The sequence below is a fragment of the Xenopus tropicalis genome, chromosome 8 (genome assembly GCF_000004195.4).
Source record: "Xenopus tropicalis strain Nigerian chromosome 8, UCB_Xtro_10.0, whole genome shotgun sequence".
NCBI classification, from domain to species: domain Eukaryota; kingdom Metazoa; phylum Chordata; class Amphibia; order Anura; family Pipidae; genus Xenopus; species Xenopus tropicalis.
Genome location: NC_030684.2, coordinates 114216227 through 114277174, shown reverse-complemented (window position 1 = coordinate 114277174; position 60948 = coordinate 114216227). Strand labels below are relative to the sequence as shown.

The window sequence follows — 60948 nt, the reverse complement described above, 5'->3', positions numbered from 1 at the left end:
TGACGAACAGATGGCCGGACATTCTCCTTCAGGATTTTTTGGTAGACAGTAGAATTCATGGTTCCATCTATCACAGCAAGCCTTCCAGGTCCTGAAGCAGCAAAACAACCCCAGACCATCACACTACCACCACCATATTTTACTGTTGGTATGATGTTCTTTTTCTGAAATGCTGTGTTACTTTTACACCAGATGTAACGGGACACGCACCTTCCAAAAAGTTTAACTTTTGTCTCGTCGGTCCACAAGGTATTTTCCCAAAAGTCTTGGCAATCATTGAGATGTTTTTTAGCAAAATTGAGACGAGCCATAATGTTCTTTTTGCTTAAAAGTGGTTTGCGCCTTGGAAATCTGCCATGCAGGCCGTTTTTGCCCAGTCTCTTTCTTATGGTGGAGTCATGAACACTGACCTTAATTGAGGCAAGTGAGGCCTGCAGTTCTTTAGATGTTGTCCTGGGGTCTTTTGTGGGCTCTCGGATGAGTTGTCTCTGCGCTCTTGGGGTAATTTTGGTCGGCCGGCCACTCCTGGGAAGGTTCACCACTGTTCCATGTTTTTGTCATTTGTGGATAATGGCTCTCACTGTGTTCGCTGGAGTCCCAAAGCTTTAGAAATGACTTTATAACCTTTACCAGACTGATAGATCTCAATTACTTTTGTTCTCATTTGTTCCTGAATTTCTTTGGATCTTGGCATGATGTCTAGCTTTTGAGGTACTTTTGGTCTACTTCTCTGTGTCAGGTAGCTCCTATTTAAGTGATTTCTTGATTGAAACAGGTGTGGCAGTAATCAGGCCTGGGGGTGACTACAGAAATTGAACTCAGGTGTGATAAACCACAGTTAAGTTATTTTTTAACAAGGGGGGCAATCACTTTTTCACACAGGGCCATGTAGATTTGGAGTTTTTTTTCTCCCTTAATAACGTAAACCTTCATTTAAAAACTGCATTTTGTGTTCAATTATGTTATCTTTGACTAATAGTTAAATGTGTTTGATGATCAGAAACATTTAAGTGTGACAAACATGCAAAAGAATAAGAAATCAGGAAGGGGGCAAATAGTTTTTCACACCACTGTAGCTGCAGACCAGCAGGTCTATACCATATGCTTGTTATGATATAAATGAAATAAGCTCAGAAGTATTTTCTTGTATTAAATTATACATAAATATGATTGGAACCAGTGAAATTCAGAAAAGCTGCATTTTACTTAATTTGGGTCGTAGACAGCAGTTAGGTCTTTCTTAAATACAGTATCCTCAGTCACACTTACTGTATATTCATTGTCTTGGCATAGACTCCTTTGGGGCAAAAGGGAATTTGGGGTGCTTTGAGCACACAATTTCCCCTGGTACTGACCCTGCTTGTATCACAAATTCCAGCTGAGCTAGGGCTATATACTACTTTCTTGCATAATGGAGGAAATAATAAACACATAAGAAATGCAGTTCATAAAAAGTGACAATTGTTCAAAATTATAAAAAACTGTCCCTCCTCCAAAAATAACTTTTATTACAGAAAGTGATATATAGTTTTGGGCAGGAATAAAACCTTTGGATATGGATATGGATACATGGCCCTATCCACACAGTGTTTGAGAGACTGGCAAAAGGGTGAAATGAAAGGACATGTACAATGGGCCATATATGTGCTTACAATCTTTTTTTATTGTTCGTTGGAACTGACCCAATGATCAGAACAGCAGAAAGTTAGTTGAAGTACACTTGGGGTGTGCCACAACTGGCCATACATGCGAGATGGTCAGGCAGTATGGTCGTAATCAGCCAAACTGCCTGAACAAACCTGAGCATGTATAGCAACCTTAAGCACCCCTTTCCCTAGGCCCCAGTCATGGAGAAATGTTTAAAGCCGTAAACTGGTCACCACTGAAAAGATAACCCACATCAGTCTCCTTTGCTAAAGCAATTCTTGTTTTGTGAATCAAGCACTATTTCTGGCAGATTTACTGCTGAAAGATGTGTTACAAGGTCCTAGGAATGGCATACCAGGAGATAAATACAAAAATTAGAGGCATCATCAGATAGCCAAACAGCTTATTTAAAATAAGTTGGCACATTGTACAAAAATGGGTGCAGAATTTATTTATTTATTTATTGCCATACACATTGCTCTTGTGCTTCATATAGGAGCACCCTGTGCTCAGGTACACAGGAGTCCTCTGTACTTAAGGGACAGTATACACCACTTTTCAACATGAGTTGAATGAATAAGCTTCAGAGGTCTGCTTCCTCAATGTTACATGTAAATCCCTGCTTCACACTGGCCCTGAAGTAGGAGAGCAGGTGGGAGAAGGGATTTATTCGCAAGTGGGCACAGGGGCGGGTAAGTTTGCTACTCACAAGAGTTTTTTGCAGGGGTGGCCCGGTGCAGAGTAGTTACACCACAGTGCATACTTTTGTGCTCTTGCACAATGGCATATTTTGTGCTAATTCAGTATGCCGAATATGTAAAAATGCAAATGATTATTTATGTGATTATATTATTATATATTATTATATGTGATTTTATAAATGCAACTAAGTGTGTTTTTTGAGAGTGTCAACTGCAACACTATTCTGCATTCCTTTGAATGCATGTCGAGCGCAAAACCAGTGCAACATGTTGTGTTTAGAATAAATGCAGTGAAATGAAATGCAATAAAAAGCAACTCTGAATGCTCATGAGTATTACACAAGCAGAACTGAGTTAATAGAGTTAATAAAAACAATTAGCTGATGCATTTAGGTGCAATCAAACTTGTGTTTCAAACATGCATCAAATGCACAAAAAATGTCTGTGTGTGCGAGCCCTTACACATGAACATCACCTTTAAATTATGTGCATTCTGAATCAAAGATGGTACATGTGAAAGATAGTAGAGTATATTTTAGCTGGTCTAAGCCAAAGCCATTTTCAGTGTATAAATACCTAAATAAGGGCTTTTACGCACATATTTGAAACTGCGTTTCCATGTGGTGGCTTAGTTAGTGATGGAACTATTTGGGGGTCATGGGGTGCACCACGGCCTTTCCCCACCATACAGTCAGCTGGGACACTGCCAGTGCAGCAATGTGCAAGAAATGTGCATCAGTTGGTAAATGTGGGCTCCAGTGCAAATAATGCATCAGCCTGTGAGGTACTAGTTATGGTACTGAATTTCTACTCCATACTAAAATACATTGCAGGGCTTAAAATGGGACATACTTCTGTCTAAACGGCCCCTATAGAGAAGTCTGGGGTCAGTTTTAGACAATCTAAAGCTGAAGGTATGATAATAAAAATTTGTTGTTGTAAAAGCTATTTACTGTTCTCCACAATCTCGGTTTTAAAGGGCCACTATACAGAATTGTGTTTTTTTAACAGTAACATTTATTTAAGAAACAAGGTTATGCAACACCTATATTGCCTAGGTTTCCACTCTTTAAAATGAAACTTAGCATCTGGGGGGTGACATGAGTGGGACGGGTGATGGTGTCAGTAGGCGAAGATATGATGCATTTGGGTGGAATAGCAACATAAGCAGACAATGGGTAAGTATTGGGGCGGATCAGGGATTAAAGGAATACTAATACATTTCTAGGATATTGTCAGCATTACTTAATGGTTGTGCGATAAAAATCTGTTTTCTGTACCTATGGAGTATTACAGAAACATGTCATTGTTCCTTTAAATGGGTGGGTCAGGGGCAGAAAAGGGGGGTATTACAAATTTATCAGCAACTGCATTGCCAGAAATGTGGTAATACTGGCCCCAGCTGTGATAGGGTGTTTGCTGGCTCGCCCAATAAAATTCTGTCCGGGTGGCAAACCTACATCACCCATGTGAAAAAGTAATTACCCCCTTATACATAATAACTGGCCGCTCCACCGTAAGCTGCAATAATTGCAAAATGATTCATTTGATGTCAGTCTGTCACATTGTTGCTGAGTCATTTAGCCCACTCTTCTTTGTAGAACTGCTTTAATTCACACATTGGAGGCCATTTATAATGTTTGTAATTTTTTTCTACAATTCATTTTTTGGAACTAAAATTAAACAAAAGTGATTTTTCACCATGTATTATGCATCAAAACCATGAAAAGCGTGAATGCAAAAATACTCCATCTAAAGGCTGTCGCAGTCATGTAGAAGTCAGTTTGGTGCTGTCCAAGGCAATATTTATGCGGCCCTTTTACTTCGAGGTATTTGAGTTTTACATATTTTTTGGGGGGAGCTACTTGTGCTATTTAAGTTATGTAAAATTCACAATTAGGGGTTTTTGCTTTTATTTTTAAATTCATTTATGCTTTTCTCATTTATGAGTTTAGTGGTGGTAGAAAAAATCTCTAAGGGAGAGGTGTATGAGATATGTGCTTTTCTCAGCCCTGCGGATCCGCTTCATTAAAGACTTCAGTCTTAAAAACTATGGCAACTGCCCAAGTGTGGGCACACAGAGCGGAGTAGATCGAAGGTTGGCCTAAAAAATGCGAAATCGGGCATTTTCCAGGCCAACCTCCACTCCGCTGAGGTCCACAGGGGAGTGTACGGAAGAGGATCCACTTCTCTCAGCCTGGCTGAAAAACATAGGGCTAAAGGTCCCCGATACACAGGCCGATTAGCTGCCGAATCGTTCTAAAGGACATCTGTATGGTGTATTGGGGACCTTAAGAAAAGCGTATATGTTTTATGTGACCTCGCCCTTAAACTACACAAACTCTGATTTTGATAAATCTGCCTCATTAAGTCCATAAAGATGGACTTTTTCTAATAGGTTGGGAATTTTGTCATGGAAAAGGGAGGCCGCTATCAGTGAGAACTGACTAATACAACATACCTAGCCAGGCCAGGAATAGGATCCAAAATAGGTCCTGGCATTTCAAGTACACAGAGGCCCAACATCTCCCCACCAGGCCAATAACTAGTGACTGACTGTGGCATCTTACAGCAGCCCCTCTGGCATTTGCCGCCCAAAACCCACAGAGTGACGGGGGGGGGGCATCACTGGCATGCATAGTACAAATACCCAAATGCTACACAGCTACAAAGGGACTGATAAAGAGCTGAGGGGCCCCCACAAAGCTCCTATGGTGAGTAGATTATAGGCAAGCTGGAATCAGTCAGAGCTCACAGTGTTTATATTAGGAAGGGCGTGTGTACATTACAGCACATCCCCGGGCTCAGTATGGGGATACATGGTTATGGTGCAGGTAATACTGTTTGGCTTATGGCAAGTAGTTGGTAGTGAGTACAGTAAAACAAAGTTGGTAACAGAAGCCATATCACGGCCCAAAGAATGGACGCCAGGTTAACTCTTCCTGGCTTAGTGTGTTGAAGTGATTGTATTCCGAGCAGTGAATTGTATTCCGAGTGTGAATCGACCGAGAAAAGGGCAGCGGGGATACGGGACACAGGGGATGTGAAGCAATCATTGCTCCGCCTGCCAATCACAGCCGGTCCCTCCCCAGCCGCTCTCAAACACACTCACAGAGAGACTTCACGCAATGAGCTTGCCGCTACCCTGCAGGTGAGAGGACACACGGCACCCTGCCTGCCTGCCCGGATCCCCCGCCAAAAGTAAGTGATCAGCGGGGCTGTACACCTGTCTGGGGACTGCAGTGGTCTCTTCCACTGAGGCGTGCAGATGTTATGTATGGGTCTGTAGGAACGCAGCCGGGTCAAACCATTCTGCCAGCCGGGGTGCCCTGTGTGAGCGCTGGGTGCAGTGATGCAGTAAGGGGATGATGCGCTGCTGCTTATAGAGCACTTGGGTGACATTACTTTCCTGCTTACATTTTGGTTTGATTGTTATCTGTAAGGGCAGAAACTTTAGTGTAAAAAAGAATTTGCACTAGTGCTATTGAACAAGTTCATTGCTACGAACGGGCGATATCAGATTGTAGCTTAGTATTTATAGAGTTAAACCCGCCCGTGTTCCTGATGAGCTCAGCTTCCTGGCGTGTGTGAGTTGCAGTTTAACAACTGCAGAAATGGACTTACTATGCAGTTTAAAACTTATCCTAAAGTCACAAGTGACTTTTGATGGTATTTTATGGCTCATAAAGGGAGAGTAGGTACTAGCAGATTGGTGAGCTATCAGTCCTGTGGATGTTGCTGAACTACATCTTACACTTTTTTACCAGCTGGCAAAGGCTACTGCTGGATGCTAAGAGCTGTATCTCAATTAAACATCTGTAGGAGCTTTTCCTGCCTGTTGGAGAGAATACTGTGCAGGGTGTTTAGTATTTATCCTGCTGCCCAGGTTATGACTGCCCCCTGCTTTATAGAGGGGTTCACTTCAGTCCTCAGTCCTCTTCCATACTTGTCTGTTAGAGTGGGAACAAAACATATGAGTAATAAGACAACTGCCTGGAGATCTGAGAGGCTGCTGTTATGTTTGGTGCCAGGAGAGAATGACCCTGTTCCAGAAGGTTGAGTCAGGATAAGCTGGCAGCGGAGGTCAGGCGTTGGGTAGCTGCTGCCAGATGTACACGGCACATCTGTTTTTGTGTGGCGCTGATGGACACTTGAGCTCAGCAGGATCCAGCTGGGATTAAATGACTTGGAGTTTGCAGAGAGAATCCAGAGTGACAATGAAAGGAAAAGCCTTGAGGCTCTTTAGCCATTTTATAGCAGCACCTCTGCAATTAGAGACAACTGCAAGAGCCAAGCAGAGAGAAACAGTCGCACTCATCACTTTGTTTTATATCAGATATGAAAATGCTAAGATCCAGCTGAAAGCCTAGCGGTGTGTTACTTTAATTCCTCTTCCTCCACTTTCACTCCATTTGTTTGCATCCCTGCTTGTGTGCACGTGCTTGTGTATGAGTGTGTGTCGCCATCGGTTCCTTATCTGTTTATTGCAGTGATCCCCAACCAGTGGCTCATGAACAACATGTTGCTCCCCAACCCCTCGGATGTTGCTCTCAGTGCCCCCAAACCAGGTAGTTATTTTTGAATTCCTGACTTGGGGGCAAGTTTTGGTTGAATAAAAACAAGATTTCCTACCAAATAAAGCCCCTGTAAGCTGATAAGGGTGCATAGAGGCTCCCTAATAGCCAATCTTAGCCCTTATTTGGCACCTCCATGAACTTTTATGGTGCTTTTGTTGCTCTCCAAGTCTTTTTACATTTGTCTGTGGCTCACAAGTAAAAAAGGCTGGGGACCCCTGGTTTATAGCATATGAAAAGGCAACCACAATAACCCATTTCTCCTCTACAGCTGATGAAAATTCCCCCCTTTTCCTACTGGGAAGAAAGAGCCTCTTGTATTTATACAGAAACCTATACTTCTAATATCTTTCTTTTTTACCCAAGTCCAATATGTCAAAAATATAGTTATAGTAGATGATAAAAAAAAATCTCAAAAGTACTGGACCTTAATACAAGGTTGAATTTGATTTGTCTTTATTTTAACCTCAGCTACTATGTACTTAAGAACAAGAGGCCCACTAGGTAGAAACTGAATTGCGGGCACGGCCTATAAATCCTATTATCCTAAGTCTGAAACTTTTTATTGCAATAGGAAACAGTAGGCATCATGGAGCCATTCAGCTTCTGTTGCACTACAATTCCCAGAACCTTCCAATCGCCACCCCTAGGGCCACTGCTTGGCCATTGTTTCTTGTAATTGTAGTTCAGCGAAAGTACATGGCTCCTCTTGGCTGAGTGGTGCCCTTTCCGGTTACGCAATCCATTGTGTCTGGGGCTTTCTCGCGTGTGTGCCACAGTGGGATACCTCTGCTGAGACCAATTTGCACTAATGGCGGTGGCACACACATGAACTGCAGGGCTTCTTAGGTCAGATGTGGTGGAAAATATCCAGACGTGCCCAATTGTTTTTTTATTGTGTGCTTGTTCCTGCTTCACTAGGAGCCGCTGTCAGCTGCTTGTAATACCGTCAGCTTCATCGCCTGCACTGCTCTCTTTCCAAACATGACTCAGCGCTCGCACACACTTGGCCTTTGGCAGCCACTGCCTCACGTGTTGCTGTCAGGAACCTTCCCCTCTGATAAACAAACTACCTCTTTTGTGATGTTGTTCCGGGAACAGCACAGTCAAAGTGTAGCCGGGAAATACATTTGTAAAATGTGTCCCCAAACTTCCCCACCCCTTTAAAAAAAGAAAACATTTCTTTATTCCCAATTGTCATGTCCCTGTGTCAGTCTGTGGCCCACCAGGTGTTCAGTAATCTATCCCTGTATTTGTATAGCCCTGACATATTGCGCAGCACTCCACAGAGAACGATAAATTCTTCACGTCAGTCCCTGTGCCATTTAATATTACAGTGTATGATAGGCAGGTCTGGACTGTGATTCAAAATAGGCCCTGGCATTACAAGTACACAGAGGCGCAAACAGACCCCCCACCAGCCCAATATATAGTGACTGTCTATGGCATCTTACAGCAGCCCCTCTGGCATTTCCCAGGACCCACAGATTGCCAGACCTAATGATAGGCATACACAAGGGCCAATTTAATCAGAAGCCAATTAAAGTTCTAGTAAGATATATAATTCACTAAATAGATCTCAAGTTCATGGAGGTGCCAAATAAGGGCTAAGATTGGCTATTAGGGAGCCTCTATGCACCCTATCAGCTTACAGGTGGCTTTATTTGGTAGGAAATCTTGTTTTTATTCAACCAAAACTTGCCCCCAAGTCAGGAATTCAAAAATAACTACCTGGTTTGGGGGCACTGAGAGCAACATCCGAGGGGTAGGTGAGCAACATGTTGCTCATGAGCTACTGGTTGAGGATCACTGCTCTATAATAAACAGTTCATATAAATAGTTAAAATGAATAATTAATGTGCCAATAAGTCAGTCAGTTCATTGGGGACAGTGGTATTTACCTAGATGTTTAGTGGAGTTTGCCGCCTTTTTTAAGCTTATCTGCATCTCTTGCTTGATATGCAAGTTATGTAAGTTCCAAAGAGTTAAAGAAATTTCTAGACTTTTTTTGCGGAAGTTACATAATTGTATTATTATTGTATAACTTTATAACAGGGAAGCAGGGCCTCACAGCACCATCTTTGGGCCACTACGCTTACTTAATTTATGTAACTTTTCAAAGAACGTTCAAAGAAACTTACATAACTTCACTTACCCCCAACTAAAAGACTGACTTATTAGCACATTAGATATTTTTATTGTTTTTATGAACTACCCCTGACTAGTTATAGGGCCTCACAGCAAGATCATTGTGCCCCTAAATTTATGCAGTTTGCGTAACATGCAGAAACATACATAACTTCCATATCAAGCAATGGCAACCAAAGCAGGGGCAGGAAGGAGTGTAGGGTTTAAACTTATGGGGGCAAACTCCACTGACCCCTAATGTACTGACTAAATTAGTGAATTAATGGGACACATTTTATGGACTGCGCATGAATAGTATAAAGTAACTTCAGCTGTTTATATTGCACACCATAGGGGTGAGGCCAAAATTGTGGTACTGAGCACTTGTGTTGATGGGGAACCAATATAAACAACTTGTAGGGAGCCTCAAAGTTTTTGATGGTGGCCCTAGTTTACATATGAGCTGTTTTTATACAAAATATTTTCACTGAGACTTGCAATGTTCAGGGTATAGTCCTTTAAGCCGGCTACACAGGTACCAATACAGATATCAGATCCTTTATTCAGAAACCCATTATCCAAACAGTACTAACTTCTAGTACCAAATTCTGCTCTGTATGTCTGCACTGTGCCTATTCAGTGGCTTTGGGTGCAGACACATGAGAGGGCTGATGCAGGGGGAGAGGTTTATCCACAGACTGTTACACACCCCTGTGTGCCCGTAGTCTAAGGCCCATAGGCCCAGCGCAAGGTCCTCACTGTCCTAAATGTCACATTATCAGAAAGTACAACCAGGGTGCTTGCCATGAGGCAAGTTGAGATTCATGTCTTAGGCAGCAGTGCCTATGGGGCAACCAGGGACAATAAAAAAAACGCTCCTGGTAATTTCAGCTTTTCTAGTGCAGTGCACAGAGTGCAAATTGTGCTGTCTGTTCAGCAATGTACTCCCTCCTTGTCCCGCTCCGAAGCTGAAAAATTAAGTGCAGGAGGGGGAGGCAAAGGGAAAGGCTGCCCAAGGGCCAAGATCACCCTTCAATACAGTCTGGCTCTACATTTACTGAAGAGATTCAATTATATAACTGTAATCTCAGCCTGTTATGAAACACCACAATTCTCTTTTCCTTGAGCTGCTATTGATTTGTAGCAGATTGAATTCTCGTGGAACAAATGATGCATCCCCACTGTGAACCCTGTGCCACAGGCAAAACTATCATTAGTTCATTAAAATAGCGGCACAGCAGCAGACGGCCGTGTCATTTGTCCTTACGTCCTTTGTCCAAATGACTATATATGCCCTATATTCCTATGATATGTATACTAATATACAGAAACCAAAGATATGCAAGGGGGTAATTCTTGAGGAGAAAGAAGGCACATCTGGAGACCTGTAATTCCCAATGAGTGTGGCACCTTGCACTGGTTGTGCCAACAAAGAGTAGCATGTATTATGGGTTATGGCATAAGACTACAGCAGAGCTATTCAACTTTTTACATGTAGTGGGATGAATTTTATTGTACTGCGTGTTTGGGGGCCACATATTAATATGTCAAAGTTGTACAAAGAAGCGAATGGAAGAATTGGGCCCATAAAAATTCTACGCAAGGCCACATCTGGCCTGTGGGCCTCAGTTGAACAGATCTGGGCTAGAGCACTGTGCGGCTACTTAGTCATTGTAATTAAAAGCTGAGAAAAATCGGCAACCTCAGAAACACTTTATTGGTCCATTGTGTGAATCTAGTAATTGTCAGTGTCTTCCAGATTCTTGCCATGTCAAAAGCTTGTCTGCTAGACCAATGTATGCTTTAGGTCTGGGCACCAATGAAGACTTTATCAGAAAGGTCTAGGTAAATACAGCCATAAACACTCACTCCTATGAGGCTTCTGATCATCTGAACAGGAGAAATATGAGGGAGACTTAAGGTCACTATTGAGAGAACTACAGGTAACACTACAAGTGTTAGTATAAAAGCTGTGTCCCTAAGCAAAGTACAGAGCCGGCTGCATGCTGAATCACGTCACTACCAATAAAGGAAGGCAGATGCGGGCTGGAGATAGCAATCAGCAGCTCACTTCCTCCTTTGTTACCGCACTGAGTACAGTACTGGTCATATGCATGGGAGGAACTCAGGCTAAATAATGCTACTGCTCAGTCTTTTTACATAAGGTGTAAGTTTTAGAGCATAGAACATATGTTTTAAAACATATATCAACACAGTAGACCTAACGTATTCTAGTGACATACCTACATAAGTATCTTAAGGACCGTTCTACTAAGTAAAACTGGCTAATGAATCCTCTCCAGCAACATACCGTAATCTGCAGTAGTATATGTTGGCAGTAATATAGGTCATAAAGAAGAGCTCAGTTACTGTCAAACTGCCACTGTCCTAGGATGGCACCTTCCAATAAGTCAGTTTGTCACATTTCTAGAGCTGGTCACCTTAAAGAAATATCTGAACAAAAATAGTTCAGCAATAGACCAAAAAAAATGGACCACCGTGTGCTGAAGCCTGTAGTGGAACGTTCACTGTGAAGTTCCAAATAGTCTCCGGAAGGTGTGTCAATAAGAACAATTAGGAGTTTAACAAGATGGGATTGCATTTGTGAGCAGATGCATCCTACCCTAGCATCAACAAGTGCAGTGCTAGGTGTCTGCAATGGGTTCTCTGAAGTGATAAATCTCTCTAAACCACCTGACAGTCTGAAGGATGTCTGCTTTTGGCTACTGAATGGCTAGTGGTTATCTACCCTAAGTTGTAGGATTGGGTTCCTAAAGAGATTTTACTTTTATTTGAGAGCCCATTCAATTCTAGTTATTCCATTGATCATAGGACCCTATATATATATATATATATATATATATATATATATATATATATATATATAAATTTTTTTTTTTTTTTTTTTTTTTAAATAGCTCAGAAACCGAAAAGGAGTAGTAATGTATTGAAATTATTAAAAATGTTTCTCTTAAGTTTTGGAGAAGCGATACTGCACAATCAGTTCTCCACTGTAGGGTTGTTAAAAGACCAAATAGTATTGTATGGTGTGGGGTGGACTGAAATTGGGGCAGATAATATCCATGAAATTCATGAAAAGCAAAAGAAGGCAGGTGGTATCTGCAGGATAGGTGGGAAAGGTTGGGGGGCAGATGGGATCAGATAGGGTGGCATGGGAGAGAGCACAGAAACCATACAAGGGTTGGGAAAGGTGCAAAAATAATGAAGAAAGAGCAAAAATGGAAGAGAGGTCTGTGAGGACATGATTGCGGATGTTTAGTTCAGATGAGGACACAGAACCGGATTTGGTTTTCAGCATCACATAACAGTCATATCTGTAACCATGTCTACTTTGCTCTACGTTTGAACCACTCTATGGCAGTATTAACTTGATGCCTTATTCGTGAGAAGAGCAACCACTGCCGTTAGTTAGGTCAGGCTTTTCGTATATTTTGTTCTGCTTGGCTGGATCATGTGGGACAAATCCACCTACATTCTAACCCTTATATTCTACTTTCTGCTTCCTTCCAATGTCTTGCTCTGACAAATACATTTTGTATCCTGTCCTTGAATTGCTTATGTAGTGTCCTCAGTACAGTACAAGAATGAATAATATCTTATAATTACTTGTAACTAATAGTCTTCTAGTAACTTGTAACTGAAACTGAAAAAATAAATTTGCTAGAATGAGTATAGGATTTATAATCATGGTTCCATGGCTATGTGCAAGTACAGACAGAGCTTATTCGTAATCATGCAGTAATATGGCTAACTATAGGCAAACAAAAGAAACAAAGCTGAACTTCATCATTTAGAAGAGATTGTATGGTTGACCTGTGGTTTAGGATAAAATGGTGGAGAAACTCCCTGTAGCTGACCAAATGTGCAAATTTGGTAAGTTTGGGCAGTTTCGACTTTACCGCCTGATCTTGGAGTGGAACTTTTGATCTATGCAGAATAAAAATTCACTTTGCTGATGCCTCATTTTACCATGTGGTCAAGCCATTGGCAGATCTAGATGCACAAGTAACAAATTATATTACTCACTTCTGTTCCAATCCACACATTAGGGTCATTGGCACAATAAATGAATCTGTGTTATCAGTCATACCATAAAGCAAAAAATAGAATACCAAATTCATCCTGTGTATGACCATTTGAAGAACTTTAATTTTGTAGAAAGAAAAACTGTGTTTTCCTGGGAGTATCAGCAGTGAGAGCAAAATTAGATAAGTGCTGTCAACGAGATGTCCAGAGGCTTCTTTTGGCCTTCAAAATGGGGATATTGGTAACTCAGTGATGTTATGTTGTGGCATGGTCTCATGCCATTGGTTGTAGCCTCACAAGAGATTATTTATGTGGTTGGATGGACCCTGCTAGTCTAGATGGGTTTTGGCCAGTGAGTGGTACCCTATTGATTAACTTGCTTTCATTTGATTCTGCTACAACACATTTTATGAACCGTGTGAAAAGCTGTCAGGGCTGGCTTTCCTTGGGTGGGGGAAATTTAAGCAGTGGCGTATCATCCTGAAAGCCAGTTAGGGTAAGCATTGGTCATTTGCTCTCCTAGATAAACATGAAAGCCCAGCCCAGTTTCTGTGAGATCTGTGGTGAATAAGTAGTTGCTTCTCTATATATTCTTAAAACTATGGCTAAATGACTGATACACCAATATTTTCCTATATTTGTACTTATGAGTTAATGGGGCCCCTGACTAAAGTTTGAACCTTGAAGGGTGGTCATGGCCAAAGGTTATACCTTTTAAGTGGGGCTTCAACTGAAAAAATTTGACAGCCACTTCCATAGGATGACATAGGAGAGGCACACAGTGATGATTCAGTTGGGGAACCAATGTGTAAGTAGCTTGATACTTTGCATCACTGATAAGAGACATAAAGACAGCATTTTTAAAGCCATGTGCTATTCCTCCTGAGGAAGCTTGGCATTCCACATGAAACGCGTAGAGGATCTCAGAAGTTTCCAGAATTATAAGAGTTTTTTTTTTCAATGCTTATATGAACCTCTGTTTCGAGTATCCCATTTGGGTTATTTATATTATTACACAATTTTGGTGCACTTTGTTTTCAGTGGGTATCCACATAGAATACACAGAATGTCCCTAATGAAAGATTGATGTTTGGCCTGGCCTATCAGTAGGTGATTCAGCCAGAGTGGGATATTTAGATCATCTACGCGAGTTTGCATGGAAAAGATTTGAGCAATAATATTTGCACTTTAATCTACTTTATTGAAGGTAATGCACCAGTGGTTTGTTTTATGCGCTTCCCTACAGACTTGTTGGATGACATGTCTCTAGAACTGAGAGGTTTTAAAAGTGTCTACAGAAAGGGTTTACTTTTCTAGGGGAAAAATGTCTGCCTTCATAATATGTCTGCCTTCATAATATAGCAAATGTTGAGCACTAATTGGCCACCCTCTAGTTGATGGCACTCTGGGTAAAGTCACAGAAACATTTTCTCAAATTTTCCTTTACGTTTGGACTTTGTGTCCTATTATAACCTATTCCCCACAGGTAAACAAACAGCCGCACAGGTGGGGGGGGTCAGAGAGTTTACAGCCCAAGGCCAGCAAGCGAAACCTCTTTTGTTTAACCACAGTGTAAGCTCACTGATATGAGATGGTATTTTCCAGCAGCTGCCTCCTTAGTTTGTTTTGTTTTTTTAAAAAAATCTAAACCACAAGCAGTTTTATGTGAGGATTGTTGCTGCACCCAACAGTTTACAAACACAGCATAAAATCCCCAACCTGTATTTCAATGTAATCTAAAAATCATTGACACCTAATGGTCAATCCCAACTTTTCACCTTTCTCTCTTCTGTTGTCTTCTTGACTACTTTTCTTCCTGTTGTATCCTACTATTAGAAAGAGCAAATATGCAAGACAAGTAGTTATTTTTTAATGTAATTCCATTCTCCCCCACCCACTTCTTTCATGTACACTTGTTTCTCTGTTTACTTCTATACTCTTATACTGCTTTCATTATTTCCCTTTTCTGTTCTTCCATATCCTCTACTTCCAAAATCTTTTTCTTTCTCCACCTTTTTTTACTATACTTCTCTCTCACCGATTTATACCTTCTGCTGTTTCATTTTTCTTTTCTTCTGTAACCTCATCTACCACCTTTTCTTCCCTCCACTTTATTCATTTCTTATAAACTTTCCATTCTGATGTCATTCCAGTTCCAAAAACAGAGGATGGTGGGAAACTTATGGCCAGTGTTTACCCAAATAAAGTGTGATAAAATCTCATCTAGGAAAAGTCAGTGTAGGTAGTGATAACGGATACATATAATGTCAAGAACAAGTAATTGTCATTGTATTATACATTATTCATTTAATTTCTTGCTTTTTGTACTTCTTTAATTAGATTTTACCCCAAAACCTTGTACCAGGCAGCCATTCCAATTCCTGCTGGCAGGATGTAGGATGGAAAGATAAGTGAAGATTATCTTCCCTGTGAGAAGGCAGGGCTGCAATTGCCTACCCACGTCCCACTGTGCCCCTGGAATGGACCCTTAGAACTGCCTACCACTTATTTCTAATATAGGATATAGACTATATACATAGGAAACTCCAATAAAGGTGTAATTTTAAAAGGTAATAAACCTTTTTAGTTCGGATTAAAATTAGGCACCATATATTATCACCATTGCCTACATGGTGTAGGTGATTTTGAAAAATGTTACATATTCCCTTGTGCAATGCAAAGAACTTGAAACTTTATGAAAGATACTAAGTCGACTATAGTAATAGGGCAGGGTTCATTTGGTACAAGTGGGTGAAGGTCAGACCATGATGTCATTGGGCAGGCATCTAAATCAGAGAAACACACAGTAAGTTCTATTAATGATTACTTATGATGTAAACAAAGACATTGATACAAAAACAATGATCTCCTCTATAGATTTCTGCTTTCTCTGATTAAAGAATAGCTAAGCATTTAAATTTGCTACTCTAGATAGATAGAGAAGAGTAGGTCCAGTCCAAATGGCATCCTGAGATGCCAAGAAAGTGGTGGAGTTTGTGTTGGGGGCATACTGCTTCAAATTTTAGGATCTGGAATCTTAACATGTGTATTGCTTCTCTGCTAGGATGGAACAGGAGAGTTACCTGAATATGGATGAGTTAGATGACGATGTGTTTTATCCTGATGAATTTGGATACCCAGATCAGACCATGACTTCCTCCACAGTATTCAACCAGAGCCAGTCCTACACATGCCTGCTGAGCCGCTTTCACCTCTTCCCACTTTCTCACTGTTGTGGCCCTGGATGCAGGGGCGCAGACTACGAAGACAAGGCTACGCAGACTCTGGGTTCCCCTTCCATCAGCCAGGACATCATGCTACCCTGTGGGGTGTCTGAAACCCCTCAAAGACTTTTTTATGGTAAGGAGGCCTTATCAAAGATGTATATTTTAACGCCGCAATCCCACATTTATCTTACAGGATCCATGGATTTTTTAGAATATTATATTGGCCTCTATATTCAAGGATTAAAAATTTCTTGCATTTTGTACAATAACCCATTTCCCTTACAGAAGTGCGATCAGCAATTTGAGAAAAGGGGAGACGGCTGGGTGGTTGTAAGATATTTGTACTGTCCATAGCACTGCTGTTGTGCACACATTTTGCTTGTCTACAACTCCCAGCATACTCTGTCATATTATCAAGAGTTACATCATGCAGAAAAGTGTAGTGTATCAGTATCTATCAATATCTAGCCCCAAACTTCTAAGGTATATTCTGTGGTACATCTGGTGTATAAATAAAGTAAGATATCAGCAATAACTGGCATGAATTATATTTTTTTATTACTCATACAGGTATGGCGTATATTATCTGGAATGCTTGTCATTTCCCAGATATGGGTTTATTTTCATAATTCACCATACCATGTGTCTACTATAAAAAAATAATGTAAACATTAAGGGGCAGATTTAGATCTTAATACATAAAAACTCAACCACGTTCTATACATTCCTATGGGATTTTTAGAAGTGTATTTATCAATGGGTGAAAGTTGGAACTTACCATTTGATAAATATGCTTGTAAAAATTCCATAGGAATGAATAGAACGTGGGTACGTTTTTATATATTAAGCTCTAGACTCACATTCTGATAGATCTGCCCCTAAATATAATCAAGGTCAAGGATTATGATTTTTTTTTATCCACCAATATGGATACATGCACCTTAGTTACCATCAAGTACAAACTACTGTTTTGTTATTACAGAGAAAAAAGAAATTATTTTTAAAAATGTAAACAAGAGAGGAGTAGGCAGAAGAAAGGGGAGATCAGAAGAGGAACAAGAAGTGGGAGAGAGGAAGGATACTGAATACAATTATAGTGTTACAGAGATGTTTAAATTACCGGTTTTGCTATAGTTTTGCACATCTGTGGCACAATCAAGGGGAATAAAGAATTAAAGGATGATGGTAGTATTGCAAGCAGAGTTAGTGGAGGACTCATGCAGAGGTATAATCCTATCCGCACAATTGGATTTGTTGTAAAAGCAGAGCCACCTGTGGCTTTTTAATAAACACTCCTAAAATCTTTATTATTGGGGGAGCAGAGGATAGGAAATACTTAATAGGCCTGATGTACTAATAGCTCACTCTTTACACTATCATTTGTAAGAAACATGGTTATCCTTATAAATGGCTCCTGGCACCCTATACTTACATGCCTGTTTTAGCATTACCATTGCTCAGCCAGGAAAAAGAATGGTGGTGTCCTACAGTCTGTGCAAGTCTGTTTGTTATTCAGCTCCTTAAATTAATTCACTGATATTCTGTTATTAAATAAAAAGATCTCTGAAAATACAGACCTTGAAGAGGACAACGATCGTGTGGATGTAAACTAAAAATGGAAAATAATGTGCTTCTAATTAGGAAAACTGGATGCGTGCCCTTATCATCATTATTGCATTTTGGCTTCCAGGATTTTTCACTGCCAATTTGTGCATAAACACAAAAGTGGCAAACAGTTTCTTACTGGGTTTGTACAAGGAAGGAGAATCAAATGTGCTGTTTCCACTTTCCTCTGAAACATTCTAGCTATAGGCACTTAACTTGGCTCCTCAGGATTTTTGTCTCCATTAAGGCTATTACCAGACGGGACATCAGCCGATCTGCTGGCTTCTGCTCCCTCCTGTGTCTGCACTGAGAGGTGCTGCATCGGCACGGGTGCAGAAACACAGAGCGGATTTTGGCTTCCTTTCTGTGTGCTGCTAAACCAAGCCACTGGCTGGGATAAGGGTATGGGAGGGGATTTGGAAGAATCAATAATCTAGGCCTCCTAAAGAAGTTATGCTGCCATGACTGAAACAGAGAATCTGCTATTTCTGGGTACTATCTTGTATGCATGTTACTGTGTGTGTGGGTATCTAATGCGCAGGTGTAAGCAGCAGTCCTGCCATACACAAGGTATCATTAGCTGTGAATGGACCAGGAGAGCTGGCAGCTGAAAGTAGGTGAGAAGTGGCAGACTGAGGGCAAACCCTAGGCTCAGTAGGGCTGATGCTGTGTGATACTCTTACCACATGTAAAGCATTCATTATAACTTAAATTGTACACTGAACAGATCAGTGGTTTCCCTTCAGAACTGAGGGGTCTCTGTCTTTGTGTTCCAGGACATGCAGGATACCTATTATATCTCCCTCAGAATTCTCCGGCCCGTTTTGGAGAAGAGGTTGACAACAGGAGGCAAGAACAGAGCGCAGAGCATCGGATCGCCCGCAAACTGCAGTGTATTGGAGACCAGTTTCACAGGTTTCATCTGCAGAGAGTAATTCATTACTTTTTCTATATGATCTAGGAGTCAGGGGTTAAGAGAAATTTATAAGTCAGGATCATTGTTTAACCACAGGCAACTCCTTTCTAAGGACAACATTAGGATTCTACCTGTAAAATAATGGTGTAAACACACAAAAGACTAATTATCAGTCTTGCATTCTAAGAACCAAAAAGGAGCATCCAGCAAAATGGGGGCTAAGGAATTTAGCATTTTTAGGCTTTTTCATCTACCTCAAATGTCATATCTATCTACATAGGAAGATTTTACAGTTTGTTGTGAAAATAGATTAGAATCTACTATGCTTTTTTATCTTATAAAGAGAACACATTTTTTTTCCTCAGGCCATTGTTTTTTGGCAAAGAGAATTGATTTAAATTTTAAATCATTTTCTTTTTTGAAGTGGTATTTCACAGGCAGGAACATGGTACTTCCATGGGCACAGATCTATACCCCCAACCATGCTGGATAATTTTTGCCTTTGGAAGGGAAGGTATGTATGGGCAGAATCTGTGTAACTCGTCTGCTTTGTATTCTTGACTAGGGTGTTTAGGGTGAAATGGAATCCTGAATCTGTGATCTAATAATATCAATATCTTAAATATACAGATTACTATGAGCATGTAAATAAGTGGGATTAATAAAATATGTTTAATGTAAAGTAAGAATTTAAAATATTTGTTTTACTTTGCTTGTATTTAACACGGTATATCCCCTTCAACATGAGTTCAATGAATTGGGTTTATGCTGAACATACTCTGCCCATTGTTTTAATAATAAAAAAATAGTTTTTGTTATTACTTGAGCTTAATAGGGCAAACAGGGAAACTGAAGCTACTCCTGTGTTTGGCTCTTGCCAGCTAGATAATTAGATTACCACTAATTACCCCTAATTATCTACCTTGCAAGGACCAAACATGTTGAACAAGGGGGTATACTACCCCTTTAGGGTGATGGCCCAAAAGGGAGATTAGTCTCCTGCAGTTAAATCTTTGCTACCACAGGGGATTAATCTCCCCGAAGTGCCTATCCATCAGCAACAAAGTGAATCGCCGGTGGGAAGGCATACACGTCACATCATTTTCCAAAGTCACACAAAGTTTCCTCCTGAAGGAAACTTTGGGCAACCTTGGAAAACAAAGCGCTGCACAAGCCTTCACAACAGCGATTCACTTTCTTGCTGGTGGGAAGGCATTTTGGGGAGATTAGTTGCCCATGGTAGCCTAGAATTACCGTGGGTGTGTAATCTCTCTTGAGCCGTGGCCCTTAACGTTAAAGGTTTTTTGAGAAATTGTGGTCAGAGCTTAGTTTGATTAGATGGAAATCCCATGAGCACTTTGTTAAATGGAGTAGACACAGGGAAAGTTATAAAGACTGCCTGAAACATCCACGTGGTGGATTTTCTGTGGATAAATGTGCGCAAGTATGTTTCATATATTGTGTTTGAAAGTTCAGATAAATGTTTTAATGAGTGCCGTTAATTATGCAACGAACGCAGTGGCAGAACTATAAAGGAAGCCATCCCACGGTTGCAGGGGGGCCTGGACTATGGGGTCTACTTCCTCTATAGGTCTAAGAAGTTTCCCTTCCCCAGGCGCTTCTTACCTACTTAGCGGGAGTGGTAGAGGGATAGCTGGGTAGGTGCGTGCTGGGTCCTTTAAAGATATTTTCTGCAGGGGGCCTGGTGTAACGCTGTTATGCCACTGAATAAAAGGCAAAAGGTGTATTGATATAGAAAAACACTCATACTTACATCTAAAACAAATCATAGACTCATGAATAAATGCATATAATCGCTCCAGCTTGTGGGTGTAGTCTTTCCCTTAGACACCTATATTTGGGTGACAAGGCAACATTTATAGTTATGGACCCAGGCACAAGGGTGTTAGTGGATATATGCTTTGTGAGCTCTGTTGCCAGCAACTTCCAAATTAACTGTTGCTGGAAAAATGTTGACAGACCAATCTTTTGTCAGTCATGGATCAGCAGGACATTCCCAGATGATTGGTTTGGCAGCCTTCGGCTACAAACAGCCAGTTGCAATTAGGAGCAGTTGGTGACTAGAGAAAAAGAGACCAGTTTTAGGGCAGGTAAACACATACGCTTGACTCAATGGCCAAGAAACTTAGGACAGAAGAAGATCCAGCAATAAAGGCCAGATTCTTTTCTGTGAGGAAAAATAAGTCCTCACTCATGGTATAAGTTGGTTCACTGACAGTTACACCACTTGCTGCCATTCATGTCTTCCACACAGCTATTACCACATATTATCAAAGTTGTGCTGTTCCAAGTCCCTACTACACTTTAATCAATAAATCGTTGATGAGCGCCAGCTATAAACCGTACTGTTACTCCATCATACTTCGTACTTTCTTTTTTTTTTCCTCAGTTTTAGCTGATGTCAAGGAGCAGCACTGGTAGAACAGGTTTAACAGAAATCTGACTCCTTTCTCTCGGTTTATTTTAATCCAGTGACTTTGTGTCAGGGAGCAGAGAGGGGGGAGGAAGACAGAACGTGGCCAAATAAAAGAAAAATAAATGAAAACACAGAGATGGTGAAAGCAAACTGACACCACACTCGCCCAGCCATACTCCCTCCTTTTTCCCTGGCCCCAGATAGAGTTGTCTCTGAAGCACAGGGTGGAGCAGACTGAGGTTGGCAAGGTGCAGTGGGTGTGGCTTGTGAGTTCTTAGCCGCTGGGCTCCCATAACAACTGACAGCAGACTCATGAACTTTTAACCACCCTTTATAATCCACGGCTAGTTGACAGCTTATGACCACAAGGATCCTGCCAGTTTCTATAGGACCAGTATGTATGTGTGTTGCATGTGGTCCAGGGCATATGTGCACCAATGTGGAACTACCTGTTTTGGAATACAGACAGAACAAGATGTTGAAATGAAAGTTGCAGACTGATACAGTTCTTCAAGTATCGCCAGTCATAGGGAAGATCCACTTGCATAAATCTTTCTCATAGCCCTGCACTAGCAAGTCATTGGAATCAGCACAGGGGTTGTTGTTGCAGAACAGGAAGTAAAAAGGAGACCTTTCAGCTAAGAAACCGCCAGAAACCATTGCTTTTTTTTGTAAAAATTAGAGCTCATGTAAACTGACCTATTTGTATGTGTGTGATTTTGATTTGGACCAACTGGTTGTACTATCAGCACCTGGTGTTTTTATTGTGGGTTGCATTGGTCCGTGGACCCCATTAGAAGTAACTGTGAGTGTTGGAAGTAACTGCATTCTGGTTCCACTGTCTACCATGAAAATAATTACATTTCCATGTGTATGAATTCATGTGTGAATTGGTTTTTGTAATACAAGATGGATACAATTTTACATTGAAAAACAGCTTGTCATTTAAAAATGTGAAGTTGCATAAAAATGAATGAGATGCAACAAATCTGTAGATTTTGGATTTGTGCCGTAAACAAATGATCCACAAAAGATTCGGTTAAACCATAATTTGCTTATTCAGATTTTTAAACAAAAAATGGCATTATCTGTAAACAAATCTGTAAAAAAAAATGTAATATTCAGTTGTCTTGAACATGACTTTGGTGAAGTCAAATGAACAGTTGCAGTTTGACCAAATCCTTGAAAAAGGATTTAACAGTATCCCAAACCTAGTGGGGCCCAAGGAAGCCAGTAGTCTGATTAATGTTCCACAAAGGGGTCAGGGCATATGGTTGAGGCCATGACTTGGAGCGCTATTTAATTAGGCTTTTTTTTTTTTTTTTTTTTTTTAATATTTGTGCCAAACTCTGCATAGTTGACAGGGTCCACCACTCAGGGGACCCAGGCATATGGTGGTCTAATAACTTGGGCCCCTGGGGGGAGAGTGCTGCTTACTAGTGTATGTAGCTGATGGTTGCATTACCAACACAGAATCTTAAATTCAGGGCAACTTTCCAATACAATTGCCTTATTAAAAATCACATTTCTTTGTGAGGCGATGTGTATTTCTGCTTTTACTACAGGGCCAAACTCTAATTATTTGACTGGCCCACCCATTGGCTAGGACCTATGAGATGATATCATTACACAGGAATACAATGGAGCTCATCACAGTACATACAGTTCTGCAGCCTAACTTCTTATTATGGGCAAGTTACTTCCTGTTCCTGATAAGGCACAATTTGGTAACTTGCTTTTGGACAGAGTTATCACCATCTCTCCCTACTATACCTGTTATCCCACAGCCTCAGTCCCTTCCCAGAGGCTATTATCCCACTGCTACTATAGGCGCCATCTCTCCCTACTATACCTGCTATCCCACAGCCACAGTCCCTTCCCAGAGGCTATTATCCCACTGCTACTATAGGCATCATCTCTCCCTACTATACCTGCTATCCCACAGCCACAGACCCTTCCCAGAGGCTATTATCCCCCCACTGCTACTATTGGCACCATCTCTCCCTACTATACCTGCTATCCCACAGTCCCTTCCCAGAGGCTATTATCCCACTGCTACTATAGGCACCATCTCTCCCTACTATACCTGCTATCCCACAGCCACAGTCCCTTCCCAGAGGCTATTACCCCCCCCCCCACTGCTACTATAGGCACCATCTCTCCCTACTATACCTGCTATCCCACAGCCACAGTCCCTTCCCAGAGGCTATTATCCCACTGCTACTATAGGCGCCATCTCTCCCTACTATACCTGCTATCCCACAGTCCCTTCCCAGAGGCTATTATCCCACTGCTACTATAGGCACCATCTCTCCCTACTATACCTGCTATCCCACAGCCACAGTCCCTTCCCAGAGGCTATTACCCCCCCCCCCCCACTGCTACTATAGGCACCATCTCTCCCTACTATACCTGCTATCCCACAGCCACAGTCCCTTCCCAGAGGCTATTATCCCCCCACTGCTACTATAGGCATCATCTCTCCCTACTATACCTGCTATCCCACAGCCACAGTCCCTTCCCAGAGGCTATTATCCCACTGCTACTATAGGCACCATCTCTCCCTACTATACCTGCTATCCCACAGCCACAGTCCCTTCCCAGAGGCTATTATCCCACTGCTACTATAGGCACCATCTCACCCTACTATACCTGCTATCCCACAGCCCCAGTCCCTTCCCAGAGGCTATTATCCCCCCACTGCTACTATAGGCACCATCTCTCCCTACTATACCTGCTATCCCACAGCCACAGTCCCTTCCCAGAGGCTATTATCCCCCCACTGCTACTATAGGCACCATCTCTCCCTACTATACCTGCTATCCCACAGCCACAGTCCCTTCCCAGAGGCGATTATCCCCCCACTGCTACTATAGGCACCATCTCTCCCTACTATACCTGCTATCCCACAGCCACAGACCCTTCCCAGAGGCTATTATCCCACTGCTACTATAGGCACCATCTCTCCCTACTATACCTGCTATCCCACAGCCCCAGTCCCTTCCCAGAGGCGATTATCCCCCCACTGCTACTATAGGCACCATCTCTCCCTACTATACCTGCTATCCCACAGCCACAGACCCTTCCCAGAGGCGATTATCCCCCCACTGCTACTATAGCCACCATAACTTTAAGTGGTGGTGCGCCACAGAGCTAACCTACACTCTTCCCACATACATCTGCTACTCTATGGGGCCCCACCGTGTGCACAATAAGTAGAAAATTAGCCTCTAAGTTCTTTGTTCGTTTAGTTGCAAGTGAGACTCCAGAGCAGAGGGTTGGACTGGGTGAGAGAGAAAAGAAGGGAGGGAGACCGAGAGTGAGGGGGAGGTGAAGAGGAGGGATCGCGTGAGTGAAACAAGGGACATCATGGCCGTGTGTGTTTTGTGGCTTTCCTCCCCTCCCTGTTTATATCGCTCTCTATATTTAGCCTCTGAGTCATGAGATCTTTTACTTCCCACAATGCACTGCCAGCACCTTACATAGTTTTTTTTTTTAATTCTCTCAAAGCCCTGACTTGAGATCACCCTCAAGGCACCAGAATATATAATAAAAGCATCATATCTTTTTATTATTATTTACTTTAACCCTCAAAATGAAAGAAGCAGCAAGAAAAGGCCTCATCAAGCTACAATGCCAGATAATTAGAAGCTGGTTTGTTAGAGGTCTACTTTTACCCCCTCCCCTTTCTTTAACTCAGGGCATTCGAGGAGTTTGCATTGAACCATTTGAAACTTCCATAATTTATAAAGCAGACCTACATCACCTACATATATTTTCTGCGGCTCTCCAGGTATTGCCAAACTAAAGCTACCAGCTGCCCTAGCTAACCACAGTCTTTTAGATATGCAATAAGATATGCACAGGTTGGCTGTCCCTGCTCATTAAATGTAAAGTGAGGACTCTTTCCAAGAAACCAACATAAACTGCTGTTAAGCAATCCTGGGAACGAAGTAAATAGTTTCTGAAGCTTGTTCAAAAGTGCAGCTGTTACAGTCCCAAGGTGTCTGATTATTGATCCAAGGGGAAATCTAACTGTCGGGACCAGGAGGAATGTTCTTTTCCTCCTTGTAATATGTTGTTTGCTTTGCTTTGAATCACTGAGATAGGGTGTATATATAACACAGGGTCTACATAAGTTTTATTTTTGTGGATGTGTGTTTTTTTCCACTTCAGCTACATTTATCTCATCATAGGTATGTTGTTATGTATTTTAAGACAATTTTATCAGAACTATAACTAATATATTATTCTTTAGCAATGTATTTAAAGATACGGTCTTTTGGCGAGGTCGCCAAACAAATTTAGCTTAACCTGATTTGCCCACCCATGCGCCAGGGCAAAATGTGCAGATCTGATTGCTGGCCCAGGGTTCAACCATCAGATCATTCTGATGCCCTTGGGAACCCCTTGGTCAAGGACCCCTTGGGCAAGAACCACATCGGTGCTCTAATGCAGTCTTCGACCAACAGGATTTACAAAGCTGTCAGAGTTGGAGAAAGGTCTGCAGCATTAATCAGCCTCTGTATGGCACCTGTAATTCTAATTAGCTAAGAAGACCATAGAAATAAAAAAAAATTATGTATAATGTATTTATAGCTATTTATAAAGCCCTACTAGGATAGGCAGTGCTGTACAATTTTACAATATATAAAAGTGCTCACTGGGAACACAGCAAGACCTCAATTTAACATATCCTGATTTTACATAATAAATTTCCTGGATTTTACACTTGTTTACATTTGTTTCTTGTAAAGGGGTTTTGTATGTTATAAACTACCTGGATTGCTTTACCAGGATTCTTATACAAATATTTGTGCCTAAATTAAACTTATATTTTCTCATCCATGCTTAACTTGCCAAGTGGTGTTTGGCAAGCTGCACCACGTATTAGCATATAGTAGATTGCCTGAGGCTACTAACGTACTTCTAGAGTAGTTACTAGATGAATATGATAGTAAAGGCAAGTTGCTCCTTTTTTATAGTTGATACATAGATGGGTCAATGTATAGTAGGAGATTACAAGACATAAAATATTCTTGTTGCATTTTACTTGTACATTATAAGAGATTGTTTTGCGGTACCACTCTGTACAGGTTTTAAGCCGACACATGGGACTGTTCCTGCTTCTTTTTTGCCTGGTGACCCACATTTGATCGACTTTAAACTACATGACATAAAACCACACCTTTTGGTTATTAGCCAGTGTTTCCTGATAGCTTCTTCTCTTGAGTTTAGAACACTATAGTAGGGCAGTGGGAGGAGATAATTTATGTTACAAGAAGGAAGGCATCATGTAAAGCAACCTTTTCGAGCACTTTAATAACACCTCGATTCATGCTAGGAGAATGCAACAGGAAATTATATGTACCTTAATATTTTCTTAATATTTAATTTTTCTGTACAAAATACAAAGTGAAAGATAACAGAAGGTTTAGTGGCTTTTGTATGTAACATAAAAATTCAGGAGGCATATATGAAGTGTAAAAAAAAATGTCAAATACTGTGATCTGTATACAGTATAGACAAAATATCTTTTCTTTATCCACTAAAGGTAGTGCCATTCTGTACCACCAGACCCCCTCCCTTCACACAAACGGGTCCCTAAGTTTTTCCCTTTCTACCAGATTCTGGTAGACAATGTATAGACAGAAAAAATCCCTATCTTTATCCACTAAAGGTAGACCTGTTAAGTCCTGTTCTTTCCCACTCTGTACCACCAGACCTCTATTTTTCATAAATAGGTCCCTATGTTTTTCCCTTTCTTTAACCAGATTCTTCTACCTAGGCTGTTCACAAAATTACTTACACTCTCCCATACATCCACCAAGTCCTTTCTCACACTTCCGCATCTCTCCCTTATCACAATGAGGTGCATCTTATTATCCCTTCCATTTTGTCAAATTACCACCAGAACCCCATCTTTCCACTATTTATCTTCCTTATTTCTCACCAGGCCTCTCTTTTTCAACCTTATTACTGACCGGGTTTTTCTATTGCCACTGTGTTCTTCAAGGTCTCCTTTACTCTCAAAAAGATAAAAACATACGCCTTTATTGGACAAATGTTGTTTATGAAGAGAGGGAAAGAGGGCTTGTCAATCAAATTGACAGGTTGAACGATGAAGGCCTGAATAAAGAGATGTCCTGTAAATAGCAATTATACTAATCTGCCTTCTTGTTAAGGACACTTTGCATAGAATGAAAAGGTGGTCTAAATTCTAGTTACAAATAATTTGAAAAAAAAGCATAATAAAGACCAAATGTTACATTAAAACTACATTTTTAGGTGAACTTCTTACTTTCCCTTTAGGCAACAATTGCTTTTGGACTGTACTTTAAATGAAGACATCTAATTAGTAATATGCATTGATATAATAGTTTGCTCTTGTGTATGTGTAATGAATCAGTGTGAATGCCTCTGTACACATGTAAATGCAATGACAGGTGCGCAGTACACTGACTGGAAAATACACAGTTTAGTTTCTGTGAGGTGTTGACATGGTTTCCTGGCAACAGACTAGACTTCCTGTCCAGCTCAGCCATATGAGTTGTTTATGTTATGAACCCCATGGCGGGAGTTTCTATACATGTTCAGCATTTCATTTCTTTGAACACTTCACATGCTTGACCTCCATCCAGGACAGAAGTGTTCTTAAGGACAGCAGTGCTAATTAATTTAACAAAGGAAAGTGCACATTTACAGATATGGTAGTCAATTCATTATGTAAAATCATAACAGAAATCATAGAACAATTAAGGGAAGTGTTAATGCCAGCGTAAGGAGAAAGTCTGGGGTATTTGTGTCTCTTGCAGCAGTGCAGCTAAGGGTAAGGGGGGAGGCCCACGCAGGTTGGACACTTGATAGCAGATATTTTATTGCATAATACAAGTTCAGTGAGAAATAGAATAGAATTATATGCCTTACTTCCTTGCCAGGAAATATAACAATATGCTGCCCATAACTATAAAAACAATTTATTTCAATGTTACTGTGTCTGTTTATGGAAGGGAAGCACATTTTGAGTAATATTCTGGGAAAGTCTTTTGGGCTTTTCAGCAGAGTGTAATTATGAAACATTTTAAAATAGTTTCTATACAGGGTCCCCATCAATGGAAGGGTTTGGCCACATCTGTATGGGGTATAAAGAGGGGGTAGGAATGATTTTCTTTTTTTTTTTTTTTTTAAAGTATGGTCATCTTGGGCCCACTTTCTCTCAGGCCACTGATAAGGGGGGACTTCTGCTCCCCCAACAATTTACTTGTGTAGTGCCACAAGATTTGGCAGCCCTGCCACTAAAGATCAGACCCAGTGGGCTTCTGTTGTGAATTACCGAAAGGGCGTCTCCCATTGACTCCATTATAAGCAAATAATTCTAATTTTCAAAAATGATTTCCTTTTTCTCTGTAATAATAAAACAGTACCTGTACTTGATCCCAACTAAGATATAATTAACCCTTATTGGAGGCAAAACAATCCCTATTGGGTTTATTCAATATTTAAATGATTTTTTAGCAGACTTAAGGTATGGAGATCCAAATTACAGAAAGATCCCTTATCCAGAAAACCCCAGGTCCTGAGCATTCTGGATAATAGGTCCCATACCTGTAGTATATATTATGGCATTTGGGTAGTGTTATGAGGAAATATAAAGTGATTGTGCTTCTTACACAGCCTTGTCTAGCCTAGGAATCCTTTTTATAGTATTTATAAGGGCAGTAGTTCTTGTGGTAGTTTTGGGTGCCTTCTCACTAAATGTTGCAGCATCACAACACAAAAATCCTCCAGTGCCCTATATGAAAACCACTTAGCTGGTTAGGCAATTTTCAACTTCAGCGAGGGAAAAAAATGCAGCTCGCCAAATGCTTGAAATCACCCTGTGTGCCATTACCCTAAGCGTCCCTTTAAAAAAAAATGGACAGAATGCTATTAATCTTCCAAAGTTCAGCTCAAATGACTGACTGACTCTGGTGAAGAAGAAAAAAAATGAATATGCACAAAATAAAACAGTGATTTAACTGGCTCCAGCCACTGAGAAAATCCCCAGAGCCCTATATTTATGGCTTTGTGTCAAACATAGCCATAAAAAGGGGCTGTATCATCTGGGTGATGTTTGCAGAAGAGGGAGGATGGTTATGTTTTGTTCTGTATAAAATCCCAGTTTCGCTGCCTCAGCAGTGTGGTTTAAATTGAAGATTAACCCTGAGACCTTCACAGTGTCAAATCACTTACAGATGGATCACCTCTCTCTCTCCCAAACCTTTGGCCCCGAGGGTTTTTAGCGGGCTTGGAAGCCTATGGGGATAGAGGTTTGTGCTGAAATGGTATTGTTACAAGTGCAGCTGTGTCTTTGACAAGCTCAGTGATTTATCTGTCAGAAAAAGCATTTGGCTTCAGACTGTAGAACACTCACAGAGAACATCAGAGCAGAACAAAAGTCCCATGTCTTGAGCTCTAGCACTGTGGTAAATTCAGGACCTTGTGAACAGTTTTATTATATATTACTTTTTTATGCCATAAAAACAACAAAATTCTGTTATATAATATAAATAATTGCAGAAAATGAATCCCATTTTACAGCACAGTGCAGCCTCAAAAATAGATTTGGGAACCCAATAACCAGGCAAACCCATTTGTTTGCTATTGCTTTGAACATGCAGAAATGGTTCATTTTATACTTATTTGTTCTTCAGACCAACTGTAGGAGCCAGATATTTGGCTTCTGGGGAGCGTTGATGAGGGAAGCTTAAGCTGGCCATACATGCACCGATAATATCGTACAAAACCCCGTTTTGTACGATATTCGGGGCGTGTATGGCAAGTCGGCGAGTTGACCAATATCGCAGGAGGCTGCTGATATCGGCGACTCGCCGATCAGCCAGGTTAAAAGATTTTGATCGGGCGCCATAGAAGGCGCCTGATCAAAATCTGCCTTCAGGGCTGAATCGGCAGAAGGAGGTAGAAATCCTATTGTTTCTACCTCCTTATCTGCTGTTTCAGCCCTGAAGGTTTGTGGCGGATTTGACGATCTTTCGAAAGATATGGTTCTGTGCTTTAAAGCTATTATTGTGGTGTTTACTATAAAAGCAGTTCCTCTAATTGTAAAAAAGAACTGATCTGTAAACATCCCACTATCTAGACCTGTGCTGTATTACATGTAGTGGGCCAATTATTTCTCATATAGCATGTTGGAGGACCAGATTAAATTCAAATAATGATATCATACAGTGAAGTCTGTGGAACCTTTGAGCAGACTGGGGGTCATAAAAACCTTTTGGAGGGCCACATCCAGCCCGCAGGTCTCCAGTTGGACAGCCCAGAATCTTGATAGATGATTACATTTGTAATTACCAACAGTTGCAAGAGTATGGCTTCGCCATTTGGACACCTAATATTTTTTTTTGTGTTTGCAGCTTCAACAGAACCGAAATCAGTTTTGGTCTCAGATCTTAATCTTCTTCCGCAACTTGGTAATGCATCCAGTGGGGAATAGAGCCGGGCTGGCTCAGAGGTGAGAACTGTCGCAGAAATGGCAAACTACAAATGGTCCTGCACAGGCTCCAGAAAAAGACCCCAGAACTGTCATCCGTACCTTTTCCAGTAAAGTGGTCTTTGGCACAACGGCAGGGAATTCTGTTCAAACACTGGATAGGGTATCCAATAACCAGATTATAGAAGGAGCAGCTTTGTAGGTTATTGAGCTCAAGAGTACATTTCAATGAATGATAAGGTATGTGTGCATTTCACACAGAAAAACTGCATATATGTATCATCCGGACAATCATAATGTCTCCATGCAAAGTAAGAGGAGCTGGAAGTTTGGTGCGGCACAAAGGTGGAATATGTACATCTAGAAGTAGAAATAAGAAACTAAAAGTCTTTGGGGGTCCGAAACATTTACTTGTTCCCAAATTAGAAGGTTCACTGCAAAAATACCCGAGGCATTTTATCTGTCTGGGATTTCTCTTCTGGTAAATACCTATGTTTCTTGAGAGAGGGGCCTCATAGGAGCGTTCATCACTAATGCAAAAGGCAGCTTTGTGATGCACGGATGTAATCAGAGTATAATGTCAACTGAAAAGTGTTAGACAATCAGGGAGCTTTTATATGTTCTTTTATCATGTTTATTGACTGGGCAAAAAAATTCACTCTAGGGCAACTTAAAGTTGACCATAGAATTGTTGGAGTAGGAAGCCTGTTGGTAGATAGGAATATTGCAGTCCGTGCAAGCTGTGCTCATTTTGCACATGGCTCCCACTCTGGTGCTGTATTTGTAGTGTGCATGGAACAGAACAATAGATTCTCCCTGCACAGACTTAAAGCTGGGTCCCCTAACATGTTTTATATATTAGCCCTCATTTAACCCAGAGACATTAACCTGAGGAAGGAAATATGTGGAATTTACTCTTAAAGGGGTGGTTTACCTTTAAGTTAACGTTTAGTATGTTATAGAACGGCAACTTTTCAGTTGATCTTCATTATTTTTTTCTAGTTTTTTAATTATTTGCCTTCTGACTTTTTCCAACATTCAAATGGGGGTCACTGACCCCAGCAGCCAAAAACTATTGTGTGTGGCTACAATTTTATTCTTATTGTTACTTTTTATTACTTATTTTTCTATTTCTGTCCTCTCCTATTCATATTCCAGTATCTCATATAAACTACTCCCTGGTTGCTAAGGTCATTTAAACCCTAGCAACCATATAATTGCTATAATTCCAAACTATAATTAAATATTTTTAAAAAAAAAACACAAATAATAAAAAATGAAGCCCAGTTGCACATTGTGTTAGAATAATACTTTCTGCATCATACTAAATGTTAACTGAAAGCTGACCAAACCCCTTTAATAGTTTTCCATAGAGAATATGGTTTACGTGGACCATAAATATGAACAGGGGAAAAGACTGTGTTGCAGAATAGGACACACTGTGTAGGTCCGACACTTACTTGCTGGACAAAATGTCAGCCTGTATTGCAGCTCTCACATACAGTGTTTATCCAGAGAAAACCAATGATATTTCCCTGCAATTTGCTGCAAGCAACTTGTCCCTTTATGAAGGTTGCTGGTATAATTTAGTTTTAGTATGTAGCCGGGGCCTGTGCCCCAGCTCTCTTTGGAGGATAGCAACCTCTTGACTCCAAATCCACTAGCAGATGTTTGTCCATTTGCACTCGACATCCCACTGCTGGTTATCTGTTGCATTTAACACCACCACATTTTATGTGAGTGTCCATAATGTATAGAAGAGCACTAATACCACCATCTGTTTAGTGCCAATTTAATCATTTATGCGCCATCTGTTCATTGCGACTACTGATAAATCCACTATTTTATATTTCTTGTGTGCTTCAGCTATGTAGCTCACACACACAAGCCAAACTGGACTAATGGCAGATTGCAGGTCTTAAAGGGGTATGTGGGGGTTTGTGTTAGGAGTAAGAAGCCACAGCCCCAATAGATCTCACTCTCACTTTTTTCCACTGCCTCATTTTCTTTTTCTTTTCCATTCCACTCTACTGATCTCTCATACTGCTGTTCTCTCATTTATTTACCCTCTTCCCATCTCTATCTTGTTTGCTGTGTACCATTCCCTATCCTATCATTCTCTTTTCCAAGCTTCTACAGTAAGACTCTCTCTGTTTCTCTATTTTAATCCTTTTCTGTGTCAAGTCAATCACCCTGCAACAGTATATTAAACTGTGAAGTCCCAGTCCCATTTACTGCAATTAATAGTGCAAATTCTTAATCCTTGGATGGATAACGGCTCAGTGTCCCCAATTTTAATTAGGAGATTTCTTAGTTCCATGGTCAGTCTGACCCTGAATTATAACAATACATTGAGAATAGAAGGGAAAACAAGTAGAGTTAAGTTCAGGAAAGTAGTTAAGTGTTCAGTAAGAAAAACTGATTCAGTGGAAAAGAGATTGTGGAAGAAGAAAGAACAATGTGACAGTATAGGAGGAATTGAATGGAAAGATTGGAGGAGAAACCTGTGTAGTTGATGGGTATTAAAGGCTTCGGCCTCTATGAATGATCAGTTTTTAATTTGATATTAAATTACATGAACATGGGGATGTGAAAATGAGTAAGTACGTATAGTTACAGAACATCTCAAGGCAAACACTTGTCACATGGTGGTATTCTGGGCATTTTGTCTCAGCCATGCAGAATTCTGTGACTGCAATCAAGTCTTTTTATCCCAGGGTAAAAAGTTGCTCTCCTTAGCCCAGCCTATTCAGCCAGAAACATGATTGTGTGAGGCTCATTCACTGTCTGTGAATCATTTTTACATCTTTATAAAGCGGAGGGACCCAAATGCATTTCCAGCTCTGCAATGCTTTATTTTTAGCTTACAGTCATCTTTCAAAGGATGAGGCTCCATTTCTCTGTTACACTTATGACACTGAATGATGTGGGAGGTCTAAAGGTACAAAGCACCAATCAAAATCAGTCTGCTTTGCATGTCACTGATATGATTGTTTTATTCTCTTTTCAAAAGTATTCATTAGCTGGAAGAAGTAAGCATGTCTGTTGCATTAATTTATCTTCTGGAATTAGTATCCTGTAAAGTCAGTTTGTATAGGAAATTATGTGCATGCACCCTAGTAACGGGACTGTTTGGATCCTATCTGAACAATGTTTTGCTTCTCGGCCTAGCTGACCCGACAATACCCAGTTCACCTGCCACTGTTTCCTGCAGTTGTTACATTCTGAGCCAATTTATATTCTTATGATTTTATTTTTATTAGAAGGTTATATGCTGGGAGGCTTTTTTTGTATTAACCCACTACTCTTTCTGTGAATAAGTACTTCCTTGTCTCTTGAGCCTGGAACCTTTAGACCTTTTGTTACAATATATTTGCTTAATGTTTTCCTCCTGTATATTGGTTACTATGCATTTGGAGTTTTCTCGTGTATAGTATAGGTTATCAAACTGCACACTATTCAGAACGGAGGTCATGTGAATAGAGCAAAAAATGCTCTGAAAACATTATCTGTCTGTGTCATGCACTGGAATTCACCTTTGATTTGTATTGTTATGCCCAGTCAATAAGGGATTTTGTTTTTATGGCTCTGGAGCATGCGATTAAAGGGAATCAACTGTGTTAGTTTATCTGTCTCATTTGCTGATGCACCATGCATTGCCCAATATATATAACAAACACATACCAAAACTTGTACCAAATGATTTTATCGGTAAGTGTATGGCAAACTTTACACTTTACTCCCTGGAGCTGGATCCAGTGGGAAATAAGAGGCTCCTACTGCGGTTAGTATTGCCGCTGGCCATCCTTCTAGTGACAGGGTCAAAACTTTTCTTGTGCAGCTGAAAGAATTTGATTATAAAAAGTGTAAAAAACAAATATTACAAGTTCTTTTGTTTTGAGGTTTATGAACACTGCACACTAGCATAAACATTTAGGACCCATTTAATTGATGGGTTGGGAATCAAAATTGTTCATTCTAAACAAAGACTGATGTTGAACTGGCTTTCATCCCAAAAGGTAACAGATCTGTCCAGCAGGAATACTCTGCAGAAAGATGGCAGGGTCTTTCTTGGCAAATAATCTTTTTTCAAGTGGATCAGTGCATCATGCAACAAAGAGATGACATTTCATGATGTACATTTTGTTACTGTAAATACAGTCCGTTCTTGTTTTGTATCTGATATTCCTAATGTTCCAGGCTAAGAGCAATGACATGTGGGTCTTTTTGATTATCACCACTCTCCCTGGGAAACAGCCAGTAATAAGAATCTCCGTTGGTAGTTTCTTGCTGACTCCAGTGAAAGGTAAAATGAAAAGCCCAGTGGGTGATGATTATTGCCTGATAACATCATTGCTTTTCCTGAATAATCGTGGCCATTAACCAATTGCGAGGAAATCTACACCATGATTATCCCTACTTTCCTGGGGAAGTGTTAATGACCAGTAGTTCAATGTATCATCGCCCAAGAGACTACTAAAACTCTGTTTCTGCTGTGCATTCTGCATTATCTCACATACGCAATATTTGTTGCCTCGAAAAGGCATAAAGGGACTGTAAACCTAAAAATAATTTGTTTGTTGAAAATTCTCATTGTACTAGTTTCACTGTCCAATCCATTAGGCTAAGGACCCACGGACTGAACGGCTCCATGGGTCCTCAAACAGGAAGTGGAAATACCAGATAGTGTGTTGTCATATAGATAGAAAGCCCATTATCTGCTAACTGGGTAAAACTCTCATTCTGGACTTGAAGAAAATGAGCCTTAATGCACTGCAGTTAAGGTGCAGGACAGTAATAATAAGAATTCTTTTTTTGCCTAAAAATTCCATATAAGCAATAAGAATTCAGAATGGATACCACTCCTGATGGGTGCTAAGAGATTTCACTGTAAATAAATTGTATTTGTAACTGTAATTAATTTGTCATTACCAAATAAAATCCAGAATGCATTGTGAGATGGCAATCCTCTTCGCACCTCAGTGCCTTAGACTGAAATTTTATTTGTCCTTAATATCTGTTTTGTGATTGTACGTTGTCTGCAACACTGGATTGTTCTGACATGCACATTCTCACTTTTACCATGAGAGGAGAGAGACCCAGTGATCATGTAGCAAGGCATTAACCACTCCTGCTCAGGGCCCTCATTCTGTATCGTAGGGATTCTCAAAGGCAGCCCACTCAGGCCTCACAAGCAGCACCCAGAATCCTCACAGAGGCACTGGGGGTTCTACCACCCACCCAGAACTAAGCATAATGTACCAGTGTGCACTGTTGGTGGGACTGAGGCCTGGAGCTGAGAATAACCATATTGTATGAGGGGAATATAAAGTGCCAGGGTGGACTGGTTAATCCTGTGTGCAGTCAGGACATCCACTGCTTGGGTAATAGTGCATTATATCTGTATATTGTAGTATGTATATTTAGTTATATTCACTGTCTTCTTGTGTTTTTAATATCCTTACTGGTACTGTTTGTATAAAAATAAAAAAAATCAGATCAAAGTCTAATTTGTTGTGTTTCAGTGTATAGGAACTCTGTGTCCCAGCTCTAACACAGTGGTTGTCTGATGCTTTTTATTTGACCCCCCCCCCCCGGTGGTGAAACCTTTGATCAGGGTTCCTTCTTAAAGCTGGCCACACACGTGGTGATTTTCGATCTTCCCAACCCTCCTCCAGGCGCCTGATCAAAATCTTTTAACCTGCCTGATCGGCAAGTTGCCATACACGCACCGAATATCGTACAAAATGAGGTTTTGCACAATATTATCGGTGCGTGTATGGCCAGCTTTACTCGGAAGGTTATAGATACAGGAAACATTGGCATAACCGACATTCAACAAAAATTGATAGCAACAGAAACTCAGCATTTGGATAATAGGGGATACACCTTAATATGTTAAATTTCAAAAAGTGGGCACACAGACTGACATTTAATAGTTTTATTAATATTCATTAAAAGCCACCATCATTTTTGGTGATTATATGTATAAGTCTATTAGGACTTCAGCCTGCCATTCCTACCAAAGGTCAAGTTAAAATATGTGGTTTTTAATAATAAATATTAATCTGTGTGGGATGGGCCCATGAGATATACGAAAGCTGGCCAATCTCAACCTAACTGACCTTCAAGCTAAACCCCTTCTGCCGCCAACCCCACAGTGTGTGAGCCATTGCGCCAAGAGCTATGGCACAACAGCTATATTAATCTCTGTTACTTAAAAGCACCAAAATTTCCCAGGCTGTTCTCCGGTAACTACAAGAGGAAGTGCTTGAGTAACATTTAACATGTAAACACATCACCCATAAACATTTACTGGCATAAGAATAGAAAGCGTTGTGGTGGCACGCGGAAATCAAAACACCTTAAGTGCCATAACCCTAAAGGAGTGTGCAGACCAAGAAATGATGATTATGTTTATACAACCCAGAGAGATTGTTTTGGCTTTGTGTGTGATTGTGCTTGTGGTACAGACAGCAGCCATTGCAGGAGCCGGGATATCACCGTACTGCTACATACAAACCTATCTTTCCTTTCTAATCACCCAGACCACTGATCACTCCTGGTGTAAGGGAGGGATTTTATAGATGGGGGGCCACTAGATTTTTCTGCCCTTTCTGAGAAGCTAAAGCAAGAATGCTATGTCATGTTAAGGCTCAATATATCATCCAACCAGTCAGCTTTAATATAGTAACCAGCTGTTAATATTTAATAGTAAATGACTTTATGCATCTTATATATTGAGTGATTTGTCAAGGGCACACACTATATAACACGACCACTATTAGGCTTCTGATTTGTAAGCTGGCTGAAGAGAAGGGCACTGCTTAATCTGCCACGCAGCACCCTTTTCTGATGGGGCTTTTACTCAGACACCAAACAACAAAGCCATCTCTGTGCTTTCGGCTGACTGAAGTCACGTGCCTTCCTTATGGTGATGACGCGGCAGTCCTGACATTCACCCTTTGTGGTTAGCACTGACCTTGTTTACAGGCGAAGGCAAAATCATAATAGCAACTGTCGTGAAGGCACAAAGCCATGCTACCCAGTGTTATTGTGTAACTAGAGCCCGGCAGTTTAGACTGGGTGCCTGTCTCATGGGAGACGTGTCCCAGTCACAGCACTGACTCTCTCTGTGCCATTTGGAACAGGATACAGGCTGCACACAGCAAACTGTGTCAGACTGTTACTTCTTATCTGAATACGGGCATTGCTTACGACAGATGTTAAAATAAATGAAAATGACATTGTAATGAGGTTGAAAAAAGATTCATGTCCATAAAGCTAACCTCTAGTTGATCTAAAGGAGAATGAAAAAAATGAAGCCACTCCAGTTTATCGTATGGCAGGGGTAACATTTCTTCTGGACTCTAAAATGGCAATCACATCAGTCCCTGGATCAACGCTGTGTAAGAGTTAATTTCACTATCCCCTTTTCTCCCTTTCTTTTTTTTTTTAAAAGGTTTTTATTTTCATTTTCTTTACAAACATAACATAAAAGCACATTCACATATACAGTGTATATTGCCATGACCATATACGAGTATGCGATAGCTAGGACAATTAGGTACAGTCGACATTGCCTGATCTAGTTACAGAAAGTCAACATTAGGGAGGAACTTTATTTCCAGACACCATGGTGTTATACCCTGAGATTCTCGCCAGTGTGTGCGTCTAACCAGGGTGACCATACATTCTCGAACTTATTTGGGCAGCCCCTAGCCAGGTATGTCAGCTTAATAAGTGGGAGTCTAGAGAGGACCAGTTGTACCCACTGGTGGAGGTCGGGGGGTGAGGGCTCATCCACTTCATTGCAATCACCTTTTTTGCATAGAAGTATAGTGATCTGAGTAGCCTTCTAGTTTTATTCAGGGGGACTAAGTCTTCTATGAGTCCCAGGAGACATACTTCTGGGGACAAAATACCTGGCAAGGGGATTTGTTCATTTAAGTAGTTAGTTACCTCTGTCCAATATTTAAATATTGTAGGGCAGGTCCAAATTAAGTGGAAGAACCCAGCCTCTGTCATTTGGCATTTCGGGCAGGAGGCGTGTTGGTTTTTCCCTATGACCTTTAGGCGCATTGGAGTAATATATGTTCTGTGTATTATTTTAAATTGGACCATCTTGTCCTTAGTGGATATCAGAAAGCTGTATAGGTCATCTGTTACTTCTGCCCACTTGTCATCATCGAGTTGGGGGATATCACCGTCCCATTTACGTTTAGTTGTGTCAAATGGGATCCCAAGACTTGGTAGGAGCATTTTGTATATTTCAGACACCAACTTTTTGGGGTTTGGGTCCCAAAGTCTTGTCTCAAAGGGGAGTTCTGCAGCGTTAATAACTTGGGAGCCAAATTGCGATATCATTGCATGGCGTAGCTGGAGGTACCTATATATTTCCAAGTTTACCTGGCCTAGTTTCCCTTTCAGTTGGTCAAAGGATGGGAATATACCTTCTATTAGGAGATCTTGCAGGTGACGGACTCTTTTCTCCCTTTCTTGAAGGGAATTCCACAACTTCACCTCTTTCACTGTAAAAACTTTCAGTCTCAATGGGAAAGTCTTCTGAATGAATGTATACTGGAAAGTTGCTTAGAATTATACTTTTCATTATGCAAAAAAAAAGTTCTTTTGAGTGAATATCCCCATTGTGTTTACTTATCCACAAATATTCTAATCTCCTTCTAGTTTCATCAAGGGGACAGAAAAGCCAGAAATAAAAGATCCCCTTGTGAAGACCATGCAAGGCATTGTGGAAAACACAGGGCCTTGTTTATACTGTTCCTGGCATGAGTAGTAAGAGCACAATATGCTGTTATATACTTTGGACTTTAAGCAGCGGTGGTGTTGCACCTTATGCCGGTGTCGGCACTGGCACAATATGCACAATGCCATGCTGGTGGGTGCAAAGCAGCCCTGTCCTTATTGCCTGCCCTGCGTACCTGCCTATATGACCTATCTCAAGATACACGGCCAGCTTTAGGGTTCCTACAGTAATGTGAACTTTGTACCTCACTACGGCAGCATTATGGTCATTGCCTGACATCCCACCTATTCCCTCATACTGTTGACCTTAATGTAAATCTCTTTTCTTTATCTATTTTATTTTCTGGATGGCCGCCATCCAGCAGTGTGTCTGTGACCAAGCCGATGGACTTTTGCCGCACAGAGGTAAAAACAGGCAAGTAGCACTTTCCATCCAACATCAACTGCCTGGAGGGACAGAGCATCTTGTGACTAGCCCCATGCTTATTTGTCCCATGACAGCCACATGGCACAGAAATAATAACAAGCACAAGAGTGGCAGAAGCCCCCCTTTGCAAGCATAGAGCACAGCAATGGTCCCAGGAAACCATCCCACACTGTTCACCCTGTGTAACATTGCACTTTGGCCATTTTGCCCAATTTGGTATAACTAGTGGCATTCATATCCTATATATCATTGGCTATGCTCCTGCATCTTTCGCTTCACAGAAATTTGGGGGGGGGGGCATGAGTGCCAATGAGCTGATCAGGGTGACTGGACACATCTTACTCTATAGGTAGTCGGACAGATTTCACATGAAAACAACTACTTATCAAAGGTCATTGCACGCAAGAGACCATTTCTTGGTTAAATGACTGCTGAACAGCAGGTAGTTTCCACACCTGGTTATGTAACAAAGTGCACGCAACTGCATCTGATTTAAAAACATAGAAGGTTAAGTCACTCTGGACTCCTGCCAACAATTACGTCTTCTGATACAAAAGATAAATGAGGCCAGTCGAGTGCAAAAAAGGGGTTAAAGGCGCTTTGGTTTCCAGCCAAAACAACAAACCTTATGATACAAAAGTCAGATTACACCAGTTCATCCTATTCAATAACATAATCACTTTTTTTTTAGACCATTAACATTTTCTCACTGCAATAAATTTGATTTAATTTCTGTGTTATGGGCCTGCCATCCTTCCTATGTAATTCTATGGCCAAGGGCAAAAAAAAAATCTCTGTACAAACTAAATAATAAAAAGAAACTGAAATTGTTGTGCTCTAAGCTTTTTCTGTCTCTGTCTTCCCATTACATGTTGGTATCACAAAGCAGACCAGCAAGTGTGTGGCCTTGGGATTTTTTGCTGGGCATATGTATAAGTAGAATAAAGCTTTATTTAAATGTAACCTGTAAAAAATGATATAGGGGTATACTGGGGAGCGTCATGAACCGACCCTGGATTCTCCTGGCCGGTAAAAATAATGCTTGATGCCAATGTTATTAATAGGGAAGAAAAAATATAGCAAAAAATATAGAAAGTATTTTTTTCCAGAAAAGGTGGCAATTATATCATGCATGTATTGACAAGTGACATTATTCAGCAAGCAAAATGCCCCAGAGGTAAATCTGTCAAACTGATAATAAGGATGTTTAAATAAGGATCAACACAAAAAACAAAAGCAGTTTGTCATGTATGTCAGTACTGAATATTCCTCAGTAAGTCTTCAGACCTTTGGGGCGCATTGAAGTGCAACATTATCTTTGCAATAACCCTGCTCTTGAATTACAAAGTTATCCCAAACAGGGAATTACCATTCACCCTATAGGGGTTGCTGCAGTCTTGAAAGTTTCCTTCTCTGTTCAGGCCCATGACTGCAGAGGGCCCAATAAGGCCCAAATGAATGAGCAATTTAGTAGAATAGGTCAACTTACCAATATTTTGCGGCAGCAAATTGAATGTTCTGTGGGGCCCAGTAACATCTAGTTGTGCCCTCGGAGGAAGATAGCAGGGCCAAGTGCAACTATACAATAGTGCAAGGAGCCGTTAATGAATGGGGTTTTACCTGCAACTGACATGGGGGAAATTTGCAATTGTGGTCTTAAATGACCCCTTATATCGTATCCTAACTGAATTTTGATAAACCACCCATCCACTGCTTTGATCCTCCATGGAAGGGTAGCCCCAGAGTCTGGGGATCTCTACCCTACTGCAAGAGGGTTTTATAGGTGCTTAGATGTAAGACTGAGGTGGCAAACATGGTACACAAATGACTAAAGACTAAAATCAAAATGGAGGAAGCTAGAACTGGGAAAGAACTGAATAACTGCATTTAGCTGGGCCGACTGCAGTTCAGCATACAGTGTGCCCATCTGGGACACCAGTTACTATCAGTCTTAACACTCACTGGTACTAACTGGAATGTAGTACCTCGGACAGCAGAACTGTACCACCAGAGCAGTGGCCATTGATGTAATTTCCATGCCAATTGCCTTCAACTATGAATAACCTGCTGCATAACAACAGGGCATTTTATCTCTTAATGTCAGCTTGACATTTCATTCATCAGACTAATAGCCCTCCTGGAAAGAGTTTAAGGAAACTTAACCCATAGCACTGCCCCTATGTGATTTTAGCAATTATAAGATAAAGGACAGCAGACAGAGACAGATCTCAGTGGGACACCAGGAATGACCCCATGCAGAAGCCACAGGAGCTTTTTTTTTCCAAGAGCCAAGCGGATGTGAAGGGCTTTACTACCTTATCAGCACAATATTTTTCTTTGAGAAATATGTACAAATACATCCATAAATAAATAACAAACGCACACCAAAAAACATGGAAAACCCATTAATCTCATGACTTGTCACAAATGAGTCAAGTAGAGATGATTTAGTAAATTTCTGCTGGCAAAAACAAAGGCAGCACACAACAACAATGGTATCGTCTTTTTTTTGGCCCATAAAAAGCAAAAAATAAAAAGTCACAAAATGAAGTTGAATATAAACGTAGCTCCAGTTTGTCTGTTCTAATGCCCTTTAATGTGTTGCCTATTCTTCACAATGCGAGAGGAGAGTTTCGTTCTATCAGTTTCAATTCAAATCAATTTCTTGTTTCATGCCAATATTCCAGAAACTCTCAGACTGGTTAAGATGTGACCTCTGGACAAATATGACCTTTGTTTTACATTATCTTCATGCTCATTCATAGGCTGAGATTAGAGGAAAGGCCACAAATGCCTGGGTCTAGGGCAGAAAAGGTGATGGAACGCATATTAGGAATACACGTGAGCCATGACTGCCCAGTCTCCATTGCATCTCAACTCCTCTTTTTCTAATATAAGTAGGGATGATATTGTATGTGAGCTGTATGGTGCAAATGGAGTGGGGGGAGGGTTACATCAGGAACAATTTTTCTTTAACACACTTGTCTATTTTGCATTGTATGTTGAATATCGCCCCATCCCAGTGCTTGTCAAACCTTTTAATTCAGCCCCCTCTTGAAGGTTCAACCATTATTTAGGCCCTACCTTTAGCTTATAAAATGGGTATAGGACATATTCATGCATGAGTCATTCAGCTCCAAAATATCTAGGACAGATAAATATTCACCCCCCCATGAAGGCCAGTCACACAGTAGGGCGAGTGCTGCCCAAGTTATCATCACAAAATATCAAGCTGATTTTTAACTGTAGTTTTTGCCAAAAGTGCTAAAACAAAGCACAACAAACTCTTGTAGCCATGGTTGCCCATATACTCTTCATTTTGTCCTGCACTGCATATTCAGATTCAGTTTTTATTGTCAACACATTTATATACAATTTACATACATACATGTAGTGTAGCATTCTGAATACTCAGCTCTGGAATCAAAGAAGTATGGGTGCTTTATCTTCTCAGTTCTTCTCGGTTGCTTACATCCCATATTTACTCAAGTGTTCCAACAACAATGTTGAGATTAAGCTTTCACTGCACTGCATGAGTATCTCAATAATAATTAATTAAGCCCCAATATGCCACCAGTCTGCATTTTTAGGTGTTAACCATGTCTATTTTGCCTAGTGTGCTCCAGTTTCAGGTTTGAAAAACAAGGACTAAAAGGATAAAACAATGGTGGTCTCTTTGGTGTAATGGCGGAGTCAAAATGGTTTAGTAGCAAAACAGAAGTTTAAATATTTCCCCACCTAGTGCAATTATGACAAATCTACACACATCAGATCACACAGCTCTGAATGGCCATGGTTGTCATTACAATTGTATACAAATCTTGGCTGCCTGATGGCCACTCTCTACCCATCCCACTGTGTGTAGGTTCTAGGAATTCTGCATTGTTTTGGGAACTATGGATGGCAAACAACTTATCATTCTTCCTCTTGTTGTGAGCAACCCAATGCAGCTGGTATCTGAAACAGTCTAAACAACGGCCATTTTAGTCGTGGGAATTTCGACTGGAGTACTGGAACACATTACAAATATTCACATTATGGTGTGCAGAACCTGGGTAATGGTGGGCGTAGTATAATCTTGTTTATGATGTTGTGAGAAAACAAACATGCACGGTGTCAGCCTCAGAGAGGATGCTACAATTCAGAAAAGCATATTTTTCCTCCTTACCAACACTGCTTCAGGTTGCTATGTTCAGTTAAATACACAGAGCAAGAAATAGTTGCCCTTTAAAATTATATTAATGTTCCCTATTCTCTTAGGAAAGAAATTTGAAGGAATAACTAATACATCCAACTTCATAACAACAAATAATGTATCCTAGATATCCAGTTACTTGGTTGCCATTCCTAGGCAGCATTTAGATTGTCAGCTCTGCAGGGCAATGCTGTTACATTATACTCTTGGGTGTTTCCAAACACTGCTAGTGTGTTCTGAGTTTTGTGTTGGCCCAGTCACATCACTTACAGCTGTGGGCTCTTCATGCCAAGTCTCTCTTGGCTCTGTCTACTAATAATTGTTTGTGGCGGGGAGCCAGGGACAGCAGCCAGATTCTGTCTCACTTGACTGAACGCGAGACGCAGAGTTTATTAATTCACCGTGAGCCCCATTGTCTGGGCTCCGGCCTGCATGTTTATTTACTTCAGCAGGGCCTGTATTGACTCAGGCAGAGCATGGCCTGGCTGCATTGTTTAACTCTACAGCGACCTCGTGTAAACTTTGTGAGGTGCTCAAAACAAGAAGTTAGTGCGCAGGGACAGCTGAAGCCTCCACGCTGAATGGGCCTTAGTTACTAAAAAGTACTCGACTTCAAAACACCTGATTAGTGACTGGGGATCAGTAAATACAATGAATATATTCTGATTTAAGGAAAAAAGGGCTGAGGATGTGAATTACATGTTATAACATAGATCCTATCAGTAGCTTAAATAGCATATATTTTTTTTTTGTACCATCCCCCAAATGCATTTTTTATATTGCACCATGAGGCAAATGGAGTGCAAAGACTCGCGCCTCTCTCAGTATAGGGGGCTTGCAGAGCTGCATTCAGGGGGGGCAGGAGACGGACATAACTCGGGCATCCCCTGGAACACTCCTAGAACATGCAAGTTGGGTAGAGCATGAGCTGGTGTCTGCCCAGTGCAAGGTGCAGGGCACAGCTTGATATGAGAACAAGTGCTTTTTGTATGGGCCCTTAGGGGCTATAACATTTACTTTGAACAAAAGCATTTAACAGTATAGATGATAGACCCTGGGGTTGCTGGAAGCCTAGAACAAAACAAAGGGAACAATGTAGTCTCAAATGATGGTCAGTTTCAATATATGTTTGTAAAACAAATGAAGTTTGTTAAAGAAAAATTATACCCCTAAACAATGCAGGTCTCTATAAAAAATATATTGTTTAAAACATCTCATATGCACACAAAAAAACCAAGGACACACATACATGCTAGATCAGCCAATGAATGCGCAAAGTTCTGTCTTTTACTCCCACACTTGAGCACATGGGCAGACTCTGTGGTGGAGCGTGGTGGGGCCCAAATGCACAGGACAATAATCGGCACCATTGGCAATTATTTTGGGGGGTATGGTGCAGTGTGTCAGAAGTGGCAGGGATAGTGGGCCCTGCCTCCCCCAGTCCAACACTGCCAGTAGGGTCGCCATCTGGCTGCTATTTTACAAGCCTGCCTGGTGAAAATGATGAATGATCCCAATGTTATTAATAAAGCAGAGAGATGAAAATATTGGAAGACCAGTGTTTTTATCCAGAAAAGGTGGCAACCATAACTGCTAGCCTACATATTAGTGATGTGCAGGTCCCACAATGCCAATTTTTTGCAGGTTAGGGTCAGGATGAGTTTTTCCTGACCCACACATCACTTATATATATAATATATATATACTTATATTGTGAGCAGGGTCCTCCGTCCTCTAGTTTTGATTCACTGACCCATGATTGTAAACTATTGTAAAATTCCTGATAATTCTCCTAATACCTTGGCCATTGGAGGGCACTTTTCACTACAGCCACTTGATAAAGGTACTTGATCAGAACACTGACAGTGACAAACACAAACTGGCAGATAAACAAGACTCACTACTAAACAGTTATAAGAAAAAGTGAGCAAATGTATAAATAGAGAATGTCTCCCCCTTTAATGGATACGTGAGCAGTAATTGTATGTAGGCAAAGTGGTCACATCTAATGTAAATAAATAAGTTAACAAAGAATTGGAGCCAAGCATACAACCACAAGTAAACCACTAAGGATTTGTAAGCGATGTCCCCCTCCCTGTGCAGACTGGGAAGGATATATAATATGCCCGCTGTGCTGACTTTCCCTACCAGACTATACGCACGGTGCAGAGCAATTTGTCATGCTCGCAGGACGACACATTTTGCAGTACTCAGTTAAAAGAACCAAACTTGGATTGGACACATGGCAAAAGCTATGTATTCCTTGCTCATTCCCTAGAAGTCATTATATTTCAATAAAGACATTGAATATTTAAATTTAAATAAAAACAAACTGGTTCTTCTAATCTAAGGAATGTTTGCTTTGTGACTCTCCAACTGTTGCTGAAATATCTGTATTCCTCTGAGAGCCATCAGCTGACACAGTGTAGTCCTGGGACTTGTAGCTCAACAATAGCTGGAGGGGGAAGACTGGATGTCACTCTTTATTTTTTGGTCCTATATGACATACAGTGTGCCTATGTTAAATATTATAATTGTTGTCTTGTGGCTTTTGTCAACATTTTCCCCACAAGGAGCCTCTGTGAATCTGTTTGCTCACAGCAAATGCCCTCTATCCCCAACCCTAAACCTGGTCCTGCAAGTCTATAAAGGCTCACACCTCCTTAGTAAGATCCTCTGCACACCCTTTACTTGCCTTCCTGGTTATTTTGGCACGGCCTTTCTGTTCCAAGACTTAGACTTGAGTAGGATACAGCACACACTACCTATGTACCGGAGATAGATGGTTGTCTCTTTTGCCTTAATTTTACAGATTGACTTTGGGGCTTTACTTTCCCTTTAAAACAATGGCGATGACAATAACTTGTTTAGAACATTTAAGTACCAGGTAAAATGTCAATATAAATTCTGATCAGAGGAGTTGCACAGGTTTTTGAAAGTTGAAATAGGTGTTTCTGGCTGACCAAAGTTGAGTTGTGGGATAGTGGCTAGAGCAGGTGCAGTGTTAGGCACATATTAAGCCTTACTTCATTGCTGTAGAATGTAGGGCCTATATTTCTTTTGCACCATGCACAGGTGCAGCTGTATAGGTGCATGGGAACCTTGTGCTTCACAACTGTCACTAACCAGGTTCAAGGTTCTCTCTGTGCACTGTGAAGGAATTCTGGGACACAATGCTGCACAGTGGGGTAAAAACATGGTGGAGTTCAGCAAGGAGGGTCCTGCTATGGTGGCCTTGCAAGCCTGCATGTGAGGATATCACGGGAGAGGAGGAAAGGTTTGGAATATGCATTGTTTTAGACAGCACCTAGGGATCACACTGGAGATATAATGTGAAACAGTGTTGATGTTGAGCTTTATATTTTTTTGTAAGACAAGGGTGTATGTTGTTTGTGTCAGTTGAGCAAAAGAAGGTTAACAGGTACCTTTATTTGACAGTGTTTTGGGGCTGCAGGGTACTGCCCAGCAATTCGTAAGGTATACAGAGAGGTCCTTATTATCCAGCCCAGGGCTGTATTTAAAGCTGGCACACTTCTAGGCCGCACACTCGCCCAGACTAGCCCCCAGTCACACTCAAACCTGCTGCTGCAATTACCTCACTGGGGATTGGGTGCAGTGTGGGACTGGGACCTCAGGGGCCCACCAGAAAACCTTAGACCATGGGCCCACTCTCCAGCCTATTTTTAATCCTTTCCTTACTCAACCACTTTATTCTCCTAGTCTCTTTTATTTACATGCTAGCATCTATCTTTCCATCTATTTCTCCTCTTTGTTCCCATTCAGAAATAGGAAATGATCATGAAACAGGCCAAATGGTCAGGAGCAGGAGGGCCCACTGACCCCTAGGCCCACCGGGAGTTTCCCTGGTATCCTGGTGGGCCAGTCCGACACTGATTGGGTGGGCAGGAGATTCAAACAACCGTCACCCTGTTCCCAGTTCAGATGTGGCCAGATCTTTGCCCCTAGACCCCAGCCTTTGTGGCCTGGTTAAGGCACATATAATCTGTACAATCTGGCTCCTGAATCTACCACAGGGGCATTTTTGCCATAAGGCGACACTCAGGTGGCATTGTACCAGAGGCAGCCATCTTTGGTAGATGAGCTTTTGTTTTTTAAATGGAAAGTTGTCTCTTTTAGTGCAAAAAGTGCACTTGAATGCCTGAGTCTAGCACACTGGATTCTTACATGCAGGGGTGTAACCTAAGCTCCCTGGGCTGTAAAACTATATTTGGGCCCTGCTCCACCACGCACACAACCTGCTATCCCTCACTCTCCCTACACACACGAACAGCTGGCGAGAAGCAGATCCAGAAATCCTGTCTTCAATCAAACAAAGAGTACCAGGCAGGACCATCAAGAAGGTCTCCAAAGAAAACACTAGTGAGGAATAGAAGTCAATAAAATCAGCACAGTTCATGTATTCCAAGCTTTCATATCAACCCCTGCACTACAGCGTGACATACAAAATAGGCTTTCATTTACCTACTGACACATCGACTCTACAAAGCCCTTGTAAGCCATAGGAACGTTTATATTAAACAAAACTGGAGATACCAGTGCCCTTCTGTATTTGCATGTTTTTATAATGTCTGCGCCTACTGTATGATAGATTGTATTAAAGGGGTTGTTCACCTTTGAGTTAACTTTTAGTATGATGTAGAGAGTAATATTCCAAGACATTTTGCAATTGGTCTTCATTTTTTTGTATTTTCTTTTATTATTTCACTTTTTGTTCAGCAGCTCTCCAGTCTGAAATTTCAGCAGTTATCCGGTTGCTAGGGTTAAATAACCAGGGAGTGGTTTGAACAAGAGACTGGTATATGGATAGGAGCAGATCTACATAGAAAAATAAGTAATAAAAAGTAGCAATAACAATTTAATTGTAGGTCACAGAGCAAAAGTTTTTTGCCTGCTGGGGTCAGCGACCCCCATTTGAAAATTGAAAGACAAATAAGTAAAAAACTACAAAAAGTATGTGTCTGCATTGGGTTCTTTATTACCTGCACCTGTTATACTTCTCAAGTAGTGAGGTTACAGTTACTGAAGAGGCAGCCTAGTTATTTATCATTCTTTAATGTAGGCACTGCGAGATGCAAGCAATGACGGCTTCCATGTGCAGGTACAAAGGTAACATAAGGGCATGGAGTTAAATAGTAATGGCCACTCTAAGGGGCACATTTACTAACCCACGACCGGGCCGAATGCGTCCGATTGCGTTTTTTTCGTAATGATCGGTAATTTTGCGATTTTTTTCGGCGTCTTTACGATTTTTGCGTAAAAACGCGAGTTTTTCGGCGTCTTTACAATTTTTGCATAAAAACGCGATTTTTAGCCGTTTCGTCACATAGTAAATCTCAAAAAAGTTGGGGCTTTTTTTCCTGTGATAAAAAATCTGAATTGGTAACAGAGACAAAATATCCCTCTTATAGCCACCAGGGTATCCTAAATGAGTGCATGGGATGGGCAAGGACCAATGTGGCAATTGATGCCTTAAGTATCTCACTTAATAATGAATAATATGGATCAAAGTCTTGAACAAAGAGTAAACATCTAGTAAATTCTCTGGGCTGGGGTTGAAAAGAAGCCACAGAAAGTGTAGAACACACTGATGAAGAAAATTATAGAATGCTAAAAAGCCAGGGCATTGGCTGTAAGGCTGGATCTGGGCAGAACCATATACTTTATGGACTGGCAATGTGTGGGTTCTGGCAAATGCCAGAGGGGCTGCTGTAAGATGCTATAGGCACTCACTATTTATTGGGCTGGTGGGGCTGTTTGGGCCTCTGTGTACCATGCTACTTTTGACTTTCTCCACCTGAGAAATCATGCACATGCTGCTGTAATGATTAATGCTCTCAGGTACAACAAATCCAGCAGATAGGAACCAAAGGGGCCACACTGGGGGCCTGAATAAAGAATAGTGTTAACATATGCAAGCAAATTCATCATCTTCTAAAAGACTTTTGGTTAAGGTTACACCTTAAAAAAGCTCTCAGGTTTTAATACTGAGTGGAGTAGAAAACTGTTTTGTCAAATACCCTTTCTCATTTAAAGGGTAAGTAAAACACTAGGCTGCCCAGTCCAATTTGAGGTCCTTGAATTTAAATTTTGAAACTAGATCTATTTTTCATTCACAAGTTTGATTTGAAAGGAAATTTACTATGAACTTCAATTCCTTATAAATAACATTTGTCATTAAAAAATTACTTCCCAGTGGGTCTGACAATTATTTCTGGTGTCAGCAGACTGCGAGGAGCCTATAATAATGAATACCTTTTTAAGAGTTAAATCTGTTACTCAACTGTTCAGACTTCATTCAGGTTCCCCATTATTCAAACTGAGGGCAATTGTCATTCTTGAGCATAATAGGCCTTGGGCACAAATATCTAGATCAGGGATCCCCAACCTTTCCTACTTGTGAGCCACAGTAATACATTAAAAGACTTGGAGAGCAGTCTCTATGCACCCTATCAGCTTACAGGGGGCTTTATTTGGTAGTAAATCTTGTTTTTATTTAACCAAAACTTGCCCCCGAGTCAGGAATTCAAAATTAACTACCTGGTTTGGGGGCACTGAGAGCAACACCCAAGGGGTTGGGGAGCAACATGTTGCTCACAAGCCACTGGTTGGGGAACTGATCTAGATATATCTGGGGGTCACTGAGGACATGGATATAGAGGGAAATGTTGGAAAAGGACATAACACCCTAACATGCTGTCCCACTGGCCCTTTATTCTTGTTGCTGTAACAGTCCAAAGGGCATTTCTGTATCCCTTTACCTGATTTCAGGTCATGCAGCGCTCCGTTGGGAATCAACACTTCAGTAATTTCCAAAGCTGCCCTTGGCCATGCCCCCAGAAGAACAGGTTTCCCAGAGATACATGGCTAGGGGCATGGTGGTAAGCTTTATTAGCACAGGTGAAACTGTCGGTATTGCTCCCTGGGGGTTCACTGAGCTCGTCATTGCTGGGGTTCACTGAGGACATGCTTGGAAGCAATGCCTTGGCACATGCAGCACGGAATTTTCTTCATGAAAAAGAAGAAAATGACTAGTGGCCCTAAGGGATTTGAGTCACATCTGACTGCAGCAACTGATGCTGACAAGTCACAATCATATGGCAGGCGATTGCATGTAAACTCAGCGACAGCAAAGGGTTAACCAGCACTGTTCCCCCCCCCCCCCCCCCCCACTCTAACCTAAAGGTGAGACCCCTGCTGTAAATCACATCTCCAGCTGTCAGTGGAACACAAAGCAGCCTTTTCTTGGAAAGCTTCCTGCTTTGGTTACAGTCTGACAGCTCTGCAGAGTCAGCACAAACTAATCACGGGGCTCTATCTGGAGGCAGCATGGCTGAGGGGGAGGGCAGGGGAGAGTGGGGGGGTGAGAGAGAGTGGTAATAAGGGACAGTACTGTGTACAAATAACTGCTCACTCTTATCCTCAGGGAGAATGGGGGCCAAAAGGGTGAAGACTGCAGACAATGGCTGGCAAACTGTGTGCCTCTAATGGTGGCTGGCAGTGCTGAGAAATAAAGTTCTACAACTGCTTGAAATCAACAGGTTATCTGCCAACACAAGACCAGTAAATAACTGGAGAGACTGTTTTAAGGACCAGTAAAACCAACACATAAAAAAAGGTTTTATATGTATATAAATATAATGCACTGGTAAAAACTTAAATGACATAAATTATTGTATATTATACATATGTTATATATAAATATGTAAACGGTGCATAGTGATGTTATCAGTTATAACTGGTGATTAGTGATGTAATTTCTGTCACATGACTCACTGGAACTTGTGTATTATAATAAATAATGTCCCTCTTTTATTAGAAAATATGAGGATATTAGAAGTCACTTCAGGGTTCCATGACCTGTATAAAAGCACAAGGAAGAAAAGCCATAAATACCCTGTAAATGATGTAAGCAGTGCTTAGTGATGTCATAATGTTATCATTTGTGATCAGTAATATCATTTCTGTCACATGACTCACTCAAACTTGTGTATTGTTATAAATAATGTACTTCCTAAGCCTTCAGCCTTGTGCTTATATGGTTATGGAACTCTTCTGTGACTTATAATATTCTTGTGTTTTACAACGGGGGGTACATAATTCACTATACAAGCTGCCAGGTAGCCATGGGGGCAGCCATGAAATAGGGCAATAGCACATAACAAACAAGCATTATAGAATACATAGGTTTCAGTACTTACACAAGACAAACATTGGTACACATATATATATATTACTGTATACCAACAGATAATAACAACAATACTTACACTATAAGCTAACTTCAGATGGGCCGTGTGTGCAAACACCACAGCTAAATTTTCATTTAGAACGTCACCATTTGGAAATATCATACACAAGATTGGCCATACGTGTACAAAGGCATACAATACCTACTATCACTAAGCATATGGAGCTGCCCGTCCTCAAATAGAGACAGTGTTGGGCACAGCTGGAAAAAAAGGCCAAGGGCATCCCCAGGGGAGTGGTTGGGGAAAGCCCAAAACTCTCCAATAAAAAAAGGCCCAACAACTTCCTGCCTCCATCTATTGTTCTTTCTACTTCTATTATGTTTTCTGTCCTTCATTCATGTCTTCATCTTACTCCACATCTTTGTTAACCATCCTGCCCTTCTATTTTCCTCACTATTTGACTTTCTAAATATCTTCTCTCCTTTCCTATCTTTCCCAGTCTCTGTCTTTGTCTTTGTCTGTCTTCACCATTAGGTTTACACTGTACCAACATTTTATTAAACCTACCCATTTCTAAATGTATCTGTACTGGCCAGCTATAGGTACTAGCACCTGAATGGCACGTGCATGGATAGTGTAGGTGTACCACACACAGGAAGCAAACGCAAGTGTTCTCTTCATTGTCCTTCACTTTCCTTTCACCATGAAGGATGTAATAACAGTGACAGAAGACAGAGGACCTATCCTACTGGGGGATCCCAATCTGAATGAGCAATTTCAATATACATGCATGAAATGGACCGTCTTCCCAAGTTTTGGGTGCTTGGGTGCCTAATAAAATGCTTTTGCATTGCCCAGCAACTTGTTTTACTTGTCACCTAACCAAATAATCCAAGCAGTTTCACTTCCACTTACATGGTTGGCAGTTAGCAGAAGTCCAATCTACACTGGTGCTTCTGCAGGACCAGAAGTAAGTTTGGCAGCAGCTGCCTAGGGTGCAATAAGGGAGAAGGAAATAATTCTAGGACAAGGAGGCACTAGTGCGGGGGAGTAAGTTAGTGGCTTTTCAGGGTGCCTGAGCAAGGGGAGACAGAGAACAGGCTGAGATTATGCACAGGGTGGGTGCAGGAGGGTACAGTGAATGGTTGTGGCACCATGCTAAGTAGTCTGGCCTTGGTTGCATATACTATTTGGCCTGGCTCTGGTTTTCTGGATAAAGGGTTTTTTGTACTGCTGAAGACATGGCTGTAAGGCCATTAAAAATATTTAAAGAGTAAAATTAACACTAGGGTTATTTTGCTATGAGAATGGATTCCTTCTTGCTTAGTTACCATTAGGTTCAAGGGACTATCTCACTTTAATGTAGAAAAAGCAAATCAGTAAAAGTTACACATGTTTCTTTAAATAGGACACAATATAATATATACTGCAGTACTTTAGAGCTCTTTTGAGAACAGGTTTTTGGGAAAACCAGATCCTATACCTGTACTATACTGTATATCAGCTAAATACAATTAGGAATCCTGTCCCGAAAACCTGGATGAAATGACATGGCTTGTTAATGGTTAAAGTTCTTCCCCATATAACCAGTCACTGGCTCTTAATCATCTGTGTATTATTAAAAAAGCAGTGTTATGCTCAAATCTTTATAATTTTTTAGTGACAATTGTGAGTTTAAACCTTAATAAACAGAGTCAGAAACAGGTGGGGAGGCGGCTGTTATCCATGTATCTAATCACTAAACCATACTGCGCACAAACGCCTGCCAAGCTTTTAGTGGAGCCGTGCCAGAGCTGAGTGCCAATTTGCAGGGCGCAAGCAAAATGTGATCCACAGTGCTGATCAGCCCCTCCGCTTCTGATATGGAGCAGCGTGCCAACACTTCTTCTGGCACAGTGTGTGCTGTGTGTGCGCCAGATACAAATCCCAGCCACTCCAATCAGCAGACACAATAAAAAGAAGGAGATTCACAGTGTCACAGAAGCGAGATTAATAATAAAATGAGTTGCTGTAAGGGTAAAAAAAAGGAATGATACATAGGCGTGAGTGTAAAACGATTAAGGCTATATGAACTGTTTAATAACCCCTCTTGCACGGATAGCACAGCTCCTGATAAGGGTTCCTGGAGATGATAAATTGTGTAGCCTAATGAATGATGATGGCAAAGTGTGTGTGATATGAGCGATTAGGCAAATCTGCAGTGTCTCTAGTATAACTGGGTGCTTAAGCCTTCCTGCAGTTGGGCAGTTATTGTAATTGGGCACTAGTGACTTAGAGAATTAGAAACAGAAAAATTGGTATCCCAAAGGGAATTGCTGATGGCCCACAACCCAAAGCCTGGCCTTGTGTAACTGCATTTCATTACACCTAGAAATTCAAATTAACAAATGGCCTTAGGGCTCTTACTCACAAGCATCGCTTTCTGCATTCACTGGCAGTGAATCCTTTCTGCGGTGGATCCTTTCTAAGGTTACAGTTACATTTGTGTATGTATGGGAATGTCTTTATAGGCGTGTATATGTATATATATATGTGCACATGTGAGTGTAAACACATATACCTGTATATACATATTTACAGAGAGTGAGATGGCAAGCACGGTCAGCGAGGCCTTCCTTATCAGCTCCCACAGTACTCCTATTGAGTTATTACCCCCTGCTGGGGGTTTGGCAATGCAAACAAAGCCCATTAAGAGAACATTTCATTAAACTTCCTGGATTTTTCAATGTAGTGTTTAGAGAGATTCCATATACACTAGCATAGGGACTTACCTGTTTGAAGCCTCTAAGGCAGGGGTCCCCAACCTTTCTTACTCATGAGACACAGTCAAATATAAAAAGACTTGGAGAGCAACACAAGCATCATAAAAGTTCATGGAGGTGCCAAATAAGGGTTAAGATTGGCTATTAGGCAGCCTCTATGCACACTATCAGCTTACAGGGGGCTTTATTTGGTAGTAAATCTTGTTTTTATTCAACCAAAACTTGCCCCCAAGTCAGGAATTCAAAAATAACTCCCTGGTTTGGGGGCACTGAGAGCAACATCCAAGGGGTTGGGGAGCAACATGTTTCTCACACACCACTGGTGTGGTGCTGCATGTGCTAGCTCATTGTGTTCATCTCCATTTGCCTGTGATTACCTCAAAGCCAGGCTAACCAAAGCTGGACATGGCAGTTCATTATGTTTATATATTTGTCTGTGATTATTGGCATGATCTTAAAGCCTAACCAAAGTTGCACATAGTAGTTTATCTCCATTTGGTCGTTGTTATCTGCATGGCGTCAGTGTTGGACTGGCCCACCAAGATATCAGGGAAACCCCTGGTGGGCCCAGGTGTAAGCAGGCCCTCCTTCTCCTAACCACTTGGTCTGCTTCATGGTCATTCCCTATTTCTGAATGGGAACAAAGAGGAGAAATAGATGAAAGAACAGATGCTAGCATGTAAATAAAAGAAACTAGGAGAATGAAGAGGTTGAGTGAGGAAAGGAGGAAAAATATTTTGCAAAGCGGGCCTGGGGTCTAAGGTTTTCTGGTGGGCCCCTGGGTTCCCAGTCCAACACTGCATGGCGTCACAGCCATCTAACCAAAGTTGAACAAAGTAGCTCATCGCATCCAAGTGTGACAAACAGGGGCCATTATACCCCACTTCTGCCTGAATTTATAAAAAACTTATTCTAACTTGCATACAAATCCTTCTGAGTGGCTGGTTACAAGCCAGCTCAAAGGTCCAACAAATGCTATAGAATTGTATTTACCTCTGTGTAGTAAAAGCAGCAGCAGGGTGTTTTCCCAGCAATCCAGCTGACCAGGAAAGATCTGGTTAGCGCGTATCATCAACCTGCAAGTGAAAACATATACGCTATCTATATACAAGGTGTCAGTTTCCTACTGTTTTTGCAGAATGAATTATTAAGCAAACAGGTCTATAGTTAAGACTGACGGCAATGACTCAGTTTCTTTTGCTGCTAACACGGCAGTGCATTAGCTGTATGGCACAGGATAGGGCAAAACACTCTTGAAATGGAAAATAAATCATAATAAGTTTTCTGTTTCATTTATACTTCCTTAAGCTGAAAGTACAATATTTATTTTACCCATCAGTATCATTATGTTACTTTGAGCTTGATATTCCATTTTATACATTAGAATCTCCATTATTAAATTCCTCTTTTGGTAAACGTTGGTGATGTGCACGTGGTGCCGAGCATTAGTGCTCTTTCCAATAACCACTGGCAGCACACACAACAGATTTATGTGCTCTCCCTCCTTCTTGACATAGGCAGTTGTGTGAGACTCCCCAGGATCTGTGAGAGCTCAGCTTCCCTGTTTATGTGCAGGCTGGAAGGCAGCCTTGCCTCTGGCTTTGCGCTTGGGTGTCTCTTGCCCCTTAGCCTAAAACTGTGAGCTCAGCAAGGCAGCCAGTCACTTGATCAGGATACCTCTCTTTGGAACTGTCCCCTGACTATTCCAGCAAAACACGCGTTACAAGGAGTGCGCTTTCTCTCGCTGTGAGATTGGAGCGGGCTTTCCACACTGAATCTCACACGCATTTGCTGTTCTCAATAAACGTGGGCGCCAGTGTTTATTAAAAACACAAAGCTAATTTATTGCTGAGGCACACAGTAGATATTACAGCTGTTCCCATGGGATCTCACTCACAAGTGGTACACAATTCATAGCTACTCAGATGTCATCAAGAAGCAGTTAGTCAGCGGTGGTACTTATATAAGTGTCTCCGTGCCACGTGTGGTTGCCCCATGCTAGTTTTTACCAGCCTAGCCAGTAAAATATCAGACAATGCTGGGATTGCTATTAAGTCCTTGCCATTTAGCAGTAACTCCCAGTTATCCCACTCTACTCACAGCTTATCCTGAAGCGTGTAGGGATCGCTCCTATCCACCCAAACCATACCTGATCTGCCAGTTTACAACACCGCGCCCTTTTTGGCTGGGCTGGAAAGGTGGCAGCCCTAGTCCCAACTTGCATGGCCCTCACAGGGGTGCTCCATGGGGATTCTTTCTACCCTGAGCCTATGCATTTGAGTCTCCACACTGATGGTAATAACTTGTTTTTTCTGCTCAGTGGATCCTCTGACTGCAATACTAGTTTGTTAGCTCTTTAACCACAATGCTAGCTATAACACAATGTTGAACTAAACTTCACTCTAGCTCACATTTGTCAAACACAAGGCCTACAGGCCGAATCCGGCCCGGCTCGTCATGACTGTGCCCGACTGCACCACCCCAGTCCCAGTGGCGCTCCAAGCGGCCGCCCACATTCTGCCCGGCAGGGTGCATGGTGCATATTACGTCATTCTGCACCAAGCACCCTGCAGGGCAGAATGAAAGCAGTCGCTTCCACAGCACAGCAACCCTTTGCTGCAAGTTTGTACCTGATGGGTGAGTAAGCCACTGTCTTTCCTGGGTCCTCTGCTCATCCGTGGCCTAGGCTGGCCATCCAGTCCTGTCCCACGGCTCCCATTCGGTCTTGGCTTGTCCTTGTCCAGCACTGTCTTGGCATAGTCCTTGTGCCACAGTCCCTGAACCTGCTACCAGTAGCAACTACACAGGTATGGAGTCTCCTACAATAGCAATGTTTTCAGACTCAGAGACACTGGCCTCCAACTTAAATGTATTAAAAAAACTGTTGAGTTTGTGATTTAACTGTTTTGCTTATAGTTTGCTTTGTGCTTATTGTTATTTTCAGAACATGATTAATGTACAAGGAAGGCATGTGATACCATGTTTCAGGGTGAAGAAGGATCTATCCTAAGAAAAACCCCCATATGTAATAAAAGGAACTTAGTTTGCCCAGGAGCAGTAAGCCATAGCAACAATAAGGTGACCAGTAAATGTTTCCTGCTGATTGGTTGCTAAGGGTTACTGAACCTGGGCAAACTTAGTGCCTAGTATTAGGTATCTTAATAAAAAATTCAGCCTGCGACTTAACCTGTGTTTTAGATTTGGGCTCCTTTATGTGATTGAGTTTGACACTCCTGCTCTAGTGAGTTCTTTTCCACAGGGTGCCTCATTCTTAACTACCACTGAGATGTACCTCTTCCCTAAAGGTCCTCTCTTCTCCACTGAGACCTCAGGCTCCTGGCACCATCTACCTTAAGTGACCTAAAATGGCTTGCCCCCTAATTTTTAAATCCTATGGGAACCTACCTGATATCCCCAGACAAATAGGGTATTTCCCACCTTGCCCAGGAAATGCCTACACCTGGGGAAGACCTCCTTTCACCCATAGTTCTATAGATCCAGACCACCAGAGATGGCTAAAAGAGATCATACACTGGCTGATAGTCTTTGGTGCTGGCCAGGCAAAGTGGACAGATACTGCTCAAGTGGCTATACACAGCCACATTTCTATGGTTCTGTTCATTAGGCCAACAACTAAATACAGGTAAGTGAAACAGCAGACATGCAGCTTCAGCTTATCATTACATTCTAAACTGCTGATTTACCACACACTTGCCGACATGGTACATTGGCAGATAAAATTTTTAACATATCCAATCAAAGAATTGAACAATATCCATGGTACAAAGACATCAGTCGGATGAAACTGTTTCACTGGTATGGCCAGTTTAGAAAAGGACAAGATAACAAAAAATCATATCAAACCAGCTTGGCGCCTCTTTATATCCAAACCATAAAGTAAAACTGAACTTACTCCTACGGGTATTAAAGCTGGTCATAGTCATAAAGATTTACTTTGTTTGGTGAGGTTGCCAAACTAGCGAATCTTTGCCCAATTTGGCCACCAACATTACTTTAACATGTGGGCACACATTTGCCACTTGCTAGTGGTCACTGGGCACCTGCACCTTAACATTTGCAGGTTTTGCCACAACAGACTGGGAACTGGGCACATGCCAAAATACACAGCTCCAATTACCCATAGCAACCAATCAGATATTTGCTTTCAACTTAGGTGACCAGCAAATGCTACCTTCTAATGTAATATTACATTACTCCTAAATGCCTAAGTGCATTCAGTTATGTAGAGCCTGGCAAACTGCACAATACACAAACATCTGTCACTGTCCCTAATGTACCAATATGCATACAGACATAGCCCTCATTACGAACATGCAAACAATTGCCATAAACAGCCATATTATTTGCTGCAAGACACATTCCAATGTGACCGCACTCTCCAGAACTCAGCACAGGCTGTGAATAGGTTGCAGTTGGGTGAAACTGGCACCTGCCATGACACTTGCGTGGTTGCAGCTATGGGCACAGCACCCTAAGAGAGGTGAGAGCACTACACCTTGCTATGGATCTGCTTAAACAGGCAGAATTTTGCTCCCATTGGTGCCTATCAATAACAAATGACTCCTGTAGACCATGGTCAGTTGAGCTCAATCCATTAAATGAGACATGGTTCCAATATTTAACAACCTATTTGTTACTTCCCCTTTAATAATTTCCTCTGCCCAAACTGAGTTTGTAATGTGTACACATTTTGGGGATACAGTCCCTGTCTGTTTGTGGAAATATTAAAAAAAATGAATTTCCTATAATGGCAGACAGTGCAGTCTGCAGCAGCAAGTCTCTCTTCCCCTCATTGTTAAGTGGCAGTGAGTATCTACAAAACAGGAAGCGGCTTCCTCCGGGCTGTGCCGCTCGGCTACCCCACCGACTTCTCTTGCACTCGCCTGTGCTCAGATCAGCAATAGGCCCCGAGCTGCGTTACACTCCCACAATCTCACAGTCACTTACAGTCATGTCCAAATCCACGTACTGATATTATAGAATGCACCACAGCATGGTCCTACAGAGGAGGGAGGCACTTTTACTCCCAATATTCTGGATCTGAGACAATTCAGTCTCCTGCCTGGGTTCTGGGCTACAGTCGCCCCCCTCCGTTATTATTCCTGCTGGCCAGCCCATTATATAATTACATATATCCTGTTTACACTCAGTATGACCCAATGCTAGCTGGGAAACCGTGCTGTTCTTTCCCTGGCAATGAGAATGTCTGGTGCATTTATCCAACTGCTTTTTATCCATATAATGACAAATATACAATAGGGGACATGTCATGATGCGAGCCTGAAAAGATTTCCACTTGCATGCACACAGTGGTGTAATACAGTCGACCAACTGCATGGAGGATGCACTGTGCTCTCTCTAAGATGGCCTGGACTGGCAATCTGTGGATTCTGGCTAATGCCAGAGGGGCCCCATAGACACTCACTATTTATTGGGCAGGTGTGGCTGTTTGGGCCTCTGTGTACTTGTAATGCCAGGACCTGTTTTGAATCCCAGTCCAGGCCTGCTCACTAAGCCATTGCACAATAAAATGACAGCAGCTTACTGGTTATGGGGAAATGACAACTGCAACCAATCAGAACACACCACATTATGTATTCTAAAGCAATTTGATCCTATATCTTTTTTTATTGGGGTAGATCTGACAAGTCAGTGAGGCAACACTTCAGGAACCTAATGGCCTCAGGCACATCTGTATGTCTGAGGGACATGCCTGCACCCATAAGCACATCTGTGACTTACAATCTACTTCCATTAGGAAATATTAGCTATTAAATCCTAGGACAACAAAATGAA

At 41.4% G+C, this 60948-nt stretch overlaps 1 protein-coding gene across 6 annotated transcripts; it reads left to right on the top strand.

The window, feature by feature from the left end:
* Window positions 1-5196: 5196 nt before the first annotated feature.
* Window positions 5197-36275, top strand: bmf (Bcl2 modifying factor). Of its 6 annotated transcripts, none has more exons than XM_031890712.1 (5): window positions 5197-5549; window positions 16161-16456; window positions 18705-18843; window positions 19269-19358; window positions 30695-36275. In XM_031890712.1, exons 2-5 carry the CDS (start codon window positions 16162-16164, stop codon window positions 30732-30734), a joined length of 564 nt encoding a protein of 187 aa, XP_031746572.1. In that variant the 5' UTR covers window positions 5197-5549; window position 16161; the 3' UTR covers window positions 30735-36275. The 6 variants fall into 6 exon arrangements, with proteins under 6 accessions (XP_031746572.1, XP_002932873.2, XP_017952266.1 ...); XM_002932827.5 differs by having other exon boundaries at window positions 5204-5549; window positions 18705-18859; window positions 30695-30782; XM_031890715.1 differs by lacking the exon at window positions 5197-5549 and adding an exon at window positions 5644-5743.
* The last annotated feature ends 24673 nt before the right edge of the window (window positions 36276-60948 follow it).

What these genes read in the sequence shown, in the direction of transcription:
- bmf (XM_031890712.1), top strand. Translation starts at nt 16,162, where the DNA reads ATGGAACAGGAGAGTTACCTGAATATGGATGAGTTAGATGACGATGTG. An exon ending in CCCTCAAAGACTTTTTTATG is followed by an intron (nt 16,457 to 18,704) that starts GTAAGGAGGCCT and finishes TTTGTGTTCCAG; the next exon opens with GACATGCAGGATACCTATTA. An exon ending in ATTGGAGACCAGTTTCACAG is followed by an intron (nt 18,844 to 19,268) that starts GTTTCATCTGCA and finishes TCTTTTTTGAAG; the next exon opens with TGGTATTTCACAGGCAGGAA.